Here is a 60,948-nt window from a genome sequence, read left to right as displayed (position 1 = left end):
CCTTTGGGACCTTCTCGCTATCGAGTGTGAGGGTTCACGTCAGAACGGCCAGCTCTGCACGGGTTCCTGGGTTCAGTCCCTGGCGCTGCTCCTCACCTGCACCCAGGCGGCCGGGCACTGAGGCCGCAGCGCCCAGGGCAGAGCAGCCCGGAGACTTCCTAAGTGTCCCAGGGTTTCCCGTGGTGGGGCCCCCAGTGTCTGGCTAAATGCAGAGTGTGCCGAAGCGGTGAGGCGGTGAAACGCTTTTCATCACCCGCCCTGTCTGCACCTCGCACACTGCTTGCACGAGCGTCTTAGTGTGGTTTTAATGGTGGTTTTACAGTGTATACAGATTGTTAAGCATAATTTATATGAGGACGTTTCTGTTTCCCTTTATGTATTTTACAAAGAATTATCGATACAATAGATGGTAAATGTTCTTGGATTGTGTTTGTATGTTTCTTTCATTGTGCTCTATTAACCCTTCACCTCCTATGGATTTGACTGGCAGGAGTAGAAAAATAAAGCGCTAACCCCGACTCTGAAAAACTCTAGTATCAAGTGCCATTGTAACCGTCCAATTGTCATTTTCATTTTACTCAGTAGACTTTGAAATTGGGACGATAATTGAATTTTCCCTTTGTAACAAGGATCCCACGGAAACTTTGCTTAAGTACCAAGGTTTAATCTGCCTTGTGAGACTGAGAACAGCTGTGAGCAAACGGATGCAGGACCTCCACAGCGCTGCCTCTGTTGGAAGTGAAAAATAAGGCGACCGATTGGTTTTACACATGTCAGGGTTCTGTAGCTTTAGTGTGCATCAGAATCTCCTGGGGAGCTTTCTCACACACACACACACACACACACACACACACACACGGAAAAGTCCCACCAAAGACTGAATCAGCAGATACGGTGGGGAGGGCGGGGATCTGAACTTGTGACAAGCTCCGCAGCTTTTCTGGGGCCAGTGTGGGCTTTTCATTTAGGAGAAGCAGGGACAGAACAGTGCTCAAGACTAACAACAATGAATGATCAGTAGCCAATCAGAGAAGAAAAAAATAATTTTGGTAATGATTATCAAAAGCTCCTTTTGAGACTTAAATGCAAATATAAAACTTGTCGACAGCCATCCCTTTGGCCTTCCCAGTAACCACGAGCAGAATGACGACGGGCTTCGTGCTACTGTCCTGACGTAGCCCGTCGTTCTGTCGGTTCTGTTGCAGTTGGGTCCGTCAGAGATTTACCTGTGGACTCAGGTTATTTGTTGAACTGAAACTAAGTAGGTAGAAAGAGGAACTGCACTGAAGGGACACATGCTAAGAAAGTCCAGTTTCCTTAGCTCTTTTTTTTTGAATCGAGCTCCATAATCATCAACTAGAATACTTGATACTTTTACCAAAGGTACAGGCAATGCAAGCGACAGCCCCCGCAGGGTATGAGAAGCACCTTGTTGGGAACAGGAAGACTCCCTAGGAAACAATGCAAATGCAGCCCGTTGGGCGCTGGCCACCGTCCCCCTCTTTGAAAGGCGAGAACAGCAGTGCAGAGCACAGACAGACAGAAAACGAAGGTCCTCAAACAAGGCCCAGCGTTGGCCACATCTCTGCCGGTTGCCCTGGGGATTCGGTTCATTGACAAAAGTCAGGGCCCCTGTTTACAAAGCCTCTTATCTCGGTTTGTTTAAAATAAGACACCAAGTCTCACTAATTTTGTCTGTTATTTAGTAAACAAAGGAAGCCTTGCTTTGGAAGTGGAGTTTGATTTGGGACATAACGGTGAACAACTGAAGATGTTTATAAAGTCGTTGTGACGTCAGAGAGGGCAAAATGCCCCTACGGACAAGCTCATGATGTTGCAAACAGCAGTCGAAGCGCATTCCCTGGGCCGGGGCGGAAGGAGTGGAAGGGCTCGGGACATTGGGGCTCGTCCCTGCGGTCAGAAAGCCACACGGGGAGGGAGGGACTGATGGCAAGGTGCTGGTGGACAGGCAGATAAACACCTGGGGGTTGAAACGGAAACTTTCTGCGCTGCTTTCGTGAGCTAAAAGGAACTGAGTGTGAAATTCCGCAGTGGAGTCATCGCCCCATTTCATCTGGAACTAGCAAAGTCTCAGACACTGGAGAGGTTACAAATAATTATCAAGCACCATTTTTAGGTTCGCTCCTAGGAAGGGCAAGGGTTTGGGTGGAAGTCTGTTTAGACCCACCTCGTAGTTGGCAAGCCACACCGGGTTGCTTGCAGTCTGGAGAACAGCAAGTCGACTTTCCCTCCGTCCTAGGGACGTCCCTTCTGAGACCTGAGTGGCCAAGAGCCTCTCTTTGGGTACGGGACAGACCGGGAGCGCGCTAGCCCTGCTCTGGGCGGCGGGGTGTTTGTGAGGAGGGGCTCTGTGGCAGGGACACAGCTCTGAGGACGCCCGAAGGAAGCCTGCGATGCTGCTGTCTTTCCTAACTGCCGGGCAGCAGACGGCAGGAGCACACAGCTGGCGAGGGAATTGTCCGAGTTTTTCTCCAGCCCAGCTTCTGTCTGGGGCCGGGCTCAGAATCACCGGTCCTCTGGCAGTCGGGTGGCCATGGGCCCCTTCTGGATTCTCCGTGGCAGTGCCCTAAGACCTGATGCCTTCGCCTGCCCTCCAAGGGCCAGGGCCGGGCTGGGCACGGCAGGGGGCAAGGCGCCCACTCACCAGGTTCTCTCTTTGTCTCTCACACAAAGCCTTACCCACACAGGAGACCGCGAGTTGTCACCCAGCACTCACCGAGGGTCGTGCTGGTGCTGGGTTCGGGTTGGGGCGCTGGGCCTCACTGCCTGCCTGCCTCTCCTTCGGCCGGGCAGTTAGCAGACATTTCCTCAACACCTGCCTGCTGGGGGCTGGCACCGCATGATGAAACACAGGCAGAGATCTGCTGAAGGTACTTTGGGAGGCAAAAAGAAAAGGCCCCAAACTCTCGAGGAGGTTTCTGGAAAGGGGGCACCAGAGCTGAATCTTAAAGGAGCACGAACCGGTTAAGTGGAGAAGGGGTGAGAGAGGATATCCAAGGAGCGAGAGCCGCAGACAGGCGTGGCAGAAGGGGAACAGGAGGAGGGAGCCCCTGCAGAGCACGGGGCCTGAACTGGGGAGCAGGCCGGAGAGCTGGCCGCTCTTTCCGGCATTTCAGCCTGCTTGTCCCCTGCAGGGATCAGCACATCGGTGCTCACACGGGTTCTGAATGCAGCATTTTATGACACACGGCTGTGCTCCCCAAGGCAAGGTGAGGGCCGGGAGTCCCCAGAGCAGCCTGCTCGCGGGCCGCTGTCAGGATGATGAGGGGCTACTGTGTGAGGGCGGGACCCCCTGGCCCGACACGTGTTCTTCTGCGAATGCCCCACCGACCGCGCAGCTCGTGCACCGGATAGTGTGGCGCTGACGAAGGGAATGGCCAACCAAACCAACCACAAAAACACTGAGGGGTCCTCAACTACGCTACAGCCAGCCACGGGTTGGGAGGAAGAGACGGGGGGAGACATCTGTGCACGGCCGCAGGGCAAACCCGCTCTGCAAAGGCCGCTCAGGTTCGTGCACGCGCGCAGGTGCGCACGAGTGTGTTTGCATGTGTGTGCACACACGTGCATGTGTGTGCGTGTGTGGGAACTTGGAATCACTCCAGGCAGCTATTCCTGTGCTTCTCTAAAGGAGAAGAACCCAGGAGCCGACCACGAGCAGCCACAGACCACCAGGCTCCTCCAACCAACCTTGCTGCCCCCGACCTTTCTGCACCGCTGCCCACAGCTGGGCCCAAACGGCAGTCGCTTCTTCCGTAGGGCTCTGCCCCTCCCCCAGAACCCACCCTGCCTCACCTTCTCCCAGCCCCTTTATCTGCAGCCAGAGCTTTCAAACAACTTACTTCTTCCTCCCTCAGACTTGGGGTGTGAGCAGCCTGTCATCCCCGGGACGGCGGCCACGTCATCTCCTCCATCCAGGCCTGCGGCTGCCGGCTCCAGCCGTGGGCCTCTGGGCTGGGTTCATTTTCTGGCTGGCATATGCCTTAATAAACCCTTTCGTGGAGGAAAGCTTTCAGCTGTGAAGGCTTTTACTTTGTTTAACAGGGAAGCTTCTGTTAAAATTAGAACACGTGCTGAAGCTGTTGAGCAGCCGGGGTTGCCAACCTGCCTGTCACCTGGCTGAGGCTGGGGTTTGGGGGGCTCTCTGTAGACCCTGCTGGGACAGAGGGCATCTGTCCCCTCTCAGACCCTTCTCTCTGCAAACCTCTGACCTGGGGCTGGCTGTGCCGGCACGGTGTGGGGACCTGGCGGTCCCTTCCAGCAAGCAGGAGAAATGCAGTGGAGACAGAGGACTCCGCTCCTAGGATGGCATTGAACTTGCAAAGTCCTGTGGGCAGGGTGTCGGGGCTCGTCAAACGGCCCCGAGCAGATTGGACGTGATCTCTGTGGCCCAGGGCTCAGGACGACTACGAAGGAAAATACCAAGTTTCAAGGAGACGACTGCAGCTGAATTTAAGGAAGATTTTTTTGTTTTTGTTTAGCACAGATGGCATAGCATTGGGTTGCTTTCAAAATGACGGGCTCTCTGTCACTGGGACTCGGAGGCTGTCCTAGAGAAGGTAGTTGGGCACAAGCTTTCCTGCCTCCCCCGACCCTGAGGACCCAGGACTGATGGAGGCGCAGGCCGGGGTGCCCTGTACCCCTTCTTGACTAGAAGGCAGTGCTCCAGTGGGGAGCGGGGTCCTGAAGATTGGAGCTCGTTCTCCAACTCCTGGTCTGCTGCCCTCCCTGACAGGAGCCCACTTGGGAGTCTGGCATTGGAGGAGGCAGCGGTTGGCCCGCCCACCAGACCTCCCTGCCAAGCCTCCTGGGCTTCCTTCTGCAAAGCAGCGGGCGTGAATGTTACAGCTGGCACATGGAAGCGCGGCTTGGTACACCACGCACCTGTCACCAGCACCAGGCACCCGCCCAGGGCCCCAGAATAGCAGTTCAGAAGCTTTCTTTTGCTGAGTCACTCTTCCTTCCCCCGGCTTGTCCTGCGAAGCCTGGCTGTTCTGAGTTTTCTGCGGGCCACAGCATTTGATCCCTAGCAAGGGGACATTTCTCCTTTGCAAAATGGAGTAGGGGGTGGGGACAGGAGAGAAGTGTTCTTCAGCTGCCCCCAGGCTCTTGGGTTACAAGGGTTCAAGTGTACAGGCTGGCCACAAGGAACCCAGAATTCGGGGATGGTGGGGGTCCAGGCAACTGACTGTCAGAGGCATCATGGAGCTGCTTCCTGCCTGAGCACCAGCTGTTTACAACCGGGGCAGGAAGGCCCATGAGAACTGGTAAAACAACAGGGCTTCCGGGCTCAGCTTCCAGGGAGTGCAGGCACACAGGTTCCTCCGGCCTCCTGCTCTGGGCCGCTGCCTCACTCACTAACGCTCTGCTTCTGGTGGCCTCTGACACCTTCCCTGGCTCCTCATTTTGCCCACTTCACACCCCTGTCCACTTAGCGCCACCCTGTGTGGCGGGCCCAGCAGCACCTCGCATCCTCATTTAACAAGCGAGGACACTGAGGCCCAGCAAGGGCCAGAACACAGGCCGAGAATTCCCCATTATCACCCCCAGGCCCTCAGGCTTCCATTTCTAGCCGTTTTCTCCTTTACGGTGCACTCATGCATACGGTCTCTAGACCTGCATGGCCGCGTGTAGCTAATGTTAGCTGAGGACGGAAGGGAAGCGAGGGGATCACCCACCAAACACAAACCCCCAGACCCAGGGCGAGCCCACCTAGCATTGCTGTAGCCGGGGACACAGAGGTCCCCAGGCCCACCCTTGGAGGAGATGCGCCTCCCCTTTCTTCCAGTGTCTCTGGCCCTGCTTCATGCTGAACCCCGTCCCTGTCCCAGCCAGACCTGGAGTCTCATCCCGTGGTCAAACCCACGGCCACCCCTATGCACCTCCTGCCCCTTTCATCTGGTGACAGATGAACCCACAGCTGACGGCATCCTGATTGGGTGCCAAGTTGGTAGAGCTTCTTTCTTCTCTCCCTCCGCCCAAGTCCAGCCTCGGGGCTCACCTAGCCAATCCACCAACCACCCCCACCTCACCCAGGGGACCTTAACTTAAAGGGTCCGCAGGCTCTCCCTTGATCCTCACTAACCACATCCTCTGACTATGGACCCGCCCCCCAGGACCTGGACTTTAGAGATCCCAGTATCCCCAACCTTTTCTCCCATTGTTCAGATGGGAAAACGGAGGGACATTAAGTCAGTGGCAGAGAGAAGAGTTGAACCCCGGTCTCCTCACTCCTGGGTCAGCCGTATTTCTCAGCAGTGCGGTGTGAAAAGCCTTGGGGAGGGAGCAACAATAATGAATGGAAGCCTGAACTTGAGTTTGAGTTGAGGCCGTGGGGGAGTCCTGGGAGTCCCAGGAAAGGCAGAGGCCCAACATGTGAACTCTTTTTTCTTTTTAATGTTTTACAGTAGCACCTTTTGCTTAATATTACGTTTGCTGTTGCAACAAAGTAGTTGTATGTTACTGAATGTAGCAGAGGTTTTTTTTCCCCTGTATAGTATTCTTTTCTTTAAAAATTGTGGCAGAAAAACACAAAACAAAATTTACCCTCCCCCAAATTTCCAAGTGCACAGCACGGCACTGTCCACAACAAGCACACTGCTGTGCCCCAGATTCCCAGCACCCCACACCCTGCCGCTGCACCCACGGAGTACCTCACACCGCCTCCGCCCCAGCCCCTGCCAATCACCACCCTACTTCCTGTGTCTATGAGTTCAATACATCGTAGGAACTGTAGATGGCTCACGTAAGTGGAATTGTGCAGTATGTGTCTTTTTGTGACCAGCTGATTTCACTTAGCAGAGCGTGTTCAATGTCACCTGTGTGGCAGCTTGTATCAGAATCCCCTTCCCTTTCCAGACTGAATACTATTCTGTTGTCTGCATCTACCACATTTTCTTACCCATTTATCTATCAGTGGATACTTGGGTTGCTCCCACCTCTTGGCTCTAGTGAACAGTGCTGCAGCCAACGTGAACGCTCTCAGAGGCTGACCAGAGACAGCAAATCCATGGGCCGGGGGGCCTCCAGAGCTGCAGGGAGCTGGGTCCCTTGCAGGACTGTCCGAGTGGGGAAGTGAGACTCGGCGGGCGCCGTAGCACACCCAGGACAACAGGTGCAGGCTGGGCTCTATCTGTTCTGGCCGCCGCTGGAGCCTCCTTTCCACTGCTCTCACACTGCAGAGGTGAGCATTTTCTGGGGCCGTGGGAACGGTCTTGGATCGGCTGCCGTTTGTACACGACGGTAAACCCCATGCCAGCACCAACCCTCTGCCAGGACCCAGGGAAGCAGAGGACACGAGGCCTCCCACTGGGATTGCCAGGAAAAATACCAGATGTGGTATTTGGAACATATTTGTACTGAAGCATTCTTCCTGTGTGTCCTGTGTTTTTATCTGCTAAATCAGGCCACCTACTGTCGAACCCACTGCAGGCCTCCCTGACAAGCCAGCACCAGGGCCTCTGTCTCCCAACCCAGGCTCCTCAGAATGGATGGTGTGGACGTTTCTGAACTCCAGGCCTGGCTCGGAGCACCGGGGCTGCAGCAGCCCCCTGCTCCATTCAGCTTGCCCCTTAAGTCACGTGCTTGATGAGTCCCTCATCCTTTCCTCTCTCTCTTTGACTCCTGGCAATGAGTCGGCCTGAACCCCCAAGGCTACCCTAAAATTCATATTTTGAAAAATGTTATTTATTTTTAGAGAGAGGGGAAAGGAGGCAGAGAGAGAGGGAGAGAAACATTGATGTGCGAGAGAAACATCGATCAGTTGCCTCTCACATGCCCCCAACTGGGGACCTGGCCCGCAACCCAGGCATGTGCCCTAACCGGAAATCGAACCCGCAACCTTTCAGTTTGCAAGACGATGCTCAGCTCATTGACCCACACCAGTCAGGGCTAAAATTATTATTTTTGAAAAATTTATTTATTGATTTGAGGGAGAGAGAGAAACATGGATTTATTGTTCCACTTATTTATGCATTTCATGGGTAGATTTTCATATGTGCCTTGACCGGGAATTGATCTCGCAACCCTGGTGTATCAGGGTGGTGTTCTAACCAACTGAACTACCCGGCCAGGGTTAAAATTTATATTTTATGATCTTTTTTTTTTAATTGGGCAACACCACCTGGTGATCATGAAGCCTTGTGTGCCTCTGCCTGAGTCTCTCATCAGGGGGATGAAGAGCAGGTGTCCAGGGCAGACACACACAGGGGGACGTGGGGGGGCTGGTTCGGCCCTCATAGTGCTGAGGAGTTGGTCCTCGTGGATGCCCTTAAGAGCCTGGCCAGGTGAGGCTGAAGCACGGGGGGGGGGGGGGGCTGTGAAGGGGAGGGCAACTTGCGGTTCAGCCAGCCCATCCTGACACGTCTCCAAGAAAGGGGGCTTTTGCCGCCCCCCTCTGGCAGCTCTGGGCACAGACACAGGTGCAATAAAGGGACTGAGGTGGACGCTGCGGGCAGGGAGTGCTCGCTCTCCAGCCGGCGGCGGCGGACTTCCTGCCGTTCTGTGCCAGCTGCGAGAAGTCAGGGCCTGGGTCTCCTTGGCCTACGCACCACACCCAGGGTGGGCACCCAGCAGGCCGCAGCCAACGCCTTGTTCTCCCAGGAGGCCTCTTGTCCGTGAACTGTCTCCCTGTTCCAGGAGCGGATAGAGAAGATCCTTCTTTGCACTGGGAGGCGCTGGCGTGCAGGGGACGGGACAAGGGGGCTGGAGTTCTGAGACAGGGGAATGGGGGCTGGCCCTGGCCCTGTGGGCCTTGGCGCTTGGAGCTGGAGGCATCCGGGCTGCGGCCTTGAGGGCGGTAGATGGCGCCCCAGAACCTACTCACAGGAGTTTAGGGAGAACTGGGGAAGGTCAGGGCGGGCAGACACCTCCCTCCCCGCTGGCCTTACGCTCACTTGCAGCACAGTCTCAGTAATTGCACAGAGCCTTGGGATGGTCTGGCTCAAGTCTGCTCCCACACTGGCCTGCTTCCTCCACGGGTGCCTGTGGTCATCCTAATGGCCTCAGGTACTCAGGGAGTGTGGATGGGCGGACACTCCCCTCCCGGGCGGTGCTGGCAGAGAACTAGCCCTCCGCGGGGCAGGGCAGGGGTGGGGTGGGGGGTGCTGCAACCAGGTCAGCTACACTTGTGCTGTCCTGGGGTCTCTCAGGGGACAGGGACAGCAGAGGCAGTGACAGGAGTGAAGGCCTAGGAGCATGATCACATATGAGGCCAAGGTACTTCAGGGGACAGCTGAGGGTACCCAGGGCTAGGCCGCCCAACGGAGAGATATCAACTGCATGGCTGTTGACCTTGGAATGTGACTAGTCTGAAACGAGATGTGCCGAGTGTAAGACACACTCAGTGCAAAAAAATAATGTGCAGTATTTCATTGATTATTTTGTATTACACATTAAGTGATCACAATGGATTTAAATGGATTAAATAAAACTATTAAAATCACTTTTCCTGTACTTTTTACTCTGTAAATGTGTGGCTACTAGAATTACTCACGCTATATTTCTATTAAACATTGTTACCTCAGACCCACAGCCCCCTCCCCCCGCAAGCTGGGCTTGCTGTCAGGCGCAGGTCCCACAGGGGGCTGGGGGGACCCTGCCTCACTCTTCTGTCCACTAGGGCCTTGGGCTGGCCAGGGGAGGAGGGGGAGGCTGGGGTGCCAGAGCCAGGGCAGCCGGCCAGAGCTGCTCCTCACCCCAGCAGGATGGGCTGGCTCCCAGGATCCCCAGGTTCACTTCCAATGCTTTCCGCCTTGTTGAGTCACAGAATTTTGGCTCTAGAGGTGCCTTTGGGGACTTGCCACTTACTACACTGGTGAGGAAATGGGGCAATTCTCTGCCTTAAAGGACTCAGTGGAATCCAGCTAGATTCCCCATTCAACCCCCTTCCACACAGCCTCCCCTCGGGCTCTGAGGTTTAAGACCCCTCCACCCATAGCTTGACTGGCCTTTACCTGAGCCCCACCCTCCACCAGGAATGCTTCTTGTCTCCTCCTTCTACCCAGCTCCCCTTGGACAAGCAATTGCTTATCCCTCAGGTCCCATAGCCTGGAAGCTCTGAGAGCAGGGTCGTGGTGCAACGCACAGCAGACAAGCCAACGCACAGGCAGCACCAGGGGTCCGGTCAGTAGATTCATTGCTGAGTGAATGAATGAATGAATGAATGAACGGTGCTGAATCCCGAGTGCCCCCCCACCCCGAGACCAGCCCAGGCTCCCAGTCCCCTCCTGCCTGTGTCCCTGCTGGACTGCAAGCTGCCCGGGGCAGGGACGGTGACATTTCCCACACTTTCCAGAGCCTGGGCGCAGTTCGTCCTCCGAAAACAATGAATGAAAAACAACGCTGGGCGAAATTCTCCCCTGACGCAGGGGCAGAGGCCCAAGCTTGCCCCCAACCCTTCCCACTGTCCCAAGCAGGTGGTCCACGGGGGTGGCAAGAACCCCAGAGCCCCGCCTGACGCAGGGCTTCACTTCCTACCAGAAGTACATCCCTCATCTGCTGAGTCCAGGGGATGACAACAGGGAGGAGCCAAAGAAACCTGGCCCTTGAGCACAGCCCCCGGTGTGACGTGTACAGAGCGGTCCCTATGGCCATCACTGTCATGACTCCTTAGGAGGCAGCAGCGGGCCCCATGGGACACCCGGGGGACACTGCTGTTGCATGGAGCCCACTCTCTGGTGGCTGCACAGGACCCTGGGACCCCTTGCCCTACTCAGTGCAATGAAGAAGCCGCACACCACCCAGCACAGAAAACATTGCTTTATTAACTGCGTTTGCCAACACATGAGGAGTGCAAAGGGCTCCCTGAGACACGGGCCTTGGCGGGGGCCGGGTCTGGGAGCCCCCGTGAGTGAGCAGGACAGGATGGGACTGAAAGCTACGTAGCAGCGGCAACACGGAGTCATGCAGGGCACGGCAGGCGCCGGCCACCCTGGGGCGGCCATACATTCTATTGCTTGTTAAGGGGAGCGAACACGGACAATGTACAAAAAGGAGAAATAGGTCTTTGCATTAATGAAAAATACATTTTTTCTCTACAAAGGAATCTTTTCTAATACAAGAAAATAAATATTGCAACATAAGCCAAAAATAATTTAAAATTGCTCTTTTCAATATATTTTCAATATTTCTCTTGTATATTAACAAATGGCACATCACTTTCTTTGAAACAAAGACAGAAGGAATCTCCTCCTGTGACATTCATATCACCCCCCACCCCGAGCCGACGTGGAGCACAGTGCTGCGCACCTGAGGGACAAGGTGGCAGGAAGTGCCCTAAAGAACAACCCACAGTCCCAGACTCCAGCCCTGGCTCTTTGGCCAATGTGGCCAGATGGGCCAGGGGCGTGGGAGGAGGCCTCCCCGGGGACCTTGTGACAGACACCCAGGCCATTCTGCAGAGCTGTGGGCCTGGGCAGAGGTCGGCCACCCCGGCAGCGAGCACGGGAATGCCAAGTCCGGCCGCTGCCGCCGTCTGAGTCAAGCAGTTGATTCTCTAGGAATTGCCGCGGCGAGTCCCACGGTGTACCCACTTACAGCACACAGCAACACGCATGCACATGGACACACGAGACGTGTCCTGGCACACACGCACGCATGCACCCGCCGCAGTCCAGCCCCATGTCTGGGAACACGGGCGGCTTCTCCACGGAAACCGAGCCCCACTCACCGTCCCCAAGTTAGAGCTCATTTAATAAAATAAACCCATCTACCTCTGTTCTCCTTGCTAGTTGTAAAATACATCTACTATCCACAAAAATACTTCCCTTGCACATTGCCCTTTCTCACTGTGATGGGGGTGAAGGTGGTGGTGGGCAGCTGGGGTTGGGGAAATGGGGATGACAGCCAGAATGAGTCACAGAGCAGCCTCACCCTCCCTGAGGGCTGGTGAGTGTGGGCTGGTGTGGTCAAGTGCAAGGTCTGCCCCGGCCCCCAGCCTGGAAAGGCCTCTCCTGCCTTCTTCCCGCCTTGACCTTAGGGGCATCGGGCCAGAAACAGTGAGGGGTCGTGGCTGATGGTGGAAGGAAACTGGCATCCTGTCCTCCTGGCAGCCTGGTGGGCATCCTACAGGTGGACAGCCACCTGATGAGGCCAGGTTAGGGCCTGTCCCAGGGACAACCCAGTCCAAACAAAGCGAGAGCCCACGGAGAAGAGGGTCAGAATCCACAGGCCAACTTGAGCAGAGGGCCCCAGAGAGGGCTGGCTGCCCTGTCACGCCAGGCCCACTGTACACCCGCCCTGGTCTCTCCCGCCCCCGGGGAGCCCAGACTGCCTCCGGGTGGAGGAAGGGGTCTGGGCGGGGGTACGTGCTGAGTCTGCTGGACCTATGCCATCCCTGGCTCCCCTACCCCCATGCCCCGGGGAGAGTTTGGTTGTTCTTTAAGCTCATCCCTTTTCTCGCTGCGAGGTCAGACTAGGCGGTCCAGCACAGACAAGGCTGTGACCCGAAGCGCGGGGAGGAAGGAGGTCTGTTCAAAGGCAGTAAACAGAGAACAGGGTTGGGACGCTGCTGCTGACTCCACACTGGCCAGGACTGCTGAGGTGGCAGGCAGGCTCAACTCCACCTAGCAGCTCGTGCTGTGCCGTCCCCACGCCCAGAACACTTGCAGCCTGCTGAGTCCATTCCCACTGGACACATCTGTCCCATGCCCTGAATTTAGTCTTTATCTTTGTTTCCTATTTTGCTAAAATTCACATGAAACTGAGTATCGATGACAACGCCACTGTCGTACCTCGATAGTTTTGAAGTCGGGAGTGAGTGGTCAAGCCGCCCCCCATCCTGCTGATTTGCGCTGTGTGTGTCTGCAGGGGGGAGCCTCATGGCCAAGACACTGGCCATGCTGGTTTCGCCGCCAGGGTTCCTTCCCTGTGAGTCTGAGTTTCGGAAAGCTCGCGGTGGGCCCGGTCCAGGACCTGGAACCCAGCACCCGGTTCCTGGTTCCCACAGCCGAGCGGCAGAACCGCAGCCTCTCCCAAGAGCTCGGGCTCGTCTCCTTGGTGTGCGTAACGAACGTGGTTCTGTACTTCGTTGCTAAAGAACTCCATTAAAAAAAAAGTCCAAGTGACAGGTTGTTAGGTCCAGGCTGTGCTGTATTATGGTCAAAATATTCTTTGGCATCCACAGAATGATTCTACTGATTCACTGGACTTTCCCAAGGTTCTCGTTGGAGAAGTTCTGGCGTATTACCAGTGGCAGAAGTGACCCAGGAGTAATTCACAAAAGAAAAAAAGACATGTTTTCACTGAATTCCTTTTTTGTTTGTTCCCTGAGCTATCACCCTGGGGCCACTCCACTACAACTCTTCAGAGCAACTACCTGGGACCTGGGGCTGGGGGCTGGGCAGGGGTGAGCAGGAAAGGCAGGTGGGTGGTGGGGAGGGCACGGCTGGGAAAGGGGGCTAAGGCTCGGAGGGAGAGGAACCAGGAGCCTACAGCAAGACTTGCAACAGTCCCAGCAGCCAACACGGCTGCCACGCCCCGGGATCCCACCGCTAGTTGGAAGGAGGAGTCCCCTAAAGGAAACCCAGGAAGCAGCTCATCTCTTAGCCGGACTGGGAAACTTGAAAAGGCAACCGGTCTGGTCTGGGCAGCTGTCTGGGAGTGACCAGACTTCGGCCGAGACTGGTCACTAAGGAAGGAAGGAAGTCGGAGCCCCAGAGCAACCCTCTGCAGCGGGCGAGTCGGAGCCCACGCCCCGATCTGGGCACTGGCCCTCCCTGGCAGCCCTCCACTGGCACTAGCAGCTGGCTGCTTGGGAGTCCCCTGAGTAAGTGGCACAGCTCGGGAAGGATTCTGAAAACCTACTCCCAGAGCTGCAGGGCTGGGCGCCGGGCAGGGGCAGAGCAGCAAGGGAGTGGAGGGTCGCAGGGTGGGCGGGCAGGCCTTTGATGTGGGTCAACAGAACGGCTGTGGTTCCCCTGGAACCGGAGGGGCCCTCTGCGCCCCCTCAGTGCTTTCTCGTATAAGCTCGTTGTGCTTGTGACAGTGAGTAGACTCTGCTGGGTGTCACTTATTATATATACTTCCTTGGGGATCAGTGGAGTGCAGCAGGACCCCCCAAATGGACTCCAGTGGGATTCAAGGGCAAGGTGGGCAGGCCCTGGCCCGGCCCATCTGCCATGAAATAATGCCCAAACGACAGTCTGTGTCCCCCGGTGGCGGCGGGCCGGCGTCCTACGCTTCCTTCACCTTGCCCGCATCTAGCCAGGAGCCCAGCAAGGCCACGGGGGCCGGTGGGGACGCTGCAGCAGCAGCAGCAGGGACGCTGCCAGGACCTGGCCCAGTCCTTGCAGCCGGAGCCACGGAAGGAACCCTAATGTGCTAGGCCAGCACAGAGGAAAGACAGCAGTGTGGGATTCGAAACTTTCTCTGTATTAAAAATAAAACCACAACAGAGTGGCGGCCTCGAGGGTCTGGGACACTCAGCAGATTGGAAATGGCAGTTGTGTCTGGGCTGAGGCCTCCTCGGGGGACCAGGGCAGGGCCTGAGACGGGGGTAGGGGGAACTTAGGAGGCCAAAACTCCCATGCGAACCACCTCCTCAGCCCCTGCTTCCCGGGGCCCCCGCTGCACCCCGCCGTCCCCGGCCTCCAAGTCGGAGTCGCTCATCTCCCCGTCAGAGAAGAAGCCATCTGTCTCAGCGTCAAAGCGCAGGCTGACCTTTGGCCTCTCAGCCACAGCAGAAGGAGGTCCGGTCCCAGCATCAGGCCTGGCGCCTGACGATCTCCGGGTTCCCTTGCTCTCGCGGGATGGCCGCAGCCGGCCGGAGGGCTTGGGGCTCGCCGTAGGGCCAGGCACTTGGACGTTCGAGTCGGCAGCCATTGGGGTTGCCTCGTCGGGGGTGTCAGGGGTCAGCAGCGGTGGGCTCTTGGGGGCTGCTGGGATGGGACAGTCCCCAGCTGTAGGACTGGACGGCAGGTGAGAAGGCGTTCGCCGTGGGGGTTTCCTGGCAGGTGGTCCTTGACTTTGACCCCCTGCATCCTGGCCCCAGGGCTTCTTGGGGGGTTTGTCTGGGGTCGTCCGTGAACCGGGAGCGTCCTGTGGTGGTTTCTTCTTGGCAGGCAGGCGGGTGGTGCGGCCGCGGGCTTTCCTGGCAGGGTCGCCGGGCCGCAGTGAGGGGTCCCGCATGAAGCTTAGCAGTGTCTCCTCGTCTTGTAGCAACTCCTCAGACAGCAGCCCCGGAGCGGGGTCCTCCCGGTGCCCGTTATTTAGGGACCACTCGCTCATGGCCATGTTCTCCGCCGTGATCTGCACCGACTGCGCCAGCCAGCTGTTGAAGAAGGTGCCATCGATGGGGAAGGAGGTGGACAGGCCTGGCGGTGGGGAGAGGAAGAAGGTGAGATGCCAGCAGGTGTAGGTCCCACCCTCTTTCAGGAAGCCCTGTCTGACCCAGCATGCCACCGGGTACCTTCCTTCCTGCAGGCTCCCTGTTCAAAAGTTACTAAGAATTTCAAGGTGGCCACAGCAGAACGTTAAACCACCCAAGGGCCTTTGATACTGCACAGGTGCACACTCACGAAGCCCTGCCCACCACCCTCACCCCCAGGTGGTACGGTGGGGTGGGGGGAATGGGTGTTGGAGGAAAATGCCCTCCAGCCACCAGGGGGTGCTGGGTTTCTATGAGCATTGCCTCTCAGCTTCCAAAGCAAGAAACTTGGATAAGGGTGTCAGGCATGAATAGGGTGGCAAGGTTATCAGGGTATAAGGTCCCTCTTGGATGTCAGGCCCTGCTTTGGCCCTGGGCCATCCCTCTTTACTCAGGCTGGGACAGCTGGTGAGACTGGGCCTCCCACTGGACACAAGTAGTTCTCCTCCCGGGCCCAAGGGAAATGAAAGACAACCTGGAGCTTCCGGGCTGGAAGTGAGGTCTAGAAGGCACTCCCCCCTGGCCCCTGATCCCTGAGAGGTGCTCTAGGGGACACATGTGACATCCTGGGAGATAAAGCCCACTGCAGGGGCCCCCTTGAAGGCTGCTTGGCCTAACGGGGCAGCGGTAAGGAGGTCTATGACAGTGAAGACAGGTTGGGCCAGCCTTTGGCCACTCCTTTGGGTCTCGCTGGGTGGCCCCATGAAGGTCCCTGGTACTAAGAGCAGCCCATTTGGAAAGATTCTGGCAGACTGGGACAAGGGTGGAGAATTCTGGGGCCCTCACTTCTAAGCTCGGGGCTCCTAGAAGGGCTCAGATGGCCTAGAGGTCCCCTCAGGGACTCTGGAGAAATCTACCCCAGACCCTGGCTGGTGGGATGGGCAGTCAGCTCCTGAGCTCCCGGGCATAGCCTCCAGTCTACAGAAGGGGAATTTCTCGGTGTGGCAGCTGGGCTCTGAAACCCTGGTTGCCTTTGTGCCTGGAAGATGGGAGTCCCCGGGCAAAGAAGGGCCTAGTTACCCCCCTGGAGCTCCCACTCTGTGCAGCGGGGGCACTGTTGGTCCCTGATGGCTTGACACGGGCGGGGCTGCAAGCGGAGCGGCACTGTGAGCCAGGCCGGTCGGCCAGGCCAGTGTGACCACCGACTCACCCAGCTGCCCCAGGACTGAGTCAGGCCCCGCCTTCATCTTCTCCTTCTTCTCGGGGCTGCCCTTTGGGCCCTCGTGGCCTTTCCTTTTTGAGTCGCTCTTCTTGCCCTTTGTTCTCCTCCCAGACCGCTCTGCGCCAGGGAAAGAGAGAGCAGGTGGTTATCCCGAACCGTCTTAGCCAGAACCAAGACACGGCATGTCGCCGCAGGAACCCGCCCTCAGCTGGTACCTTACCACCCAGCTCACCTTGCCCTGCCTCGTACCCGAGGCTCAGAGCCTCTGGGGCCCGGGGTAACCGGGGCTCCAGGGAGTCAAGGGGCACTCGGTGTGGGAGAGTGTGGTAACCGCTGCTCTGGCAGGGCCTGGGGAGGGCACAGGGCCACGAGGGTGGAGGACCACTCGGCAGGGTCTGTGCTGCAGCTCAGCCTACAGGGCCCACAGGTCCTGGGAGAGCCCTGGGGGTTGGCGGGATGGCTGGAGGTGAGTGGGCAGGACAGGGCCTTGAAGGCCAGGCCAAGAAGCTGGACATGAGGGTGGACAGGACACAATCAAGAGGCTTTGGTCACAGCCCCTTTAGCCAGTCTCCTGCCTTGGTCTCCTGGTCTGCTTTTGAGGCCAGACAGGAGATGGGAGCCCTGGGCGCACACCTGGGCGTCACATCCCTCAGTCCACGACCACACAGGTCTAAGGGGCTACGGAGAAGACCGGAGCAGGGAGGGACGTGTGTGGCGGAGGCCCAGCGGCCAGGAATATTCTCCCAGCTTCTCAGCTGCTGGCTGGAGGGCTTTCTGCATAAGGGTTTAAGAGTGTTGGGGGCGGGGGGAGCCCAGCTCTGGAATCTGCCCAGCTCTGCTGTTGACTCCCTGTGTGGCCTCACGCCGGGCCTCAGTCTCCACCTCTGTAACATGGGGCCAGTGCAGGTACTTTGGAGAGGCCTCTGAGGCCCCCACTGTCCTCAGCACAGTCTGAGCTCCTTCTGCAGGTCCCAAGACCTCGCATGGCCGACACTGGCAGCCCCTCAGCCTTGCTTTAGGTTTCTTCCATCTGCTCTAATTGCGCCTGCGCTGGCCTCCTTCCAGTTTCTCCAACAAGACAATCTCCAAACATGCTCTTTCCTTGTCTCATCTTTCACCTGGTTCAGCTCACGGCCTAAATATCACCACCACCGGGAAGCCCTCTCCAGCTCTCTGGCCAGACAAGCCTCAGCAATAAGGCTCAGCCTATCGCCCATGTCCCACCCCAAAGGTCAAGCGCAAAAACACAGAGCCCTCAGCTTTGGGCAGAGGCGAACCAGTCTTCTCTTCAAGTGTCCTGCCTGTTAGAGCCACTCAGGCCTGGGAGCTGCTGGTGTCTCCAGACCCAGTGCACAGATGTGGGCCCCCCAGGCTCCCAAACATGCTTCTGGAGTCCCATGTGGCAGTGTGCTGCCTGCCTTGCCCTCTGCCGCCTTGACTGTGAGCCGCAGACGTCACCACAGAATCACTGCCGCCCTGACGCCACCTCTCGCACCTCTGTCTCCGCACTGGCACCACTGCCTGTCGTCTTCCCAGACGGCGAGCCCCTCTAGGGCAGGAGCCCTCGTCCATTCAGGTGACAGCAGTGTGCCCCGCAGTGGCCAGCACAGGGCCTGGCCTCCTGCCCGCGCTCAAGTCATTGCTCACTGCGCATCGACAGGTGAGGGGAGCCTGGGAAAGCTCCCGAAGCCAGGAAGCTGCCCTAGTCTTGGGGGCGCATGCAGAGCTCTGAGCTCTGCACAGCCGGCCATGACCCACCCTGACCCACCACCTGCACTTGGCATTCCTGGGGTTGTGGACCAGAGTGGGTGGTGATCCCAAGGTGCAGACGAGGCAGCTTGGCTCTCAGGCAGGGATGGCCCGGCAGCCCTCTTCTCTGTCCACTCCAGGCCTGGCCTGGCTCAGGGGCTGAGGGCGCAGGGGCAGCCCCTGGCTCAAATCTCTCTCCATCCAGCTCTTCCTTCTGCATGTAATTCAACGTGAGTGCACCGCTGTCGGGGCCAAGCACTGCCCCCCTTAACATGGGAACGCTCCAGGAAGGGCCCCCGTGTCTGGCAACACGCACACAACTAACAGATAAAAGCGGTATCAGAGCTTCTTTGGCCTTCGATTTCCAGGTCTGTTAAAGGCATGCGATGCAAGAGAATAAAAAAAGAAAACAGAGGAAGAAACTGCCGGCGCAGGGCCTGAATCCCATATGGGGTCCAAGAGACAGCGAGTGGAGGTCCCGACCTCTCCCCTCACCAGGGCGGCCGCCTTCCTCGGGATCAACATGCAGGCTCGCAGGGGCCCCTCCAGTCCCAGTGCCGGCACTGAGCCGGCAGGACCTCTAGTCCGCAGCAGTTCACATGCAATTTACTCCTGAACCACTGTGTCCCCGGCACTACCCGGATGTCTCCACTGCACCAGAAGGCTCTCTGAGGGCAGGCCTGATGCCCACAGTCCACCCTCTGGCGCCTTGCCTAACAGTATACACCTGGGACCCTGGGGAGGTCCCCATCTTGGTCCAGTAACTGAATGATGGGGGGTAGGGGTGGGGGCCAGTGGCCCCGGGCCCTACGCACATGCCCCCAAACCAGGTCCCACAGACCGCCCTCCTTGCGACCCAGCCCCTCGAGAGCGTGCACGCCGAGGTGGCGGCGTCGGGCGGGGAAGGCGCCTACCTCGACACAGATCCTGTTCAATAAGTTTCATCTGCAGGTGGAATATCTGCTCCTGGAGTTTGCAGATGGTGTGTTTCGTTCTCTCACGCCTCGTCACCATGTAGCACAGATTTCTAACCTGGGGAAACACAAGAGAGATTGCCCACCTTACTCAAGACTGACCACCCCTGCCTGACCTGCCCAGGACATCTGGGAATCCGTTCCCAGACCTGGAGTGCGTCCCTAGTCCTAAGCCACGCTTCTCTGATCCAAACCACGGGGCCAAGCCCAGCCCGGCCCTAGGCCCCGGCTGAGCCAGAGTGAGCAGAGAGTGCCAGGTGAGCTCAGGCTGGGGACCCCGCCTTCCTGACCAGGTCAGCCCTGCTGCTGCCCGAGGCCCTTCTAACACGGCTGCTCTCCCCTAGGGACCTCACGAGGTCACCGAGTCTATCCCTCTGCCCTCCGTCCAAGGCCTCCTTCCCATCAAAGAAACTACAGCCACAGGGCGAAAACCACCTCCTATCCTGAGACACGAAAGGCCACGTGCATGGAAGAGAGAGACTTCCAGCACAACAGCTTCGAGCAGACAGGCAGTCCCCAAGCCACCTGGGGCAACCTCCTGCTCTGGGACCCCAGCCAGGCCCACGCCTGCACCCCCAGAGCCCTCAGGCCCCCATGGCCACGCTCACTCAGCCAGAGACAGAACTCCTCACGGGGAAGGGCAGGGGCTCTGACTCCTGGACACCAGCTCTGAGGGCCCAGGAGATGGACACTCCCCACAGCTGGCCTGGGAGCACCGGTCCACGTGGTGCCCATGCTCAGGGTGTCCACCCCTGCTGGCCGCTCTCTGGGCCAAGACCAGGCCCCCTCCCTCGAAAGACTTCCGGGTTCTGGTGTCATCTTCAGTTTAGGTCAGAACCTCCAGCAGCAGCAGAGACAGCTGGCCAGGAGCTACTGGACTGGACGAGTTCAGGCTTCCCGTCCCTGAGCTGCCTGGGAGTGGCCTCTGGGCTTCAGAGCCTTGGCCTGATGTCACCAGCCCCATTTCTCCTGGCCCGGGGGGCAGGGGGAGGGGAGCCTGCAATCAGAACTCTCCTCCTCGAGCTCCACCTCTCCTTCCTGGGCCTGGGTGTGAAGGACAGCCCAGAATGCCTGCTCCAGGCCTGGCCTTGCAGGACGGACTCTCAGCAGCACTCACGCTGGTGTGTGACCAGCAGGCCACCCGAGGGCCCAGCACCTCCCCCAGGGGGCAGCCCTGGACTGGCCTGGGAGCCCTGCTCTGAAGCACCGGAGGCTCTGCGAACTCCTGTGCGGGACCCCGGATTCGGCAGTGAGCAGTGCCATCCGGGGCCCTTTCCCCTCAGGACCTGCCGCCCAGCTGGGCAGAGAGATGCTGACCATGTCCTGACAGGACCAGGCAGCCCGGAACCAGACCTGGGGGATGAAGAAGGCTTCCTGAGGAAGGGGGCCACCAGGCCAAGACGGAGTTGATCACAGAGAGGGGGACAGGCCGGGACAAGGAACCCAGAGGAAGGCCAGGCAGGGGTGAGGCCGTGTGCGGCCTTGTGGCCAGAGTGTCAGGCTCAGCCAGGCCAGAGCTGTGCAGACTTCTGAAGGGGATCTGAGTGCTAAGCCCCTGGAGTCACCCCTCTGACACAGCTCTTCCTCCTCCACCGCCCCCATGCTGATCCCCCAGCGCGCCCACCAGCCCTTCCCGGGAACGTGACTCCTAGCCATCAGCCCCCACCTCTCAGTCACCCCATCATCTTCAGCTGGACAGCCAGCCCTTCGGACGGACCCCCCGCTCCCCCAGGGCAACCGTCCTGACATGCAAATGTAAATGTCCTGAAAATGTACATCCTCCGATGGCCTCTGCACAGGGCTGAAGAGCGGCCCCTGCCCGTGTATGTCTGTCTGGAGGCTCAGAGGTGAGCAGTTAAGACGGGGTCACACTGGGAGTGAGTGAGCCCCAAATCCACCGACTCATGTCCTTAAGAATGGCCCCGTGATGACATATGGGGAGAATGCCACATGACAATGGGCAGAGATGGAGTCACAGGCCCACAAGTCAAGGGCTGGCCGGGTGGCGGGCAGCCATGGGAAGCTGGGAGAGGCGGGACAGACCCTCCTCCCTGAGCCTCCAGAAGGAATCAACCCGGAGACTTCGGCCTCCAGAACCGTGAGGAAGCCAGTCCCGGTGTTTAAAGCCACCGCATTTGCAGCACTTTGTTACGGCAACCCCGAGAAGCAAAGACGGCGTCCTTCCTGTCACAGTAAAAAGCCAAAACACAAACCAGAGCCACAGCCCAAAGCCTTGTCCCATCAATCTGGCCCACTGTCACCTCCCAGCCCACGTCCCAGCAGTCCGCTGGGACGGCACTGCCCCCATTGCCTGCCCTCTGCGCCCAGCCCACGTCAGCCTGGCAGTCTCGACATACATTCGACTCCTGGCCTGAAATGCCCTTCACTCCTCCCTTCCCAGGACTGGCCCTCGTCCTCGGGTCCTGGCTCGAGCGTCGCCCCCAGAGGCTGTCGCTGTCTCCCGCAGCAACTGCCCCGAGACGCCCTCCCCAGGCCCTGGTCCGTGCCCTTCCCGGCAGCCACGGGCCCGGTGTGCGTGGGGTCTGTGGGGATGAACACAAGTGGGTGGGTTTGTGGCTACGTTGGAGGCTCTCAAAACAAACCAGCAAGATGTCTCACTGAAAAACGGATCTGTCAAGATCCAGCTTTTATCTTTATTTTTATTTATTTTCTCGTGCTCTGCTCCTGGAAGCACTCCAATACCGACCGTGTGTGGAGTGGGTGGAGCAAGCTCCTGTTCCACCTCCTAGTTCTAAAGTCCCTTTCAATGTATTGTCCTTGGATAGAGGACATATCGGGTATTAAACTGATGAGAACAGATACTGCACTTGATCTGAGTTAAAAGGCCGAGAAGCGACAGGTTCCAGCTTTCCAAACTTTCCTGAGACATGCCCCTGTGGAGTTCCTCACCCTAAACTTAACCTCTAACTGTGAGAAGCCAAATGAGGTGAGGCCAGAGTGGCAAATTTCTCCCCCAAAGAACCAAGAATCATACCTAATCACTTCCTTTTAAAACCTGCGGGAAGCAGGTCCCGGAGGCACGCCCAGGTGGCTTGCTGGCATCCAGGCCCCGTGGGCGCCTGACTGAAAACACAGATTCCCAGGCCTGGGGGCCCACCAAACTCTCTCCAACACGCACACTTCACGGGCGACTGTGGAATCAGAGCTCCTGCCCCAGGTCGAGGCCTCCAGAGTCAGCCGCCCAGGCTCCTGAGTGAGACAGCTCACCGCAGCACAGTAAGGGAATATTAGAACTTCTACTGGTGTGTTCTTGGACCCTCCCAGAAATTCTGAATATGTTTGTTTTATAATACGCAGTGGCAATAGATATTAAAAATACAATACAGATAAATGCTCCATTTTTTTTTTTTCCTGAAAAGGGCACCCTACACAATCGGGATGCCTGGAGGTTGCTGCTACAGAAGACAAGAGCGCTTCCTACTGAGAAAACCCCAGCGAGGCCAGCCTCCTTCGGTCGGTGCCGCCCGTGTGGCCGGCCAATGCGCACTGACCAAGGAGACTCAGAGAGGGAGAGAGAACTGGGGTGTTGAGGGGGATCTGGTCAGAGTGCCAACAGGAGACGTCACTCAGGAACAGGGCACAGCCCACAACCACTGCCGAGGGCCAGGGGACTGGGGCGGGGAAGTGGTCGCTGGGCCCAAGGAGATGCAGGCTGTCAGCCCTGGTGGAAAGTTCTGGAATGTGGTGGTGGTAGGAGCTTGGCCAGAGTGGGAGGCGAGGAAGTGAGAGCGGTGAGGGATGACAGGGAAGGACAGTAGGGGATGGGAATGCAGAAACCCACAACTACAGGGAGACGGAGAGGGAGGGGTTGCTTCCAAACACAGCAGAGGGTAAGACAGACTCGAATGCTGGTGGAAGGAGAGGAAGAGTGGAGGAAGACCGACTCCTGTGCTGCAGGGTGGGGGCTGGAAAGGGACCCTCAGGGAGCGGGGATGGAGGAGCCAGGATAGCCAGGGAGTGGGCAGAGGGAGCTCCTGGCACGGAGTTGGAGGGTTCTGGTCTGAGGCACGGGACGGGAGCTAAGAGAGGGGGCCCTGGGCGAGGTGGGGGAGGCATGGAGACAGGTGGTAGGTTGGGGAGCCCAGAACCTTACTGGCTTGGGTCCTGCTGAGGTTGGGGGGGCAGGCACCTTGGGAGGCCCACCTCCTCACTGCTGTGGGACCGCTCCTGGTGGACAGAGACTGGCCCCTCCTGGGGGGGGGCTCTGCCAGGGGCGTGGCCTCCAGATGGGGCAAGGGGTCTGGGAGGCAACTGAGCAGGGAGACCAAGAGGCCGTGGCTAAGGATTTGGGGATCAGGGCATGTGAAGATTCGAGCGTGGTGGCAGGGTTTGAGTGGGCTGGGGCCCTACTGGGTTAGGAAAGTCCCAGAGACAGGAGAGGCAGGGAGCGAGGAGCCTGAGTGCTGGAGGCCAAGGCTGCCCAGGGCAAGGCTGCTTTGGTGGGAGGCCAAGTGGGACACAGTCCAGGCACCGTGGACATAGTGACTGGGGAGTGACCAACTGACGAGGAGGCAGAAGCTAGTTGGTGGGGGGTGGCAGGGTCTTCCTCTTGGGAGAGCTAACGGACACGAGGCCTGAGGAGTTCCCACAGCGCTCTCCTCCGCCAGGCTGTGTGCTGAGGGCTGCCCCTGCCCTGTCGCCCCGCTCAGGCCAGGCTGGGTTCTCGAATGAATTCCTGGTAACCAGATCCAGGGCCACAGGCAGGAAGCCCCACGCAGCCCGAACTGCCTTCGCAGCTGGTTGCTAGGGGACACCAGCGTGCTCCCTGGGCTGCCGGTCAGCGCTGCAATTTTTCTGACAGCTGTGAATAACTCTGGGAGCTGCAGTGGCCACGCCTCCCCAAGCTCCCTACCAGGGCGGAGGCCTATAGCTACACGTCAGAAAGGCACATCTTCTAGACAGACCGTGAAATGGGATTTCCTGGTGGCGGCAGCTCAGCCCCAGCTCCCATGCCTCTCAGCAAAGCTACTGACTGGCCTTGGGGCAGGTCGGTTGGGAAGGATGCCCTGTGGTCCCAGGCACTGGGCTGCCTTTTGATTCCCTGTGGAGACCCACCCTACCGAGAGGCCACCCTTATACAGGCCAGGGCAGCAATGAGAACCACCTCTAACAACAGAGGGCGCTGTGCTAAGCTCTGTCCCCATCCTCACTGGGACCCCAAAGTTAGTTTGATCCTTGTTCCCATTCTACAGACAAGGAAAGTGAAACCCAGAGAAGTGGAAACTGAAACTCAGAAGGCACAGAGCTGGGAAGGACTGGACTGGTGCCCATTCATAGGCCAGATACTCCGGGCCGTCAGCCCTGGGCCACGATCAGGGCCTCGTGCCCAGGCCACCGGCAGCGGCATAGTTCTGGGCTCTGGTCACTTACTCAGGTCGCCAGCACATGGCTGCGACAGGCCCTGAGGCTGGGCCTGGAGGGGCTGACCTGGCACATGGCTGTGCATACCCGCCCCGCGCTCCCAGCTGGTGCCACCAGCCCAGCTCAGTGTGGCCGGAGGCGCAGCCCGGGGACAGGCCTCCTGAGCCCTGAGGAGCCACACAGACTTAAAGCCAGTCCAGCCTCTTCTTCCCAGAGGAACAGTGGGCTGGCTCACACCCAGCTCTGGACTCTGTCCCCCGACCAGACCGGTCTCAATGGCAGCTCTGGTTGCCCCAGAGCCGGCCTCAGTGGGCTCGCTGGCATCCTAGCCCTTGGCAGCCTTGACCTTGGGCACACCGGTACCAGCTAGCAAGGGGGCGAGAGGCTCAGAGACTGAGAGGGGGATGCTTTTGCCTGGGACATGGGCTGAACATAGAATAAGGCAACAACCCTCTGACAGACCCTCCCCCCGATTCAATCTAAACCCAACTCTCAGAATACACACGGCCCTCAAGGCTTCCTGTCCCCTCGCCTCCCTGAGCACCAGGTTCCTCGCTTGCTCACTAGGGCTGGGAGTATCCACCTCGCACCTCTTCTTCTTGGGCGATGGTTAACTCAGCGCGCCAGCCCCCCAGCCTCCCCACACAGCCTGGATGCGGCCAGACACAAGGGCTGACCTGCGAGGGGGGTGGCGGGGTGTCAGAGCTGACGGAAACGGCAGGAGTAAAAGCAGGGTGCTTGCGCCGGAGACCCGGGGGTGGCCTGAGGACAACTCTGGCAGTAGCACTGAAGGGTTTGTACCTGAGGGTCCTGCCACGAGAGAGAAGGCTGGGCTGCCCAGGAAGTGATGACTGCAATGGAGGTGGCCTTGTCCCTGGGCCTTGCTGGAGCCAGGGACGTTTGGTGCCACCCCCGGTGTACCTCTCCCTGGTGGCAGACTCCAAGGCCAACAGGGTCATTCATCTCCCCTTGACTGGGCAGAAGGGCAGAGGAGAGGGGTGAAGGCAGTCGAGTGGTCTTGGAGCCTCGTCCTCAGCCCAGCGCCAGCAGAGCTACTCCACTCATTGTGCAGACTTGCCAACGGAGCCGCCCGGAATGAAAAGCCGCTGCGCTTCAGGAAGTGCAAAGCCTGCGGGATGCTTCCACCCCGGGCTGTTTCCTAACGTGGCCCTGGAGAGGGGGCAGGTGTGTCTGCACTACGGAGGACACTGTGACAGATCCCGCGGGCTCTGGCACCCAAGAACTGAATGTCCCACAGAAGGGAGGCCAGACCAGCACCTGGGGTTCAGAGGATTGAACCAAGGACCAAGAACATCCTGTCTCCTTCTTGGGCTGCTCTCAGCTTCAGGGTGGTACGTTATCAGCCTGAGATGGCATGGCAGGGGTGCCCAAAAAGCCAAGTTCAAGAGCACAGCCCACAGAAAGCAGGACCCCCTCACCTTTCTGGAGGGAGCATGAGAGATTAGAAGTTTTGGAGGCCTCCCTGCTCCAGGAAAGCAACTCTTCCCACTCCCCAGCCTCCATAGCTCACCCCTTCCTCATCTCACTTGGCCCCCAAGCTGCCACCCCAGACCAAGCCAAGATCCCGTTTCAGGTCACAGCTGGGGGTTTTGGCCAACCTGCCGCCCTCTCCCTCCAGGCCCTGTGAGTGCTCCTCCGGGGTGTGTCTGGAAGTGGCAGTCACGGCAGGACAGTCACAGGAAGTGGCAGTCACAGCAGTTTCTAGGCCACTTTGGTCCACCCTCCCAGCCCCACACTTTTCTCTACACAGGCTGCTGTGGATCTCCAGCCACTCTTGCCCCTCTGCTCACGTCACTTCCTCTGACCAGCCGCCCGGGGAGCCCGATTCACGCCTGTCGTCCCTGCCCAGGCCCAGCACAAACGTGTTCCGCTGATTCAGCCCACTGGTCCTCCCCCACCTCTGACTCGAAGCAGCAGCTTGTGTGCGGGAACCAGGTAGGGCCCACAGAGGCCACCAGTAGGGCCGGAAGCCACGAGGAGCTGGAAGCCTGGGCCCTGGCCCCAGCTCTGATATTTCCCGGCCTCATGACCCTGGCAGGGCCCCCATCCTTCACCAGACCTTCGAAAGGGCTGGGTCTCGGACCTGAGAGCTGGATCCTTCCCTGCTCTGTGAAGTATCAGTAGCCTCCACCCTGTCTGAGACCTGGAGGCCCTCAGCCCCTGGGCCAGAGCTCACGTGAGTCCTGGCAGCTACAGTGGTGCGGAAGCCCTCGTGGGATGGCTGCCGGCCGGGCAGGCGGGCGACGGGAGTACTCACCCTCTCCAAGTCCTGCCGCAGGTGTGTGAAGAGCTTCAGGCGGCGGTAGAGGACGTCCTGCTCCTGTTGGGCCAGGTTGTCCACCTCGTCGGTTTTGGGGGTCAGCAGCGGCTGGTTGGCATTGGCTTTCCTCTTCAGCTTCCAGTACTGATAGATGAAGTCGACCAGCACCTCGGCCAGGTCCAGGCGCTCGGCCACCTCGGCCGGCTCCACCAGCTCGTAGAAGTCTTCTTCCAGCTGCTGCAGCCGCTGCTTGCGGAGGGTCACTTTCTCCAGGTCCTCAGCAGCTGGGCTGGGCTCCACTGGCTCGGATGCGGACTCAACCCTCGGGCCCCCGTCACTGTGTTCCTGGCAGAATGACTTGAACTTGACCTCATCGTTGTCTGCTAATATAGTCCTCATTTCCAGGCCGTGGTCAAAGGCGCATGTGACGTGGAATGCCGTGATGCAGGAAGGCATGGAACACTGGGGGGCAGAAGGGCAGTGTCAGGCACGAAAGGAGTTCTGATGGGAGGTAAGGAGGTGGGCCTCCCCCAGGGCCACCGAATACAATGGCATGGGCTCCTCACATCCTACAGGGTATGGGGTGAGCTAGAGTAGGTAGGAAGAGGGCGCTGGAAGGGAAATAGGGTTCCGCACCTAGTACTCTGGGGGCAAGCTGCATGCCTGTGCGGGCAAAATGACTTTGGAATCAGAGGCACTAGAAGAGGCTGGTGATAGGTCACTGCCACCTCTGCCCCACATTATCTCAGATGGGGAGCTGCCCTGCTCCTGTGTCCTCTGGGAAGCGGGGCTAGACTCGGACCTCTTCCTTCTCCCCTTGCCTGGGCAGCTAGGGCCAACTCAGGGCCTGCCCCCGCCTCCCAGCCTCGAATGATGGCTGTGGGAAGCTGAAAACTGAGTCAGCAACAACCCGCCCAACTAGTAGTGACTGTTTTTGTTGCGCTCTGTGCTCATTGCTCATGAGCCATTCTGCCAGCCTTACAAATGGGCGGAGGCAGAGCTGGTGTTTGCAATGAAAATCATGCCCGGAGAGCCGGGGGGGAGAAAGGGTACCCCCGCCTCCTGCCTCCCGCCTTCGGACCAGGAGCAGCAGTATCACCTGGGAACTTGCTAGAAATGCAAACTCTCGGCTCCACTCCAGAGATGCTGAATGAGGCCCTTGAGGAACCACGCTCACTCTAGGGTGTAGGAGCCGCTGCTGTGGCGGGGACAGCCCTGCCCTGTGCGGGGTGGAGAGCCTTGCTTCCCCAGCCTGCACCCTGTGCCTAGAGGAACTGGGATGGAGGAATGCTTCCCACCCCCAGGTGGCGTTCTGACTCTGGGCCCAGTTCCAGGTGTCTGGGGCCCATCAGTGGTCTCGTCCACAGCACCACGGGCATGGGGTGGGGGTAGGGTGCACAGAGGCGGCACCTGGCTCCCACGCACCTGGATGCAGGTGCCCGTGCACTCCTTGCACAGGCTGCAGGACAGGGCCCAGCGGCTGGCAGGGATGTGCGAGATCTTGGTGATGGGCTCCATCTTCTCGGGGCAGCCAATGCTCACCTGCGCGGGACACAGGGGGCTGCATCAGGCCTCTTCTCCTCCAAATCCCCAAGTCCCTACATGGGAGGCTGTCTGATGAAACCAGGCGGGGAAGGGGGCAGACAGGGCGGTGGGAGAGCCCCTGAATCCCAAGTCCCTCCTGTCTGTCCCAAGTGGACCTCTGTGACGACCTGCCATTGTCTGTGACTGTGTGGGACAGTGCCCATCGGTCATATCAGGTGTAACAGAGTGTGTATGCCTATGGCTGTGTAGCCCTCAAGACAGACGTTTCCGAGTGTGTATGTGTCTGGACAAGTACATTCGAGGTCCTCTCTCTTCTGTACATGAGGCCTTTGTCAATAGCATCTTCAGAGTTCTTTTCGTATCTTGCATTTATTTTATTTATTTTTCTGGACAGCAAAATAATGGCCTCAGGGTAGCATCTCTTCTTGGAGGCCTCTAGGGGCTTTCCTGAGCAATGGGGACGAGCTTTTGTTTAGCCCCTCCTGTCCCTCCGATGGCCACACAGGCCCACGCCTCTCCACAGCGTGTGCCTCAGGATAGAAGAAGGGCCCCTGCGGTGGGGTCCTTGTTGGTTCTCTCTGTCCCTGCTGTGCCCAGCCCGGGGTATAGTCAGTGGGAGTCCCCGCCTTCCAGATGCAGATCTGGGAGCAAGAGACAACTGCCGAGACAACCTCAATCATCACAGAAACCTGCAACGTGGGTCCCAGCAAGGACCTTCAGGGCCACCTGCTGACAGGCCCACCTGGCTTGCTTCTAGCCACAGGCAGCACTGGAGTGAGGCTTCATTCTGGGTCCCGGCACACAGCAGGGCCGGGCGGACACTTCAGTGATTTCAGCATTTCCCATTTCAAACAAAATGGGACAACTTCTGGGAGCCCAGGGCCTCTGCTACCTCACTGTGGGCCCAGCCTAGATCCCATGGGCCCTCCCCACCTAGCCCCAGGCCCCTCTTCAGCCCCACCCCCAGCAGCAGGCCTACCATCTGACTTTTCATTAGGCTTGCCACCCGATTTCCTTTCAGGTCAGCTTGCTGACTTTTATTTTAAAAGGGCAGCCTGACTTTGGTTGGAGCCACTGCCTAGACAGGGGTGGACCCACAACCTGCTTTTCTCCGGAGTCAGCTGGGGGACGTTCATCTGGCTCTCAGACCCACCACTGGGCCCCCCGGGAGCCCACAATCCCATTTCCCCTTGGAGGCCACCACCTGAGTTCTGCCCAAGTCCACAGCCAGGTTCCCCGGGGGTTGCCCCCCCAGTGTTTCCCAGGCTCGACTCCTGCGGTCCCATCTCCTGCGAGCACCCCTCCAAATGCTCTGCTCCCTGAGCACCGAGTCCCACACAGACCCACTTCCCCATGGCTGACCCCCAGCGCCACCCGCCCCCATGCCTGCCCACCTCGGGAATCCACAGAGCGCAGCTGACGTGCACCCACTTGGTCCCACTTCTGGTGGGCTTCAAGGCTCCTCCTCGCTTGGGGCAGAGAAGGCACTTTGGCTGGACACCCAGCGCACACGTCCGGCACAGCCAGCTGCCTGTGGGCACCTTGAGGATCCCGTAGCAGGCCTGGGAGGAGAGCAGGGCGGCCACCGTCAGAGGTGTTGCTCCGTGTGCATCTGGTCAGCAGCCAGCAGCGGGTGCTGCCAGTCCCAGCCGGGCCGGGAGCTGCCAGGAGACCTCCGGAGGGGCTGCAACACAGGGCTCCTCCAAGCCCCGCATCCTGTGCCTTAAACGTCACCACTTCACAGACCTCTGTGAAAGGGCTCAGGTCTGCCCTCTGCTGGGAGGACACTCTAGCCACAGGGTCCTGATTGGTGAGGGGCCTAGTACAATTTTTGGTGTGCCTACTGCCTGAGGACAAGGAGCGACCTTTCACCTTTCCTCACAGGCATCTGTGAAGGGGGGTCCTCCCAGGCATGCCTGGGGTTTATGGACCTAAGAGCTGCTGGGTATAAGGTTAAGGATGAATATGGGGGTACTGCCTAACCCCCCAGCGAGGTGAGCCCCTCGGAGCTCCCCAGAAGACATTCCAGCAGCAGTGTGTGTGTGTGTGTGGAGGGGCATCAAAGTTAGGTCCAGAGTGGGTGCACTGTGTCCAGTCAAGTCTTCTGTGAATGAGGCCCAGGGATGCCCGAGACCTAGAGTCCTGGGCCCAAGATCAAGGTGAGGAGGGGGTGGGGGGGCCTGGTCAGGTCAGGCCACATTTATAATATCAACAATGGTAACAAATACTTAGGGCTCTTCTGATATCGTTTGAAGCAAATAACTCAGACCTTACAGCCTACTTTTCTGTGCAGCAGGGGAAAGAGGTCCTCAGAGGTTAAGAAACTTGCCCAAAGCCACAGAGCTCGTAAAGGGCAGAGCCAGAGCTTGAAACCAGGCAGCCCGGCCCCAGGCTTTGCTTTCAGTTGCAACACTGTGCTGCCTCTTTGTAAGTTCGGGACAGTGAGGAGCAGAGGAGGAAGGCGGTGGCCAGGTGTCCCGTGGGGAGGTGACAGGCAAGGACAGAAGGACCACCCAGTGGGTGTCCCCCCAGGTCTGGCTGATGGTGGTGACAAGCCGAGGGGCCCATGGGTCCCTGGCACCGAGGGGCATTGGGGTCGGTAGCCCCTCCTACCCTGCCCTACTCCTTGGGGGCCGGTGCCCCCCACGCTGCTGCGGTTGCACAGCGGGGGGCCGCGTGGGAGGACCCGTGTGGAAGAGGGCGCTTGGGGGGCTGGCCACCTGGTGCACGCAGACGTTGCATTTGTCACAGAAGACCATCTCGTTGCCGTCTTCGCCCTCGGGGGAGCGGCACACGTCACAGACGACATCCTCGTCGTACTCGATGCCCAGCCCCTCCTGCGTCTCGATGGCCCTCGCCATGTTCTGGTGGCACAGCGTCTCCATCTCCTCCAGCACGCGCTCCAGCGTCAGCTCGTCCAGCTCTGGCCTGTCTGTGAGGACAACGTGGGGCAGGGGGGTTGTGAGGAGCCCTGCTTTTGGGGGCAGATGGGTGGCAGGGCTTCTGTTCATCTGCTATGACCTTGGAACCCAGGCCGACTGTCTCCAGCCTCAGCTCCGCTGTCTGAAACCGAAAGGGCTGGGCCGTCCGACCCCAGAGGCCCCGTGGCCCCTCGTTGTGTTCTGACTTTGGACGGCCCGCCTGTGACTACGCACGCATTACGTGAACATGCTGATAATGGGGACGTAGCTCTGGGATGCGGCTGGCTCCATGGGGGGACCCCTGGAGGGGGCCGAGTATGACAGAGCTGGCCCTTTCTGCGGCATGTTAGTGCACTCTGGCTGGGACGCCCACACCCACTGACCGCGGCCGCACGTGTCATCCTAGACCCACCTGTGTGCGCCCTCACTCCTCACGGGATGGTCACGCTCATCGGCCCACCCCCAAGGACGGTCAGTCACGTGCTGTCGCTGCCCTTGCCTGACAGCCACAGAAACGGAGGCACAGCAATGCTGCAGGGACTGCCACCCAGGGGCCACTCAGTGCCAAAGCCCGGCCGGGGCTGCCGTCCTGAGCATGAGGATGCTGACGTTCCAAAGGAAACCCTGCCTGGCCTGCCCCTGACCCCATTCTCAGCTGGCAGGTCACCTACCCATCTCCTTGAGCTCCGAGTTGATGAGCTCCAGCCAATAGGCGTCAATCTCGTCCAGGTCATAGCGGCTGCCCCCTGGCCAATCAGGCTGGGAGCCCTCACCAAGTTCGGAGCTGCTAGGGGACACCTGGGTAGGGGGGCCTTCCAGCGGTGGGAGGATCCTAGGAAATCAAGAGAGGGTGTCGTGAGGGGAGGGACCCTCAGCCTGCTACCCCTGCTAGGTCTGGGGGCATCAGCATCCAGTGAGTTGGCTGGCCCCGCTGAGAACCTAGTGGGCAAGTGAGGCGTGAGACTGACCCACACAGGGCCCACCTCCTTTCATTGCCTTCTTATACTCCCCTCCCCCACCTGCCTGCCCTGCAGTCTCGGATGACTATGAGCAAGCAGGAAAGGAGAGCAGAGGGCTGTGGGGCACGTGGTGGATGGGAGTGGGGCTGACCCACAGCCCTTGCACACCCATCTATAAACATCCACTCTGCTCAGAGCACACCTCGCTGCCCCCCCCCCGCCCCTCTGCCCCCAGTCAGGGCACCCGGGCCTTGGCCAAAGCCCCGGGACCTGGATCTGCTCAGCCTGCAGGAGGCGTTCCAAGTTCTGTCCTCCGGCAACTTCCAGTGCCAGCCACTCTGGACAAGTGGCCCAGAGCCAGGTGGGCTCCAGGTCCTTCAGCATACCCCTCAGGGCTGGGGATTGCCCCCGTGCTCTCACAGGCCCCGGCCCCCCCTCACCAACAGCCCGAGAAGAGCTGAGGCCAGGTCTCCTGTGGGGTGAGGAGGAGTCCTCCCCAGCTACATCGCTGCAGTCCAGGCGGCCCTTTCCACAGAAAAAAGGTCTACTGTCAGGGACCAGTGTTGTCCACACACCTCGTCCTTTCCCCAGAAAGAGCGCTGCCTGAGTAGGGAGTCTGTCTACAGTGCTCCCCCACCCCAGCCCGGAAACCGCCTCCCCTAGACACTGAGACGCACCCACCGCAGTCCCAGGATCACAGGCCACGGCTGTGCCTCTCAGGCAGCTGGAAGGGCCCAGGCTGTGGGATGAGGCCTCAGAGCCCCACTCCACCACCTACTGTGTGCCTCTGGGCAGGCCACCGAACTTCTCCGTGCCCCAGGGGGCTAACGAGACAGTGTTCACCTTCTACTGTTGGCCCGAGGAGGAAATGCAAACTCTCAGGACAGTGCCTGGCACACGACACGCCCTGTATGTGTGAGTGTGTGCTCTGAGACCTCTGGGTGTCACTTTGCTCCCTGACACGGAGTACGAGGGCTTGCAGCCCTGGCAGGGCAGTTTCCCCTCTCGGTTCAGCGGTGTGCTGCCCCTCAGTTCCTGATACCAGTTCAAAATGCCAGCTCCCCCACCCCCGCCCTCGCCGGTTGCCATGGTTATTGCTGTGGAGCCTGGCCTCCATCTGGCCAGCCCTGCTGGGGCTGAGAGGCCCCTCACTGGCCTGAGAGGCCTCCTGGGGTCGGAGGTAGGGCTGCCAGGGGCTGTGACTCAGCGGCAGCCTGGGGAGAGGAGGGCAGAGCTCTGGACTCCAGGAAATGCCCCAGGCGTCAGCAAGAGAGGCAGGAAGGATGAAGGAGACAGAATGGCCTCCAGGAGGGGAGGGAAGCCCAGAGGCAGTTGCGGGGGCGGGGGTGGGGCAAGGAGAAAGGGAAAGGGCTTGGGCCCCCCCCCCCCTTCAGATGCCCAGGTTAAGGAAGACCTTAGGTAACAACAAAGATAATGGGCTCCTTGCATTCCCTCAGGTCATTTCAAATAGAAGCAACACCAACAGGCTCACTCCTACAAAATCCTGCCTTTCCTCACGAGCGTCTAATCTGAATACATTCTTTTAAAGACACAGACTGATTTTTGTCACGCCTCTGCTCTGCCTGTGCCCCCAGCATGTGCTTAGTCAGGACTTGGATGGCCTTGTCCGAGGGCCCCCCACCTCTGGCATAGGTACCCTGGCCTGCGTGCTCAGGCAGCTGCCACCTCGGCCGGAGCTCTGGGGGCCAATACCACATTCCTGTCTCTGGGAGGTTGGGGTTAAGGGCTCACACCAGAAAAGGCACTTCCTGTGCTTCCAGGGCCTCTCACCTCACCCGTTTGGCCTCTCTGGCTCTGGCTGCGGAGGAAGCTCTCGCACCAGGCCGGACCAACCTGACCGCAGGCCAAGGCCTCAGTCTCAGCGGCAGTCAGCTGTGCTGAGGTCAGCTGGGAGGAGGCAGGTGGCTGGGCTGGGAGCTGGGGGAGGCGAGGGGTCTCTGCTTCGAAAGACCAGACAGATACCAGAGGCTGGCTCAGCTGTGGGCTGAGTCTTCTGGCCTCACTGAGGGAGCACCGCAGGCCCTCCCTTAATTCATGATCTCAGGGTGACACACATTCTCATTACCTAGATAAACTTCAGACCATGAGGTGGGGGGGCCTGTCCAGGGCCAGGGCAGCAGGGCAGGGCAGACAAACCCAACACGCTGAGTGACAAGGGCACCAGGCTGTCTCTGGGCCTCACTGGGGTGACCCAGGGGTGTTCCCAGGGCCTATGATTTCGGCCCAGCCCACTGGGCCCCACCAGCAGGTCGTGGAGGGAACTCCCCAGAACTTCCCGACTTCCTCATCTATAAAACGAGGACAGTGATGTGTGCTTATGTTACAGGGCTAATAGGGTTACTAAAGGAGAAGATGAACTAACAGGCTCAGCACAGCAAGTTCCCAGGATGCGAGTTCCTGTCACAGCTCCGACTACAGTGGCCTCCGCTCCAGACAGACCAGCTGGGCGGGAGGGGGAAGGGGCAGGCAGATCTCTCCAAGAGAGCGCCCCGCCTGCCACAGCCTCTCCTCTCCTCTCCTCTCCCAGGAGCGGCCGGCCAGGCTGCCTGGCCCCCGCCAGCTCCCAGCAGCCGAGCACATGCGGGGAATGCACCTAGTAGAGCCAGAGCTGTCTGAACACGTGCCTTCCTCCTGATGTCAACAGATAAAGCCGACGGAAGCCAAGCTACTGGTGCGGAAGCATCTGCAATCAATTGCCCAGGCCAGCGGATGTTTCCGGAACTACCTGACATTGACATCAAGGAGAGGGGACAGACTGCTGGGCCAGGCCTAATCAGGACTCCCTCTCTCTGCCCAGCTGGCGGCCAGTCCCTCCTGTCCATCACTCTGGGCCCTCCACCCATGTTTTGTCACTCAGTCCTCAGCACCACGCCATCAGGCAGGTACCGTTCTTAGCGGGGGAGACGGGCTCCAAGAGGGCAGACAGTGCCTTAGTCTGCAGAGGCGAGGGTGTGAAGCTGGCTAGGAGCCTGACTCTCACGTCTGGCCCTGCACAGGGGGTGCGGAGTATAAATTCCTCCTCCGAATCCCACATGTGCTCCCTTCAGAAATCTGGGGCTCCCTCACTCTCAAAGGCCTAAGACCAGCGCTGGTAGGTGCTCAGCCCTCAGCAGTCACGGGAGGATGAGCCCTGCCCAGCACTCAATCCTGACGGAGAACCCAAGCAGGGATTAGCCTGCTTTGCCTCTGTAACCCCAGGCCCAGCCCAGGCCTGGCACCAAGGGGGCCCAAGGGTGTCTGCGAGCCAGTCACGGGAGTGGCTGCCAGGGAGCAACAGTGCCAATGTCACGGGAGGTGACGGCTGTGATCTCTGCCCCAGGCCTGGTCCTATGGGCCTAAGCAAGAGCCATGGGGCTGCCAAGGACAGGAGCGGGCTGCCAATAACACGGGCTGCCCGGCCCTGGCGGGCTGGTGGGCAGGGGAGGCCAGGACAGCAGGCCCCTCTGCCCCGAGACGTGACTTGGACGGTTTCCCAGGATGCAGAAACAAGCACTTGGCTGAACTCTGCTGCTGGAGGCGAGGCCCATGGCCACGAGGCCACTCCTGATGAGAGCACCAGGGGTCTCTCTCTGACCCACAAGCTCAGAGGGGACCCGGCCCTGACCCAGCCCTGGCTGGGGGCTTCTGGGAGGCCAGTCACAGCAGCCACTTCCTGAGCACCTGCTGTGTGCACACGACTCCCTCCCACTGAGAACTCCTCAGAAAAGTTTAAGAAGTCAAGAGCATGGCTTATCCCCGTCTTAAGGACTCACTAAAAGTCTGAAGATTTCCCTGATTAAGATGTGCCTGTGGGACCCAGTCTGGATCGACATCAAGCTAATCCAATCCACAGCCAGTTTTCACTGAACACTCGTGCGCCAGACGCTGTGCCAAGTGCCTTTCACGCACCATTTCCCTACGTCATCGGGGCCCTCCGAGGAGGGGGGTGTGGTTGTCATCATTCCCACTTCACAGACAAGGCACCCGAGGCTCAGGGAGATTACCCTTCTGGCCCACGGTCACAGTGAATGTGAGTAGCCATTGGAATCCAGGCTGCCCGGTCCATCACTAAGCCCGAGCCCAAGGACTTAGCCTCAGAGGTAAACTGCCGGTATTTCTGTAACATCTCAATGGTTTATGGGCCAAAAAAATCTAACAAAAGAAAGCTAGGCTAGAGAGGAATCCCAGGACTGGAAGGTCCCCCGCTGCGTCCTGGGCTCCCCGCACCCCTGGCCCAGGCTGCGGTGCTCACCTCACCACGGGCTCCGGGATGGCCTCTGCCCCGGCGGGCACCTGCACGCCTTTCTCCCACTCCTGCCGCCAGGGGTCGGCCAGGATGTAGTAGTCATCCGGGCTGAGTTGGTGTGAGTCTGGGATCTTCATGGCGGTGATCAAGTCCGTCCGGAAGACCTGTTGGGAGCAAGGGCGGGGAGGGTGGCTTCAGACCGCCTCCAGGGGCGGGGGCGCTGCGCCACAGGCCGGGGGACAGCGCGGCAGGGGCAACTCGGGCGGGCTTTCTGCCACTCAAAGGCAGACGCCCACGCAAACACACGAAGCACAGTAACGCATCTTCCCTGAGCCCCACACGGGGCTTTCTGCACATAGCAGATGTTCAGTAAATGTGCTGCACTGAGTTCCCGTGCGCTCCGGCTTGTGCCAGGCCAGAGAGATGGGTGGGAGTGGACCTCGGAGCGAAGAGCAGAGGCTGGGAAAGGCACAAAAGAAACACGTCAGAGGGCAGCAAGGCCTCTGTGAACACAACACCGCCACTAAATGACTGTTCGGGGCACTTCCGGCGAAGGCTTAACATTATGTTTGGCAGTCGCAACACACAGCGCCGGAGGCCCAGGGGCGACGGAGAGTGCAGGGCCCCAACCCCAGGCAAACATACTGCAGGACCTTTTGCAAACAGTGGAGGGGGGCGGGGCATGGGGCAGCCTGGAGGAAGGCTTCCCATGAGTCAGGGTCTCCAAGGTGCCCTGCGGGGCAGGGGTCCCACTGCTCCACCCTCTGTGTGATGGGTAGGAGGAGGGTGGGGTGCAGTTCCTTCTCCATCAAGCCCATCCAAGTTCCCCCCGAGCCAGGCCAGGGAGTGGGCGCACCCTTGCCCTTTGCTGTTCTTCCCGTCACTCAGGAAACTGTTCTTCCCAACATTCTGTCTGTTACTCCCCTCCACCCCAGCTCCCCCAGAACAATCTCCAAGCCCAGCCCCTGTGCCACCAGCAGTGACTCTTGTGCCCCGGTTGCCTGACCTCACTGTGGCCTCCCAGGAAGGGATGCTGAAGGACTTGGTGGCAGCTCCAGACTACATGCCTTGCTTAGGTACCCACTTCCCCAGTGATCCTCCGTGAGAATCACAAGTTAAAGACGAGGTGGCATCACTGAGACCAGAGAAACCAGTTCAAGGAATGCTCTAGGCTCGGACCCAACTCCAGACCCGCCCCTCTCCGGAAAAGCCAGCATCTGCTGCCTTCCAGAGGCTCACCACACACTCATTCACGGCAACCTCTGCCTGCCAGGGGGCCCGGCGCATGGCTGTGCCTGTCTCGTTCGAATCTAGCGCCAGAACAGCAAGAAAACGACTGAAATGGCTGCACCAAGGGGGTTCGGGGCAGCATCTTGCAGAAATCTAATTAACAGCTGCACCTAGCTAGAGAGGGCCCTGGCTTGAAAAAGGTCAAGTTTCTTGAAGACTCTATTTGCCAATATAATTTAATCGCTAAGACGAATACCCTAACATTTAATTAGGGTGCCAGTGTGAAAAAATTAAAATGAGATTACAATTAAATGCTAATTAAACAGAAGATGGAATGTGGTGGAGATTTTACAGCCCCGATAATTTGCATATCTTATTAGCAAGCAGTGAGCTGCAGACACAAGAACACAAACTCAGGCACTTGGTGCTTTTGTGGGGGCCTTTCCCAGCTGTGGCCTCGGCCAAGCCCAGCGTTCGATCGCAGCCCACAGGGGACTCATCGCTGCCTCCAAGTTCTCCCAGCCCAGGCAGGCCAAGGGGCACGCCCGTCAAAGCCCCGGGGCTCCGCCACCACCAGGAGCCGCCCGCCCTGTCAGCCCATCTCCCCACCCCAGGAATCAACCCTTCAAGTGCCCAGTGCACCCTGTCAGCCCATCTCCCCACCCCAGGAATCAACCCTTCAAGAGCCCAGTGCCACTCTGTGCCCCTCCAGGGAGGCATGGGTGAGTATGAAACCTCTCCTTGTTCCCTCACCCTGGGCTGCAGCTTTAACGCCACCTCCTCCAAGATTCCTTCCCTGATCACCGGACCCAGGGAGCGCCGACTGCCCAATGGAGCCACTTCTCACCCCATCGTCCTGCCTCACCTCCGGGCACTTTCAATTCTGGTGATTAACTCGTGTCCTCGTGGTGCCTGTGTCACATCTTCTCCCTGCCACACCTGTCCTGTTCTCTGCTGCATGCTCAGCGAATGGGGACTGGTACACAGGAGGTGCTCAGTAACGGTGCTGAGCAAATGAGTGAAAGGGCTTCTCTGACGATCCTGAGGCCCCTCGATGGCTCTCGGGAGTGCTTTTGGAACGCCCGCCAAGAGGGTGGGACACCCAAAGCTGGAATCCCCAAGCGCTCCGACCCGAACCAAGCAACACATAGCGCCTGGCGTGCAGGCTTCAAAGCCTAAGGACCAGGGTGCTGTCCGTGCTGCAGTTGGAGAGACCAGAGTGCCAAGCCACACCAGCTGGGAGAAGCGATCCTAACCTAGGGACAGGCTTGGCACAGAGGACTCAGAGCAGGAAGGGACCCCGGGCTTGACTCGGCCAGGGGGATCCAGGAGCGAGAGAAGAGTGGTCTCAAGAGAGTTCCAAGTTTCATCCTGGGTCTCTGAGGGAACCGGTGGCAGATGGGACACCAGTGCCCTCTCGGGTGAAGACTCATGGAAGCACAGTAGGGCGGCGCTGTCACATGGTGCCAGGCAACACTTAAAGGATGCTGCATGCCCAGTACCAGCTGCTCTTGGGTTAATTTATTATCAGTCCCTATGCCCTGAGGGAGGAGCTGCCATCATCCCTGTGGCCGCTGAAAACCCTGGGGCTCAGTGGGGTTAAACAACCTACACAAGGTCCCACGTGTCGGAAGTGGCAAAGGAACCCAGGCTGCGACCACCCCCAGCCCCTTTGCCCCTTTTGGCCACAGGGCTCACTGTCACTTCTGTCAATTCCCTTGAGTTAACCCGAAGGCAAATCAGGTGGCTTCTGCAAGGGCTGTACTATGCAAATTAGATGGAGGCTTTGCAAGTTGCAACTGCCCTCAAGCTGAGCTGCAGGGCGCACCTCACCAGCCCTGCGCCCTCTCCAGTGAGGCATTCAGAGCACTCTTCTCTGCTGGGACACTGCCCCTTGCCAAAGCGGGGCTGGCCTGCCTCAGCCTTAAGGTCTCAGTTCAGCCCACATCTGCTCTCGGAAGACTTCCCTAATGCCGGGCTGGATTCTGGGTTTCCTCGGAACTCCCACAGCCCTGGTGTGCAATCTCCTGGTTTCGTGCCACGTCTCCCCAGGAGAAGGCCATCTCGGTGAGGTCTGGCATGGCAGCAGGCTGGGGCGCAGCACTGCATAGAGGACCTGGCACGTGCTAGGTGCTAACACGGGCTGGAGGACTCGGGAGCCTCCCGGGGATCTGCCCGCCTTCCTGGGCTGCAGCGGGGCTATGCGGGGCACGCCACCTTTCAGAGGAGCCTCCGTCCATCCACGTCACACCTGCCCACAAATCCGGCAACTCACTGTAACCCGGATGTCTCTGTTTTGAGTTGCCAGAGGTTAGGCTCGGAAAAAAGGCTCAATTCTTCTCCTAATATGTCTCTAAATGGTTTATGAAAACTAAATAAAGAATCAAATGGACACCGATGAACTGGAGGCCTTGCTGTGACAAGAAAGTTAGAAGCTGGAAAACAAGCACTTTTCTAAGAATGTGAATGTTTACTATTTTTCTCTTTTTGGCAGAAATGGACGGATTGTCGTTAGAGGCCTGTTGCCTAGCAACCAAGTTCTGCTGAGCTGCTTAGGAGATGTTAATTGTAGCTTCTTCAAACGGTAGGAAGACTGTTCAAAGGTCTAAAATTCTAATGTAATAACCCACGTGAGTGCCGGCGGAGCCAGCGTAACCCTGGAGGGAGCCGCGGACCCTCCTCTGCCTACGGCAAGGACACAGGTCATGGCCTTGCCCTTCGCAGCCACCGGAGTCTGTCCAGCTTTCTACCCCCATTGCTCCAGGGAGAACCAAAAGCAGGCTCTGCCCGAAAATATCAGTGGAGTCTGGCATGACCTCCAACAGCAAATAAAGGCAATGACAACAGGCAGCGTTCGCCATGCGATGCCGTGAGTTCTCGAATGTGACCACAAGACTTGTGGATGTTATTTGAATGTTTCATCCTGGGACCTTGGACTCTGCCTCCTTCTGTCCAGGGTGAATTACTGTGTCACAGTATTCAGACCAAGAGGAAGTCAGTTACTTAAGGAAAAGCCCCGGCACTTGCCACAATCACTAAGCATGATTGTGTCAGTATTTGCTCAGTGTCCGCCTGCTCTGATGACCGAGCTGGGAGAGGCAGAGCCGCCACCTGTACCCTGTTGATCAGGGCGCCCTCGGTGGCACGGGGTGGGCACACAGCAGCAGTTCAAGAAATGCCTGCAGCGCAAGTGAGCGAATCGATGAATGAACCCGGATCCGTCTGAAGGGTGACCACACTCGGAAGCTCCCTGTCCTGCCTGAGAGAGGGGCTGGCCCAGAAGATTCGTCAGTGGGCTTCAGGAACTGGTCTTGGTCACTGCCCCAAAGCCAAGGGAAACGGAGCCTCAGTGCAAAGCTGGGAGTGGCACCCTCCCTCCTGCCCTCCTGAGGATGTCTGAGGGTCTGTCCTGAAAAGTCCAGTGAAATTCCTACCAGAGATCTCATTTTGATCAATTTTTTTTCTGAGCACCTTGTTTCACCAGAAACAATGGGTAGCGGCAAGGAGCGGCTGCCCTGCGGTGACAGAGCAAGCCCAAGCCTTACCTGCCGCCTTGCGCCACGATCTCACCTAATTCACAGCGCCCCTCCCACAGACATGTGCACCGAGACCCACCAAGGGAGGCTAACGCTGGTTCCAGGTCTGCACTGTGCTTTAGCCACGGCAAAGCTACCTGCAAACCCGCCAGGTACTGGCTCTTTTCAAAAATGTCTTTCCTGGGCTGGAGCCTGATGAGTATCTCAGCCAAGAGCAAAGTTAAGATACTTAAAAATTAGACATAAAACACCCGCGAAAGAAAGGCTCAGTCTCGTGCAAGCTACCACATTTAGTCACACGCTAAAAACACACAGACACAAATACACGTACTCTCTCCCTCTCAACATCTCTTTCTCTCTCGCAAGGATAACAGCACTTCCTGCTCTTAAAAGAGAATTTATTACACACATTTCTTTTGCAAGACAAGTCCCAGAGGCCAGGAGGCCTTTCCAGCTGGCGGGAGCAGCACTGTTTCCGACTACACGAGACCCAGAGGAAGGCAGCGGGAGGCTCGGCGAGCAGGCACTGAGCTCGGCAGCCGGGCTCTCCTCTCACTGGTGCCTGCTCCCGGGGCAGCACAGGGGCAGCAGCTGCAGACAGGGCTCGAAACCACGGGGGCAGCCATTCTCCTGTGTTCTCTCCCAAGTTGGTGGGCACTTGGCATGTCACCACAACATAAGCCATCACTGTTTTAACATAAAATAGGTTATGCGCAACATCTGGATACCAACTCTGCCCTCCGGGAAGGCATCTTACTGATCCCGAGGTCTTGCGCCCCAACACCATCGGGCCACCCCTGCCTTCCCCCAGGCCAGGAGGGTCTCATTTTAAAAGCAAAGGGACAAGCTAATGACCTGCATCCTCACCCTTCATTCGCTGAACTGTCTCCAACACTGGGGTCCTGGGGACACCCCAGTGTGGGCAGAGGTTGTCCATAAGGATGACCTCTTTCTCCCAGGCTCTATCCCCATGGGCAAGAGGCTGAACACTGGTGCAAAGAGGTCCCACTCCCTCACTCAGAGATGTACTAGTTTGTCATCAGGGCCTACAAAGGAGCTGATAAGATGCTTCTCCAAGGGGATGTATAGGTGGCAAGTAGACATGTGAAGAGATGCTCACCATCACTAATCATCAGAGAGATGCAAATTAAAACCACAGTGAGAAACCATCTCACACCTGTCAGAATGGCCACCATCAATAAATCAACAAACAACAAGTGCTGGCAAGGATGTGGAGAAAGCAGAACCCTTCTGCACTGTTGGTGGGGATGCAGACTGGTGCAGCCACTGTGGAAAGCAGTATGGAGAGACCTCAAAAAATTAAAAATGGGCCTGCCTTTTGACTTAGCAATCCCACTTCTGGGAATATATCTGAAGGAACCCAAAACACTAATTTGAGAGAATATAAACACCCCTGTGTTCATTGCAGCGTTATTTACAGTCACCAAGATATAGAAGCAGCCCAAGTGTCCATCAGTAGATGAGTAGATAAAATAACTATGGGACATTTACATAATGAAATACTACTCAGCTGTAAAAAATAAAATTTTACCCTTTGTGACAGCATGGGTGGGCCTGGAGAACATTATGCTAAGTGAAATAAGCCCATCAGAGAAAGACAAATACCATATGATTTCACTCGCATGTGGAATCTAATGAACACACTGAACTAACAAGGAAAATGGGGACAGACTCAGAGATGGAAAATAGGATGACAGCTAGCAGGGGGGAGCCGGAGGGGGTGGAGGGATTGAGCAAAAAGGAAAAAGGGCTCATGGATGTGGACAACAGTGTGGTGATTGCAAAGAGGGGGGAGGGGGATACAAGGGGATTACCTGGTAATAGAAAAATATAATTAAAAAATATATAAAAAATAAGATCAACTTATAAAAAAACACCACAGGAGCTGAGAATTGGATCCCATCTCCTACCCACCCTGCTCTGGGACCATCCCAGTCTCTGTCCCAGGGAGGCCAGCGTCACCTCCGCTCACTCCTGGGTCACCCCTGCCCACGGCTCCACAGGTCTCAGGAAAGGACTGTCACATCTACAGACCAGGACGTCCATGCAGGCTGCAGGGCAGGACTCTGCCGATGACAACGCTGAGGCTCAGAAAGAAACAGTCCTTTGCCCGAGGTCACAGAGTTCCTCAGTGGCCAAGCCGGCTGCACCCCTCATAACAGACACTTTCCTGTGTGAGCACCTGCATCCTGCTGCAGCCTGAGGACAAGCTCCCCGGGGACGGGGCCTGCACCTCAGCCCCTAGCACCGGGCAGGGTCTATCAGATGCCCCTGTGTGCACGCTGAGTTTAAGCAGCACCAGGAGCTCTTGGGCCCTGAAGATCCATGGGCCTGCCCACTGGATGAGTTCTGAGCATCTGACTTCCTGAAAACATAGCCCTCTACTTCAAGCAGCCTCCCTGGAGGAAACCTCCACCACGTGGCCGCCCCCACCCCCCACCTGCCACTCTGCCCTAGCCCGAGGAAGACAGCCTCACACAGTGGCCTCCAGGTCTCTCTCTTTTTTTTAAAAAAAGATTTTATTTATTTGCTTATAGAGAGAAGGGGAAGGAGGAAGAAAGAGAGGGAGAGAAACATCGATGTGCAGTTGCCTCTTGTGCGCCCCACACTGGGGACCTGGCCCCACAACCCAGGCATGTGCCCTGATTGGGAGTCGAACCAGCAACCCTCTGGTTTGCAGGGCTGCAGGTCTCTTCTTGAACTGCCCTGCCAGGTGGAGGGCTTGGCAGCAACCTGTCAGTCCCCTAGCCTCCAGGGGGGTGGGGGTGAGCTAGGGGACTGCCCCCACCCACACCCTCCGCCTTTGTTTAGGTCACTGCATCAGGCTAGAACGCCTCCCCTCCTCCCTGCAGCCTCAGAGTCTTCCAGGAAGGCCCAACCAGGCTGCAACTCCTGTCTTAGCAAATTAAGGAGAAGGGTCTATATGGCAGTAGTTCTTAACCTTGGCTTCTAGAGGGAAGGCTTTTAAAAAGCACAGGTGCCTGGGCCTCACTCCAGACCATGTAAGTCAGAGTTCCTGGGGGTGGTCTGTGATCTCCGTCAGATTTGGACGGACACAACCCATGAAGTGTTAAGCACCAACAATGGCGATGCCATTTGGTGAGACACATCTGGTCAGAAACCCAAGGACTCAGCACAACTTCTACACCAATGCCTCTCCAGGCCAGGCTAATAATCCTTTTTCCTCCTTCATGTCTGGCCTGGCTGACTTAATCCCTAAGCAACAGAGCTCAGCCTTGTTGGGATACTGCTGGCAGGCAAAGCAGAGGAAGGCAGCTGCCTGTGTCCCTGGGTTCGGCCTCAGACTTGGTGGCCTTCCATCAGAAACCCTGGCCCAGATTCCCAGGCCCCCAAGGCCCATCCGACAGACTGAGGCCTGCACCCCCTTTCACTCCGGCTAAGGAAGGCCACCCACTGGCTAAGGGTGGACGAGATTCTGGGCCTCAAGGCCTCAGCCCTGTCCAGGGTCCTGACTCCTAGTCGAAGCACTTTGTCCCTTGATCTGCACCTCCGGGGTGCACTGGGAAGGGAGGGCCTTGGCAGGTCACCACAGGGACAACCCCTCAGATCTCAAGAAAACCCAACCCCCGTCCTCTCCATAGCTGCTGACTTCACTATGGGCTGGCAAAGCTGCTACGCTAAGTACTGCCAGTCCTCAGACACCCCACCCCGTCACTGTCCCCATTCAGAGGTGAGGAGAGGAAGTAAACCATGCGGCTACCAGGGAGGGGGTCCTGCACCACCCGCACCCCTCTGCAAACATTCCTGGTTGGGAACTTGGGCTAGACTGGGAGCAGACCCTGTGACCAGCCTGACAGCCACCCCGTCCATAGGCCTCTTACTCTCTTGGGGACAGGGCCCTCAGCCCCCAGGCCCAGCAGACTGGAAAGGAGCTCCTCTCCACACCAATCACAGAAAGAGAAGGTTCCAGCCCAGCGAGATTTAGTGCAAACGTTCTCTGCCGCCAAATCCTCACTTCCATCTCCGCCTTCTCATGAGCCAAATAATTTGGAAGCTTTCATTGACGGTTTCCTCTCAGCCCCGGGATAGCTTGGAATTTATGGTGGCGATGGCTCAGCCTCCTCACTTAGGGGATGAGGGAAACCTCGAAGGCTGCTCTCCAGCCTCTGTGGGAGGGAAGCTTGTCCTTGGCCATCGTTCAAGGCGGGGGGGTGTGGGGGAGGGGGACTTCCTCAGCCCTCCCGGAGCCCAGGACCTGAAGGCGGGGCCTCCTGTGCTCCGATGCAGGGCCACGTGCAGCCAGTCCCCAGAAAGGGCCCAGCATGGCACCTACACCCTCACGATGGCCTGGCTCTATTTTTAGGTTCAAAGGCTCTGAGCTGGAAAACCCAAGAGGCAGGGGAATTTTCAGCCCCATGCAAATCACTCTTTCTCCTCGACCTGCATTGACACCTGTTTCCTCCCAGTCACCAGCCTGTCCTGGGTGTCAGCGGTGGCCCAGCCCCTGGGATCTCTGCCCGGACAGCCAGCCCCTCCTCCTACTGGTACTGGAGGGAGGATGGAGCTCCCCAGAGCTCCCCAGAACTTCTCTGCCTTTCTCCAAACTGAATAGCCACGGAAAGCAGTGGGCAAGTTCTTCTTCTCCAAAATGGGCGTGACAATCACTCCCTTCCAGGGCCAGCAGGGCACACAAAGGTAGCTATTGTTTCACTAATTTAATCGTAACAACAGGGAAGCCCCTGCAGATCTCCAGATGTTGGGCAGGGGGAAGAGGGAGTAGTGGAGCTGAGGAGGGGTCCCCAGCCCTGGCACTCTGCTGCCTACTTCTCAGTGCACCTAGGCATTCCTCATCCGCCCAACAGAGTGGGGCTGGTCCAGGAGGACACTGAGCCTCAAGAACAGAATCCTCCCACCAGCTTCCGGTCCAGTCCTGACTGCATTCCTGGAGATGTCTCCTTCCATTCCCACCCCTCCTCCACGGGGCTAAGAGGGAACAACAGGTTGGGGGATGGGTGTGGGAGGCATCAGGTCTCAAAGGCTCCCCACTCCCCACAAAGGGAGAGTCCCAGGCTCCGCCAGCTCCAGGATGGGGGGAGTCCTTTTTCAAATGCAAGTTTCTCCGGAAGACCCCCCTAGGGGCTGGCTATTGACCCGCTGCACCCAGACCGAACCTGTGGCCTAGGGGGGGAAGAGGAGGGCCCAGGCTCAGAACAGAGATACACCCCGACCCCAAGCCAAGGGCCTTCCCACCCTGGGCGCTGTTGCCCCCCCAAATGTCAGGTCTTGGCTATATAACTTTGGGAACCTCTATTATACCCTTATTATTACCCTTATTATAACAGGACTGAGAACTCTGGGCCGGCACCTTTAAGGATTAAAAACCTAAAGCCTCCAGCCCAGTGCCTGGCTACCCTGTAGGTAGGCTGCAGACAATGTCTCTCTTAAAGGCCCGATTCAAAACCCCTACCTTCTCAGAGGCTCAATGCTCCCTCGGCCTCTTCTGTGCCCAGCAAAAGACACTGAAGACCTAGGAGGGAGCGATGAGGCCCTAGGATGGAATTCTAGGCCCCTCACCCCCACCCCCAACACTTGGCAGCTCCAGAAGCCACTCTACCTGCCACAGGCCAAAGTAAGGAAGGTTTAAAATGCAAACGCATGTGAACTGGGCCTAAAAAGGAGAGGATAACTGGGTGACTCTGAGGACACACCCTTCACCCCTACATCAGCAATCCTGTCACCCTTGCTCGGCCTCCAAAGTGTCCTGCCTCCTATTGCTTGGTACTCCACGGCCACCGCTGGGCTCTAAGCCACCATCGCATCGTTCAACTCCTGGTCAACTGCAACAGAATCCGTCCTGCTTCCGCCCGTGTCCCCAGCGAACCCTTCTCCGGGCAGCCAGTGGGACTTCCTTTCGTTAAAACACCAGACCATGTCACTACCCTGCTGATGATCCCGGAAAGGCTTCTTCTCACGCTCAGACCAATAGAAACATCTTTATAACCTACGAGGCACCACACTCCCCATTCATTCCACTCAGCCACACTGGCCTGGCACGGCGACGGCTGTGCCCTCTGCCAGGAGCGCTTCCCCCACTCGTCCATGGAGCTCACTCTCCCCAGGTCTCTGCTCCTTGGCTTCCCCATCCCTGCTTCACTTTTTCTCTAGGACACTGGTCACTACCCACCTCCGAGGGCTTCTTCTCGTTCTGCCGGGACCAGCCCGGCTTGGTGCTGCTGGGCAGTTTGGAGCATCTTGAGGCAGATGTAGTGTGACCTGCAGAGAGAACACAGCCCATTAGGGGCCCCAGGAAGGCCAGGAACACCACGCACCCACCCCGAAAGCCAGGAAGCCTGTCCTTGAAGGTGCAGGAGGTGGCTTCGCTGTGAGCACCTGGTGGTCTGTCCCCACTCGGGGCCTCTCCAATGATCCACTCACCAACCAGAAGGGGCTAGGGAAATAAAAGGCAGTGTTCAGCACTCAGTATTAGCTTCCTGTGTGACCCATGGCAAGTCCCTTGCCCTCTCGGGTCCTCGGCTTCCTCCTGGGTGTGATGCCCAGTGGGCAGACAGAGGCATGGCACAGCCACCTACCCACAGACCAGGCTTGAGCCCTGACCTACTAGCTTGTCATTCTGGGCAAATAACTTAGTTTCTCTGAGCCTCAGTGTGCTCTTCCATAAAATGGGAGGCAGGAGACTGACGGCCCGCCTTCGAAGGCTGGTTGTGAGACTTAGAGGCTATCACGCCTGCAGTCTCAGCACACAATGCCACATCAGCCACTGTCACGAGGGCCTCAGGCCCTCACTGCACGGCAGGGCTGTGGCCTCCGTCCTCTGAGTCCAAGGGGCAGCAGCTGTGGGTGGGCACAGTGGTGGAGGGCTGCTGAGAAGGGAATGTGCATCAGCCTGGCCGGGATCCAATGCGGCTACAGGGCTCAGTGGCCCAGACGCCCACCCCTTGCAGGTGCAGAGCCCTCAAGGGTTCCTCTGCAGGCAGTAAAGTTGAGAAGATGCTGCTCTTCTTGGCTCTGCTGAGCCAGGCCACAGGCAGTGTGGTCACAGCCGCAGAGGGCGGGATGCTGTGATCTCCTGCCACAGGGAGGAAGGGCTGGCCAGGTTTGACACCAGAGCCAAGCTAAGCCAACAGACCCCAGAGGACAGTGAATGAGACCAGAGGAGGGGGGTGGGGACTGGGACCAAACCCGCCGACCTAGTGTACCTGCCTCAGGCCCTTGGGGGGAAGGTGTGGATCTTGGGAGTTCTAAGGGTCCTTGGGCATCTCCTTAGTCCCAGGTACTCATCACATATGTGAACAAACTGAGGTCTGGGGCGGTGGGGCTCCAGGCCCCGCCTCCCTGGCCCTGCAGCCTCTTCCTCAGCCTGGGCTTCCACCAGCCTCCACCACTAGGTGGGATCCTCCTGGCTTCGTCTCTCCTACACAGGGCAGCGTGGAACTCTTTACTCCAACCGGCTGCCCTGGCCCAGGCTCCTGGGGCAGCTGAGAAGAGCTGCCTGCAACTACTAGAGAAAAGCTCTCACCTTGCACCGCCCCCCAAATCTCAGAAGAGGGAGCCCTATTTTCTCCTCGACATTGTACCCCCACCCCTAGACATCCCAAGGACACCCTCAGCCCATACACTAGCCTACCTCTGAGAGCCTATCACTGAGACCCCATGAAGGTCAGACCCCTTCACTCATTTTTCTTCGGCAAACACTCTGGGCACTTGTGACGCACCAGATTGAGCTGGGGATGAGGAGCGAGCAAGACAAGACCCGTCTGGACAAGGAGCTTACCAGTTGTTAGGTAACCATACTTATCAGGTAATTGTAACAAAGACAGGTTTTCTGTGGGCCGTGCGGAGGCCTCCTCTAGGGACCTGACTGGACAGGAGGGCCACAGGGAGGGGACGTGCCCCAGGAGCCAGAGCCACAGAGGCAGAGTCCCAGAAGGGAGCAGGTCTGTCCCCACCACAGCCAAACAGGTGTGGCTGCGACCTTCAGGGTAGAGGGGGTGGAATGAAGAGGACCGCCAGGCCCTGGGGGCCAGGGTGGTGTGGGCACTTTCTCGGGAGCAGAGGGACCTGGTCTGATTTACGCCTTCATCACCACTGAGACCGAGACAGCCTCTCCCCACGCGGGCCCTGGGCCCGGTGATTGTTCATGGGCTTTCCCCGGAGGGGCCCCAGACGGCAGGCCTTACTGTCAGTGGTGTCAGAGTTGTCGCTGCTGATGGAGTATTTTCGCCTCTTCTCTTCCATCTGTAACAAAAGGCAGGCCCCATTGTACTCATAGCGGCTTAGGAAACCCTTCATCCCCCTGAAAATCACCAGAAACCTACCTCCCCACAATCACCCTGCCCCACCGCCTCCCAACCCACCCTGGGGTAGGGGGGGAGAAGCTGCACCTCCCATCTCCTGAGCCCAGAGCCTCAGAGGAGCGGGAGTCTAAGATGACAGGACCTGCCGAGAACCAGCTTCCTCTCGAGGAAACCCAGGCCCACCAGAGAACCCACCCCCTTCCAAAAGCTGCGGCTGGTGCCTCGCAGGGGAGGGCAGAGGTAACGGGACAGATTCTTCCAGGAGATCCATGCTGCCTGAGTTTATGGACAAGCCATCCCAGTCAGCACCGAGGACACATCCTGAAAGGGGTGACCAGGAGGGTGGAGATGGGGGTGGGGACAAGGAGGCTCCAAGCTGGGTCCCTGAGACACACCAGGCCCAGGGGTGACTGGTCCTGGGTTCCCGCCCACCCCTAGGGCCCTTCTCCAGGTAAGAGTACAACCCAACTTTATAGAGACTGCAGTATTTAACTTCAAGCTAAGAAGGGCAGCTCTCCCGCACTCAGCTCACTCCTCTCCTCATGCTATCTCAGCTGCCTCCAGTTTCCAGCAACCTGGTGAGTTGGGAGCTATTAGCTCCATTTAATGGGGAGTCTCAGTGCCTTGTCCGGCTAGTAACTGGCTGAGCCCGGATTTGAATCCACTTGGCCTGATCCCTAAGCCCGCACCAAGCTGCCCCCATCAGCTCCTGCCGGTTGGCAGCGCTTTCCCGCCCGCTATTCCCTCTAATCCCGCAGAGACCTGGGTGGCAGAGTCTGCTCCTGTCCCCTCTCAGAGGGGGGCACTCCGAGTGGCTTGCTAACTTGCTCTGGGTCTCAGGCCCAGAGCACTTTCCACCCTGTTCCTGTTAGTCTGGAACCTGGGCCGCCTCCCTGCTCATGGCAAATGACAAGGAGCCAGTGTCAGCAGGGAAAAGCCCCAGCCGCGGGCCTATCAGGTTCCCGGCCCCACCTATGATCCTATCTGCTACCTGCCAACACCCCAAGCCTGTCCATGCCAGGCCTGGGGTTCCCCTTCTCCTACTGCATGCAGCCCTGCAGACCTCTGAGCTGACCAGAAGGGCCCACCTGCATCGGACTAGACCTGAGCCAGGAACTTGCTTCTCACCACCATGTCCCCTGACAGCGAGACGGGATGACAGAGAGGTTCCCTGGGTCTGTGTAGGGCCCAGGTCTGAAGGTACAGACAAGGGCTCTGCAGAAGGGGTGCAGGTACAGAGGGATGCCCAGCAGTATGAGCTGCATGGGTGGCCGGGAGGCGGGGACAACTGACTGCGCCCGGGCTGGGGGGACACCGTGGTACACAGGGACCTTGCAGAGCCCCCCAGAACAGACCTTGGGTACAGGCGGGCACGAAGGCTGCTTCCCTTTTGCAGATGAGGAAAGCAAAGCAAACAGGTGAAGTGACTTGCCCAAGATAGCAGTGCTTTTAAGAAACCTGATTTGAGAGACCATGCTCTTGACCTCTAGCCGTCTCCCTGCTTCTGTGCACTCTGCGCAGCAGAGCTTGTGCAGGCAGTGATGCTCCACCACCCACAGCCGCGTCCCCGCTGTCCTCCGGGGTCTGAGAATGAGTTTAAACAAAGCCCTGACGCTAACCTGCATCTTGCCTACCCTACTGGTCGGGTAGGAGTCGGGGAGAGGCGCTACCAAGGCACCCACCTGCTCCCCCCTGCAGTGGGCTGTCCAGGAATTGCATTTCTCTTCATTTCTATCAAAAAGGGCACTTCCAAGCCAGGCTCTCACGCAGCGCACAAGCCACACCCTCGCCAGACCAGGGACCATGGGAAAGACATACTTCCCTGAGGACACACACTGGATCTGGATTTTTACATAAAGCTCCTGAACTTAAAATGTTGGCAACTGATTCAGAACTTTAAAAACACTTTGAGAGGGCCAAACTAAACACGTCTTTGGGCCAGAATCAGCTGGTGAGAGTAAATGAGAGCAGCAGAAAGCCCTGAGCACAGTGGTTGGCTCTCCACAGAGGTGTCGGTTATCAATACCATGGGCGGCCCTGGGCCAGGTAGAGACCTCCTACCGGTGCCCACCTGGGGGGCTCCTCAGAGGCAGCAGTGATGTTGCACAGCAGGGAAGGTCCTCTATACGAGGACCCCTGACTGCCAGCACTCTTCTCATAACGCCGTGTCCTGCTGCCCGGGACCTGCCAGTGTGCAGACCTACACCCAACCCTCGGCCAGTTCCTGTCCACCCCGCCCTCTGTGAAACAGCCCAGAGTCCTCCTGGGCAGGGTGTTATTAAGGGAGCAGATCTGGTGGTGGCCTAATCGAAATAACAACTAGGTTTCAGAGGAAAGTCACCGTCGGTGAGTGAAGCTTCTCGCCTTTGAACCAAGTCTGTTCCAAAGGCCTCCCTGCCTCAGGTGAGCCTCCACGGCCAGTGGCTAATGAAGCCCCAGATGAGGCCTGGTCTCCCCTGAAGGACAGCCTTTTGTCCCATGAACCCTCCACCATCCATCCTAGCAAGGGGGGCAGGGAGGACTCCTTCACCAAAGCTGACGTCTGAGACTGACTGCAAATACAGGTGGCGGTGGGGGATGCTGAGATTTGATCTTGGCCTCTGGGTTTTCCCTCTTCACTGGCCCCTCCAAGTTCTCCCCAAGCAAGGTCTGCTCTGGGAGATGTGTCACAAGGCACATTCCTCCCACCTACAAGGGAGACTGGAGGAATGAAAGGTCCATTTTCCTTCCATTTGCACCTCCCACACTGTCCCCAGCAGGAGACACAGATAGGAAGCTCTCCTTTGGGAGCATGGGTCTCAAAAGGTCACCCCAACGCAGCAGCGTCCCCACAGCCACCCCTTGGCAAGTCCAGTGGGCTCTCCCTGCAGAACACACCATGAACCCACCCACCTTGCCCCATTTCTCCTGCCAGCAGGCAGGTCCAAGCCCTCTGGTCTCCCGCCCGGACTCCTCACTGACCTCCCAGCTGCCACTATCGCTCCTTCACAATCCAGGACCCATGCAGCAGCCAGAACGATCTTCAAAAAGTACAAATCAGACCATGTCTTGCCCCTATTTAAAATCTTTCAAAGGCTTCCTGCTGGTCAAGGCGTAACACTCAAGCCCCTGACCATGAGACCGTCCCTACGTGACCTGGCCCTCATGTACCTTCATAAGTGCACATTGCCCAGCAGCCCTTACCCCCACCTTCCAGCTACCCCTGCCTCCTCGCATTTCCTGACACCTTGAGCCCCATCGTCTGCGCTCTGGGACCCCTACAGAGCCCGTGTGCCCTCTGCCTGTAACGGTCTCAGCAGCCAGAGTTCGTCTGACTTTTCATTTCTCAGGCTTCCGCTGAAATGTCACGGGTTCTACGCAGAGTGCCCGTTATTCAGCGTCTCCAGGGCACCCGCCCCAATTTGTTTGCTAATCTGCTGGTTAAACCTCCTCCTTCTCCTCCAGAACGGATGGTCCACGACAGTGAGCCCGTCTGGATCCCTGCTGGAGCCGCAGCGCCCTCCTTGCACGGCACCCAACACCTAACAGGGGCTCGATACACGCAGAGTGCCAAGGGTATCTCTCGCCACCTCCCTCTAGAAGTGTGGGGACCACACAGCCCAGCGGGCCTGCCTGGAGCTCGCAGGAACAAACCCCCCAGCCCGAGATTTCGCCCTGTTTTCACAGCCCTCTTCCCCGTCTTAACCTCACACATTTTCCAGGACTCTTTATTTGGTTGGGCTCTTGGCTAACGCTCAATGTCAACTCAGTAATAGGGCAGCAGTTTGGTGGCAGATGTTTCTTGGCAGCCCTGGTCACTGGTCTTAGTGGGGGCCTCAGGTCTGGACTTGAAGCACCAATGCCCAGTGCCAGCCCCCTTTAAAGACCTCTCTGCAAATAAACTCAAATAAACACCCCGGGCCTCCATTAACGCCCTTCCAGCTGACCCTGGGAACAGTGGGCCTTTCAGGCCTGCTACTGCAGCCGCTCCCCAGGCAGTTAAAACACCCCAACCTGGCCTCTGGCCGCTCCTCTCTGGGGGCCACCAGGCCTGCCCTGACCGCCACCACACACAGCAGGATTTGGTCTTCCTCCTTCAAAAAAGGGGAGTGGGGGAGGCTCTCAGGCAGGCAATTTACCATTCCAGACACAATCTTTCAAAGAGAAACAAAAACTCTCCCTGTCTGAGGCAGACCGCTAAGGCGTGTGTGTAATAAGATGCTAATACAATTTAATGATATTTCGGCTGGAAAACCTGTCCTCAGAGCCTCCTTGTGTCGGGAAGGCCAGACATTCAGAAAACAAGAACTGCTACTCTTAAACGGCTTTAAACAGGGGTGAGGGCCCCGCTCCTTCCTATCTCTCGTTAACGTTAGTGCCTTCTTGGGGGCAGTAACTGCCGTTACAGAAATGATTTTGTGCACGCAGACCCTCGCCCTTGCTTCTCCGAGCACAGGGAAGCCCGACCTCTCCTCCGACACCCATCGTTGCCCACCTGCAATTCCAAGTGTCCCAGAGTGCACCCAGCTCCCCCAGAACATGCGGCCCGCATCCACCCTCCAGGCCCAGTTCTGGGGACATACCAAGGGGATCCTGGGAGAGTGAAAGGGGCTTTGTCTACTTGGTCCTTCGGCACCTCTCACCCTACTTTCCACCTCAGAGAGGGCAAAGCTCAGTCCGCTTGCTCCCACAGACGGCTGCCCACTGGCAACTGCAGGGTCCTTCTGACCCCTTCTTCAGAGAAGGGGGTGGCTCTTCAGCCAAGCCTAAAGGGGAGAGAGCAAAGGTCAAAGCTGCATTTGGACCCTCTCCAGGTCATTAATAATAATAGTTAGAATGACTAATACTAATCAAGCGCTTACCACATGCCTGGCTTTGGGTTTAGTCTTCTTTATGGCAGGTACTGTTATTAACCCTATCTATAGATGAAGAAACTGAGGCACGGAGTAACTGGCACGCTGGTGACTGCACAGCCAGCACTCAAAGCTAAGCGGTCTGACTCCAGATGAGGCACCGCATCCCACTGGGCGACCCTGCACAGGACGACCGCTCCCGAGTGCGGCTGCTACTCCAGGTTCCCACGGATTGGCCGGGAACCTTCCTGGATTCCTAGGCTTTGAGACACATGGGAAGGGTCCCAGGTGTAGGGCAGGGAAAGCAAGTTGTACTCCCCTCCTCACAGCTCTGACCCGGCCTTCCCTTAGAGAACTAAAGGGAGAAGCGTGAGGCCCACCAAGAGCCTGCTGCATGAACTGGGCTGGATTTGGACTGGAGGCCTCTGACCTGGGTCTCGGGCATGAGACAACTGTCACCTGTTAACCGGAACATCAGTTAACCAGAACACCCTGCCAGCCACCCCCTCCCCCGACCTCAAAGGCCTAACCTCCACTCTGAGGTGCATCTGGGGACTGGGGTCCAGCCGTCCCACCTCACCTGTCATAAAAGCTAAGTGAGATTTCTGACAGCCCCTTGGATCGGTGTTACTGGCCATTCAGCCAGGCAATTTAGGGAAAGGAAAAGCATGTTGGATGGGAAACGTTCTGGAAACATTTGCTGCATCTCAAGCCCAAACAACTTTATCCTTAAACACTTCATCTCCAAAAGTGCTGGGGAGACCCTTGGCCAAACAGTTTCACATCCAACATTCCCTGCAAGCCCTGCTGCCTGGGGCGAGGACTTCCCTCTGCGAGGCATTTGCTGTGGAACCAAATGCTTTTCCACTCTAAACAACAGCCAACAGCACTTGGGACAACTAAGAGGGCTCCAGATCAAACAAACATCCCTTTTTTTTCTACCATGCAAACTTTCTCAATAAATTATTCGCCCACTTTGGATCAAAGCCTGTTTTTGCAGCCTGTGACCTAAAAAGCAAATAGCATCTCTTAAACATGAAAGCCCTCCTCCCTGCCTGGGTCGGCTTCATTACTCATTCCTTCCCCTTACAGTTATTCTGTTGTTATTTTCCTCCTCTGCTGGCGGGTCCCAACCTGCCCCAGGAAGATGGGACAGGAGGGATGGTGCGTTCACTTGGGGCCCTGAGGTGAGAGAGGAAGTCAGGGTAGGGGAGAAGCCAGCACCCTGAGAACCCAGGAAACAGGGCCAGCCCTGGTTGGCAGTTCCCTGTCAGGTCCTTTTGCCAAATGTCCTACTGGGAATTTTACCAGTGAAAGGAGTTAATGCCACCCTGGGAAGAGGGGCCAGGTGGCCCTACCACCCCCAGGGCCCGGGACTCAGTTTGCAAGCAGAACCGTCAAGGGGACCTCCTGACAGCTTGCCTGGGCTCAAAGCTCAGGGATCCTCCCCTTTCAGCTAAGGTAAGAGGGGAAGCCAGGCACGCCTACTTAGCGCTTCCCCAGCCCCTTCGGCAATGCTGAGTGCAAATATGACGCCCCCTGACGACGCCCCTGCAGAGTTTCAGCCTCTGGGTGCAACTCTGTCTCAGAATCCTGCACATGAGCAGGGGTTGGGAAGGGGTGTGCTAAGTTCAGGGGCAAGGTTTGGAAATCTGCAGAGACCAGAGTTTCCGGCTGCAGTGTGCCCTTGGCACCGGGCAAAGGGAAACATGGCCCTTCCCGCCCCCACTAGCCCCGGGCACCAGACTTGAAGCAAAAAGGTAAGAAAAAAGAAAAGAAAAGAAAAGAAAAAAAAGTCAAGTGCCCCGGCGGGTGGCAGAGGCTATGGGTTGGAGGGGGGGGCGGGGGTGAAGGATGGCACGCGCCTCCAGCCTGCCCCTGGAGGCAGTCCGCGGGACAGCAGGCTGGAGGCGCGCCGGCGTGATTCCGACCGCGGGAGCGGGGAGGAGGAGCCGGAGGTGGCTGCGGGGGGCTCCGGCCCAGGCCAAGGAAGGGCAAGAGGCGGTTGGGGCCGAGGGCAGCGCCGGGAGGTGGACTGGACGCCTGGGGCAGGGGAAGGGGTTTAGGTGAAGCGGGTAAGGGCTCCGCGCCCCTTGGGGGGTGGACAACTGTGTATGATAGGAAACTGGGTGTGTGTTGGGGGGGGGTGTTCTGGGCCTCTGGAAGGTACAGTGAAGCCTTCCTGCCTGCCTCACAGACATCCCCATTTTCAGACATAACAGCTACTAATTGCCAGGCTGACCCCCTCTCGTGCCATGGCCTGGAGAAGAGGGTGTGTTAGGGCCCAGGATGGGCGGGAAGGGACCGGAGGGAGCCACAAGTCTGCACACAGGCGGGAGGAGGCGGGCGGGAGCCGCTCCGCAGGCGCAGGCGAGTGGGTGGGAAGGAGGGAGGGAGAGAGGAAGAGAGGAAGGAGGTGAGGCCGGGAAGATGCCACTGCCGGGGGCGGGGCCGGGCCGGGGATCCGGGAGAGGGACTGCAGCGGTGCTTGGTGGGGGCGGGGGCTGCAGTGTCACTCATTTGGGGGTCGGGTGTGTTAAGTCCAGGCTGGGGCTGCCACTTGCCTACGTCTTCCCGGTACCACCCAGGGCGCAGGGGCGGAGGCGGAGGGCCAGGGACTGCAGAACCATCCCCGGAGCGGGACGCGAACCGGCTGAGTTGGGAGAAGGTAAACAAGGGCCACGCCCCCTGCCGTCGCCCCGCGGGCGCGCACCCGCCGCTCCGGCCGCCGCGGGTACATTTCCACTCTCCCAGCGCTTCTCCCCCGCCGGACTCCCGCGCAGCCCTGGAGGGGGGAGCTGCCCCTGACCCAGCCCGCATCCCCCGGGCTGGGGCTGCGCACCCTACATACTTACCTGGAAAGGGCGTCCCCCACCCCTCCAAAAAACTGCTTAATTTGTGCAGAGCCTCCGCGCCCGGGAGCTGAGCATGCTGCCCCCGCGTGCAGCGCCCGCGTGCACCCAGCCTAGAGAGGGGGCGACAGGGCGGAGGCGGTGGCCCCCGGAAGGTGTCTGGGACCCGGCCGGCTGCACGTGAGCCCAGCGCGGGTCATGTGCACCGGCTCAGCCCGGTTCGGCGCCCGGACGTGCTGCGTATCAACAAAATGAAACTCGGGGCGACAGGAGGGCAGTTAGCTCCCGTTCCTCTCAACCCTCGTCCCCGGCCGCGCTACCTCTCTTCAGCATTGGTCTCCCGCCGCAGCCCCTCTGCCCGGCTGGAGCCGCGGGGCAAGTTGCAGCCCCGGCGCGCCCCCGCCCGCCCGCGCCCCCTTGCCGGCCCGGGGGCGCTTTGCCGCAGTCATTAATAAAGAAGGTCGCCAAACTCACCCTTCCAAAAGTTGTTGTTGCATGCGCCCCTCTCAGCCTCCCCGCAATGTACTCTTTAAAACACGACTGACCAACATGCGCAATCTCTCTCCTGTGCTGTGCATCCCCCCTCCCCCCGCGCGCTGGCTTCCTAGAACAGGCAGCCAGCAGGAGAGAGAGGGAGCGAGCGAGCTAGAGAGAGAGAGAGAGAGAGAGAGAGAGAGCGAGCGAGCGAGGAGCGCTGGCAGATCTGTTGCAAAAACACAAAATAACGCTGTGGAGATGCGCAGGGCCCATCGCCGGGGGCTGGATCTTACCTTGCTCCGTGGTGCCCTTCCGAGGGGCGCTGCCCTCGGCTACGCGCCGCGGCAGGGGCCGGCGCGGGAAGGATGCTCCCGAAATCCGGAGCTCCTGGGGCCGGCGCGGGCGGGCGGGGGGCGCGCATCCATCCGGGGTCGCGGCGAAGGAGGTGGCGGGCCCGCGGCGTCCCCGCTCCCGCACCCCTGCCGGGGACGGTTCAGCCCACGGGACCCAAGCCCTTGCCACCTAGGAGTGGGCGCAAAGTAACTCCATGGACGCTACTCACCCTCCCCCCCAAAATAGCCTCCAACTGCGATGGCCGCGGTCGGCACCATTCACCAAACCCCTGTGTATGTTTCTGTTTCTTTTTAAACCAAGACTTCCTTGTGATCTCTTTAGAAAAAAAATGTGTTGGGGTGGGGGTGGGGGCAGGCGGGAGGAGCAAGGGAGGGGGAGTAGCCACTTTTTTCTTATTCAGTCAGATCTCCACTCCTGACACCCCCCGTCGCCCGCCCCCCCTCCCTGCGCCCAGTTGTTTGGCTTCAGCTGCGGGTCCAGGTAGCGTTGCAGGCCTCGGGAGGGAGGGTGCCCTGCCGGGCCGCCCGCCTGCCTGCACCTCGAGCCCGGACTTCCCACGGGCTCTGGGGCGCCCCCCGCCCGCCCTGTCCCCAGGGCTGGGCCCGAGCGGCGGCTGCGCCCGTGCAAGTCCCATCAGGTCTGCTCACACTTCACACACTCACACACATACCCCGCCCCTCCACTCTCTCACTCACACTTTCTGCTCACACCCCGCCCCCTTCTCGCCTCAGACCCGGGCGGCGCCCCCCGCAACCTTAAAAAAAAAAAAAAAAAAAAGCAAGCTTATACTTAAAAAAATCTTTTGGCGCCATATTAATGACGTACTTAAAATTTGCCATTTTTTCCCTGCGTCAAAAAGACGTTTCTTTGCAAATAGCCTGAAGGCGACACTCGCGGAGGGAACGAGGTTTGCACTGAGCACCCGCCTCCCGGGGCTCCAGCGCTGGAAGACCCTCGCCCTAGGCCCTGCTCCTGAATCGCTGGTTTAAAAATGGGAATCGAATGAATCGCGTGGCGTTTTACAGAGCCAGAAGTGAGAAGAAAGTGCTGGCAGGAGCGGAGGGGAGGGGCGCGCGCCAGTCTGGGGGAGGGGGCGCGGCCCTCCTCCCCCACCCACAGCAGCTGGAAACTAACATCTCGGGCAGGGGAAAACTTGAAATTGTGGGCGACCTCGAGAAAGGAGGGGCAGTCCATGGAGAGGGTCCCTCTCAGGTTCATCGCCCCCTCCTCCCGCCCGGGTGCCTCCTGGCACCCAGCTCTGCCCCGCATTTCCGGGGGGTGGGGAACGCCGTGATGGGTGGGTGGCTGGCTGGCTGCTCGTCCTGGCCCCAGAGGAGCTTCCCCTTGGTTGTCCTTCCCACTCCCCCTAAAGGGTTAAAAACCGAGGGGCAACTTCCAAAGGCTGGCACTAGGCGAGGAAGCGGGTCGCCCCTCTCCCCACCCTTTGCCTCCTCGCCCCTCCTCCTCCGGCTCCACTTCCCGACTTGACCTTGTGGTGCACAAACAGTGCGCTCGGATCCTTGCAGTTTCTGGAAGAAGAGCTTGCGCTCGCCCAGCAGGCGGACTGTGGGGCGGCTCGCGAGCGGTGGCGGGACCTTGGGTCTGTTCCCGGAGCCGCGGGCCACACCCACTCAACCCGTTGTGCCCGCCGCGCTCACCTTCTCTCGAGGAAGGAGCAGGGCTGGCCTCCTGGATGAGGAGGAGTGAGAGGCAACTGCAGCCCTCTCCGGATGCTCCCAGCTGGGAAGGAGGTGGTCTGGCCTCAGGTGGGGTTTGGGGGTGGGGGAGACCTGGGAACCTGGCCCAACATCCCCAAGCGTCGTTGCCAACTTTTTCTTCCTCTTACCTTTTGGCAGCCCTCAAACATGATCCAATAATTTTTTCAGCTACCTTTGACTTTGAAGGCACATTGGTCGAGTTATGAACTGGGCCAGCAACCACCTCCCCTCTCCAAGACTGAAGGTTGGTTATTCTTTCACTCCCCTCCACCCCCTTCCATGGGAAGATAAATATTCTATTTACATATGGTGACATTTATGTCACAATTAAGAAGATTCCTGATGTCGTGAACACGTTTGCTTATAGGAGAAATAAATCTAATAATAAACTCATAGTAACACACATCTTCTGATGGGGTTGATTGTCTGCACAACCAAGAGGGACGTGATGGGTCTGAAATAGCACTTTTTGCAACAAGGAAGAAACAGGAGCTCAAAGGAAGTCAGTGCAACATCTCCTCTCCTTCACTCAGTCTGGGAGGGCTTGTCAGGCAAGATGGAGGGGCTGGGGATCACCTCCCGGGTAGCTCTCTGTTGCCAGTTGGTAGGATCTGCCCAACCCCAAGCTCAGTGGTTACACAGAGGTGACAGGCCTTGAGCGAGTAACAAAATGGCTAAATACTTGGGTTCTAATCCTGACCCTTCAGTTCAGAAGCTGATGTGGACAAGTAAATTCCTCTCTGGCTCTCTTTTTCCTCGTCTGTGGAACGGAGTGGTGGCTGGGTTCCTAAGGCCATGTGTGCACATATACACACATGTACGTACACATACATGCTATGTGTGTAAAACAAGGCCCGGCTCAGGGCGCACGGCGCACGTTAGCACTTTCCCTGGTGCCCACATTTTGGAGGAGTAAATGTGCTCTCTGCAAGCTCTTCACCCTGGAAACCTGGGGGCCAGTGATTCCTGTCTCACTGTCTCTGAGAACAAACACACAATCTCCCAGTGTGGGCAAAAGTTGGGAGGAGAAACTGACAGATGGTGGGCT

At 58.4% G+C, this 60,948-nt stretch overlaps 1 protein-coding gene and 1 non-coding gene across 8 annotated transcripts; both read right to left on the bottom strand.

Annotated features, from left to right (window-relative positions):
* Window positions 1–10,764: 10,764 nt before the first annotated feature.
* Window positions 10,765–59,859, bottom strand: JADE2 (jade family PHD finger 2). Of its 7 annotated transcripts, none has more exons than XM_024575010.4 (14): window positions 59,672–59,774; window positions 58,122–58,350; window positions 54,230–54,412; window positions 49,551–49,608; window positions 47,537–47,625; window positions 36,611–36,768; window positions 32,071–32,231; window positions 31,199–31,410; window positions 29,873–30,040; window positions 28,359–28,475; window positions 26,931–27,395; window positions 19,211–19,328; window positions 16,536–16,664; window positions 10,765–15,332 (listed from the first exon to the last, which is right to left on the bottom strand). In XM_024575010.4, the coding sequence occupies exons 4-14, from the start codon at window positions 49,606–49,608 to the stop codon at window positions 14,527–14,529; spliced, it is 2,481 nt and encodes an 826-aa protein (XP_024430778.2). In that variant the 5' UTR covers window positions 54,230–54,412; window positions 58,122–58,350; window positions 59,672–59,774; the 3' UTR covers window positions 10,765–14,526. The 7 variants fall into 7 exon arrangements, with proteins under 7 accessions (XP_024430778.2, XP_045039782.2, XP_024430780.2 ...); XM_045183847.3 differs by lacking the exon at window positions 59,672–59,774 and adding an exon at window positions 54,509–54,760 and having other exon boundaries at window positions 58,122–58,567; XM_024575012.3 differs by lacking the exons at window positions 58,122–58,350; window positions 59,672–59,774 and adding an exon at window positions 59,841–59,859.
* On the bottom strand, window positions 21,940–22,128 carry LOC112318227 (U2 spliceosomal RNA). The gene has a single exon (XR_002976198.2). It is a non-coding gene; the product is annotated as a U2 spliceosomal RNA (small nuclear RNA).
* Window positions 59,860–60,948: the final 1,089 nt, after the last annotated feature.

This window comes from Desmodus rotundus, chromosome 10, assembly GCF_022682495.2.
Source record: "Desmodus rotundus isolate HL8 chromosome 10, HLdesRot8A.1, whole genome shotgun sequence".
Classification (NCBI taxonomy): Eukaryota; Metazoa; Chordata; class Mammalia; order Chiroptera; family Phyllostomidae; genus Desmodus; species Desmodus rotundus.
Note: the sequence above shows the minus strand (reverse complement) of the source record. Positions and strands in the feature narration are given on the sequence as shown.

What these genes read in the sequence shown, in the direction of transcription:
- JADE2 (XM_024575012.3), bottom strand. Translation starts at nt 49,608, where the DNA reads ATGGAAGAGAAGAGGCGAAAATACTCCATCAGCAGCGACAACTCTGAC. An exon ending in CTCGGAGCTCAAGGAGATGG is followed by an intron (nt 31,411 to 32,070) that starts GTAGGTGACCTG and finishes TTGTCCTCACAG; the next exon opens with ACAGGCCAGAGCTGGACGAG. An exon ending in TGAACAGGATCTGTGTCGAG is followed by an intron (nt 16,665 to 19,210) that starts GTAGGCGCCTTC and finishes TCCCTGGCGCAG; the next exon opens with AGCGGTCTGGGAGGAGAACA.